The sequence below is a fragment of the Rhinolophus sinicus genome, chromosome 2, assembly GCF_057876585.1.
Source record: "Rhinolophus sinicus isolate RSI-liver-muscle chromosome 2, RSI-T2T, whole genome shotgun sequence".
NCBI classification, from domain to species: domain Eukaryota; kingdom Metazoa; phylum Chordata; class Mammalia; order Chiroptera; family Rhinolophidae; genus Rhinolophus; species Rhinolophus sinicus.
In genome coordinates, this window is record NC_142502.1 from 90,089,587 (window position 1) to 90,161,675 (window position 72,089).

Consider the following 72,089-nt stretch of genomic DNA (forward strand, 5'->3'; position numbering starts at 1 on the left):
AAGGCAAAAAAAATAATCTTCCTTGTAGAGGAAGGCATTAATCAATAAAACAAAGGAGCACACCCATCAGAACTGAGCAAACGTAAAAATGTTAATATATGTATGCTATGGCTTCTTTTCAGACTCATCTATGACAGAATAGTCTTGCCTTTTTCTGTATGTTAATTGCTATACATGCTTTCATATTCTAGAACAAACTGATATTTAAGATAACATTCTATTTCTCCCTGAAAAAAATATACACATATATTTCTATCACTGTTGCTTTTCATATAGATTCCACTAGCAATATGAATTATAAATTTTAATCAAAATAACCTAACCTCTATTGTACAGAAAAAAAAAGAATGTAGATAGATGAGAATTAAGTGTCATACACAAACTTTTGAAGAGATTAACTGAACATATGTAACTGGCAAGACTGAATTATATCAGAGCACTGTGTTCCTGGAAAACAACAACAATCAAGAAATCCCCCACCCTTGTGTGTTCCCACAAAAGGCTAACCACAAAGGACCATCCTGCTCTCACTTATTTGGAGACAAGACACTTCTCCCTCCTTTCTCTTGACCATCATATAGTTGTGTATGACTACTTTGTTTTCCTGCCTCTATAAAACCCCAGACATCTCCTTTTCTTTAAGATGCTCCTCATCTCTCTCTCTCTCCTTATTGCAATAGACTGAATAAAATTATCTCCTTAATTATCCTGTGCATTTGTCTTTCACGTAGCACCATTTTCTACAGCCATGCACATCCTTTTTATGATTTATTAATAATCTCTGGAGGTAGGAAAACATTTCATATTCACACAATGAAGGTCACGGCTTTTCTTAATTATAGACTCACGGACTCAGAGTTTCAATTCTACAACTTCAGTCACAGGTCACAAGTAAACAAACATAAAAACTTGCACATTCCTTCCTAGCAGGTATGTAATTATTAATTTAGTTGAGCTCATAAATAGACAAATAAATAAAAACTACTAACAAACTGCATTCTCCATCATGTTTGACATAGTGGAGAACAGATTGTTATCATTCATCAGCCAACACCACCAAACGGTCAGATGATAAAACCAAATTTTCAATTGTTGCTACCCAACAATGGGGAATAACTTAGTGGTTGTGCATAAACCAAAAACCAAAACAAAACACAAAATCAAAAGAGAGGAGGGAAAAAAGCAAGTCATAAGCATTACAGTTTCATTATTTGGAATTCACTTTGTGAGCCAGTAAAAACCATGTCGGGACTCACGCATCCCATTAGATACCCATCTACGTCAGTGCAGCTTACCTAACTCTGACTGGTGAATCCATGAGTATCTTGGGATGGTCTCTAAAATAAAAGGTACACTGATGTTTGATCACTCTGTTGTCAAGTTTACCATTTCCTAAATCCTGCTGTCATATGCTGAGCTTTCAGTCTGTCTCTGTAGTGCTTAAATGAGTTGATAGTCATAGATCAACAAATACCTTGAGCATAAAAATAAAAGTTACCAAAGCCAACAAACGAAAAAGTAATATACAGTAAAAAGAGCCAATACAGTTTGCTGGTTTTTTAAAAAGAGAAAAATCACTGCATGTTATACAAACATGCTCATTGTATTATCTCATCTACCCATACCAGAAACAGCTGTTAAGTAATTTACTCAACAAACACAAATGCAGAGATTTCTAAGAGAGGGTTAAGAGGTTAAGAAGGCAAGTGAGAGAAAATAGGTAGGCAGGACCATATCCTGAGGAAAGTGATTTGTTAATTAATAATATAAAATATATCATAAAAGCTATGAAGAACCACTGGGAATTCTGTGTAGGAAATGATAGAGTATAAAGGGTTTTCACAAATATTGTCATTATTGAAACATAACACATTATAGATTTTCTTCAGGATTTTCTAATGTTCATCCTGAGAAAAACTGAATGCTTAAAATAAGTCACAATCTGCTTCTAAGTCACTTTTTTGTGAAAGTTGAAGCTCATATTTTCATTTAGATTCTAGATTTTAAGTTCTAGAAGTAGTAATACTAGTGCAATAGAACCCATATAGGACAGTCTCTCCATTTTCCAGGGTTGTTGGAGGCTGATGGAAGAGAGGCATTTGGGGAAGTACAAGGGAGTATGTCTTATGATATCTCCAGTTTAGTGAGTTATCCTCACTTACTATACAACCAGAGGGGAAAATTCACTTTCCTACTGACTTGTAAGAAACTGAGGAGCCTACTTCTTTGTCCAACTGGGTTGTGTACTGATAATGTAAAAACTTCATAAATTATCTATTGGAGACTTAAAGAATTTTGTTTCTTTTTGCATTTTTTAATTGCTTAACATTTCCTAATTTTTCTCTTTCCCCCCTTATTTTCTAAGTGTCTTTCTCCTTTCATCTTAAGTATTTTCTTCACTCCCTATCCATTACACCTTTAAAATGGAGTTGTAGCCTTTGTCTTTCTTGTTTCTTTTTTACACTGCCAATTCAAGCCTACACTAAATGCTGAATGTAATGGATATCTTTCTCTACCCAGACTGCTGCTGAGTCTGAAGTTGGGAGGGATGAAATCTGCTCCCATAGGGAGATGGTGACATTTTAATGTAGCCCAGTGCTGTATATGAAGAAGTGCACTCTTGAGTTCATCTTAAACCATTACTTTGTGTTCTCTTCAAACTGTATACTTCACAACATCTGACATATATATATATATATATATATATATATATATATATATATATATATATATATATACATTATATATAATATAACAGATGAAAAGGAACTGTGAGACAAAGAAACAGTAAGATGTAGTGTAAAAGAAAAATTGCACCTAATATGTGCTAAAAATAGCATAGAAAACTTTATTCAAGACTATTGCAATAAGGGTCAAGCCTATACTGCAAAAGAGAAGAAAGATTAAACTCAAGTCTTGAAAAAAAAGGCATAAGGATTTTTAAATGCTGAAGTGAGTTAATGGAAAAGTACTGGGTGACATAGGGAATGGGTTTGTCAATATGAGTAGGCCATCTGTGTTTACCAATTGTTGCTTACTGAAATTAGGCCCCTACCCTCCTCCTACAGCATCTGGAAGACAGAGACTCTATTTTTCTTGATAGTTATACTACAAACGATGGTTCCAAATTTCTTGAGAAAGATACTTGTGGGTCATAGAAGTTCTACATTTCAAGAGGCAGAGAACGAGTTTACAAATGCAAGTTTTCTAAAGTAAATGCTCTAATAAAAGGGAAGTCAGGGACTTAAATAGTCAAGAAGAAGTCTGTCTAAAGTTTTGTCAAGCTGTTAAGACCATCTGGGTCAGTAGCGTAGAGAGTATTCTAGGAAATATATGTATTTAAATTTAATTTATCAAGAATCTGCAATATGTATGCATACCAAAATCAAATTATGTTAAAATCATGTGACCAGTTGCCAGAGGATGGGGGGAAGGTGGTCAAAGAAGAGAAAGAAGATCAAATATGTGGTGATAGAAAGAGAACTGAGTCTGGATGGTGAACACCCAATGTAATATATAGATGATGTATTATAGAAATGTATACTTGAAACCTATATAATTATACTAACCTATGTCACCCCAATACATTTAATTAAAAAGTCATGTGCCTAGTTGCTATAATAATAAAAGAAGTGATATCCATTTCCTCTCCCTCATTTTTCATTTTCTTTTCTTTAACAAATATTTCCTGAACAATTTTTGTTTGTTAAATGCTTTGTTTGAGAACTACAAAGCACACACACATAAAAGGTATGTAAACTTTCAATAGCACTGGGAATTAAGAACTTGAAATTAAGACTTTTGCTCAAACTTATTAAATGCCAGGAGAAACTTTTACTAAACAATGGTCAGTTGAAAAATTGACACAAAATGGTGGGTCCGTTGGCAGTAATTGGGTAGCAAAGAAACTAGGAATAATTTCTGCTGCAGCATTATTTTCCCTTCACTGAAAATAGTCATAGGGAAGTCAAAGAAGAGAATTAGTGAAATTGAGGGTCCTCATGACTTTGATTAAATTTAATTCTGAATCCTAGCTCTAGAAATTATGTTTCTCTCTATATACCCTTCCTAGACATAGTCTTTCTCCCTGGATAATCAGCAACCCCTTAGGTAGCAGAAGACAATAGCGCAGACCTGACCACCCATTAATACCTCATTTCTTATACTGATTCTAGCAGCTCTACTATTTCATTTTAGCTGGGAGTCCTTACATTATGAGTTTATCACTAGAAAAACAAATGAAATCTCAAGTTCTGGCAGCTACTGGTTTTTTGTTATTTTTTAAATTTATTGTTATTTACAATTAAGTAATTAACTTATTCAATATTCTTAGATATTGATCAGTCAGGAATAGTAGAGTCATTTCTCAGATTATGAATTTTTCATGTAATAAAGAAATATCAAACACACAATTATTAGATGATATCATATTCATCAATCTTTTAGCTTTTTAAAAGAATAATAATGTTTAACTGCAACCATGTAGTGTCCATGTTGAGGGAAAATCTTACCAAATAAATTTTTCTTTAAATGTTAAAACAAAATTTGGACTAGATGGAAGGAAGTCATGAAAGAGCTCTGCTTACACCTCCAGCTCTAGACCTTAGAGGGTTGGAGATGAAAGTGAACAATGAAGTCACTCTTGAGAATGACAGTTGGGTCCTGCTGAAAACCTCTGAGAATGACCTCTTGACAGGTTAAGCAATAGGTACTGTAAAGATTTATCTCTTAATGGTGTCATTTGAGCAGTCATAAAAGATAGATATAACCTCTTCAGAAAAAAGGAGAAACTACTTACTGTAACAGTATAGGCTGAAGCTTCTTCTTTTTTGCCCAAGTAGGCTGTCTGCTGGCGGGTGGCAGTGGTGGAGAATTTAGTATATGTAGAAAAGTAGGCATTAGGGAGTAACTCTGGAAGCTGGAATTAAACTGAAGTTGAACGTAACCCAACAATATGATTTCTATACCCAACAGGAAAGTATGCACATTTATTTTTAAGAAAAAATAAATCCAAGAATTTGTAATGCTATTACCAAAAATTCTAGCGTTATGCACAATTGTCAAAAATTAAAATACTCATCAACAGTTAAATAAATTGTGTATAAAATGGATTACTATTCAAAAATGAAAGTAAGTGACATACAATTATACATAGCAACATACACAACTGTCATCAAAATAATATTGAGCAAAACAAAGCAGGAATAAAAATAAATATTGAGTGACTTGATTTATACAGAATTCAAAAGCATCCACAAATCATCTACGCTTTCAGAGAAATAATTATCTTCAGGGATAGAAGTGTGCTTTAGGAAGAAGGACAAGGGAGACTTTTTACGTGCTGATAATATTTTACTTCTTGACCTAGTTATGAGGCATATTCATTTCTAGGGCTCCCATAACAAATTACCATAAACTGGGTGGCTTACAACAAAGAAAAATTTTCCCTTAAAGTTCTGTGACCAGAGTCCGATATCAAGGTATTATCAGGACCACACAAAACTCTGAAGGCTCTAAGAGAGAATCCTTCCTTTCTTCTTCCACCTGGATCTGTTTTCTTCCTAACTTGTAATTAAGTTAAGGATTCAAGATGTTATCATCCTGAATTACCCAGGTGGGTGTCATTAATGCAATGACAATTCCCTATAAGAGAGAAGAGGTGAGGACACAGACACAGAGAGGGCCATGTAAAGTCAGAGAAAGAGACCAGAGTTAAGCAGCCACATTTACAAAGATCCTTTTCCCAAATAAATTCACAATTACAATTTCCAGGGATTAGGATAAGGACGTATCTTTTAAATGGTGATTTAACCCACTATATGTGGACATGTTAATTAGGTAAATATCTGTTGAAATACATATTTAGGACTTATGTTCTTTTCTTTTTATGCATTTTACATTAAAAAATAACAATGGATTAATATTTCTGCTTTTTATAAGCTTTTCAATTATGCAAACCTAGTCTGATTAGGCATATATTGGGCATTGCAATGGGGAGAGACTACTGGTCTCCTTATGATTTGCAACTTTTTAGTCCCAAATTGTTCTGGAATATCACAAGTAAATATATATACACACTGTGTTTAAAAGAGACATTTTAAATAAAACAGGATCACAAAAATTAGCACTACAGAAATCAACAACAAAAATAAGTAACACGCCAATCATTATAAGATTTATGGACAGAATAATGATAATACTAGATGACATTTCCAAAAATATTTTGCACTCTGACAAGGTTACTTTAATGTACTTAGCTCAGAATGGATGCTTCAGCCACGCCCCCACCCCTCTGCCCACCACCACCACCACCACCACATAATTAAAAATACATGCACTAAAAAGGCTACAGTGACATGTCTTGCTTTGTGTGAGAGCAAATATAAGCACAGTTATAAGGACATAAAGAATGATATCCAACCAAGAATTAGGACACACAAGGAGGCTTCCTGCAGCAGAGAACTTTAATTATTAACCTATCCCAATAGGTGACACCAAGTCTAAATTGCTTATTATGTTTTCTGATCATAAAGGATACCAAACACTTTTTATGGCTTGTTGTACTATAAATTTTATAATGTAGGCACATCTGACACAAAAGCAAGATTGAGTGGTAAAACACCTTATTATCATCCGGTGTTTTACCACAGACTTACTCTTCTGTGCAAAAGGCCATCCTCATCTGCTGAAGTTGTTAGTGAGTCCATTGTATGTTCTTGATGACCAATTTATGAATTAGCTAGAAATATGAACTTCACTAAAAATATGTAAGAGAGAAACAGTATTTTTATTTCTGTTTCAATTTATTTTTCTGTGTTAAAACCATGTAAAGCAATGGAGAGTCATGTTTAAAACCCTAAACTAAAGTAAAAGGTCCTGTATTCCAGTTCTGCCACTAACTAAATCTGAGATTATTTCTCAAAACCACAGCCTATTCATCTATAAAATAGACAAATAACAGCCCCTCCTATCCAGAAATATTGTCCTTTTTTCTAACTGAATTCAGAAAGATTTATAAATGGATTAAGGATGTTCTTTCTCCTCTGATATTAGCAGAGAAAAACTTTCCCTTAGCAGACAAGGGGGTGGGCAAGTAGCAAAATCTAAAACAGGTAAAATTAAACTTTTCATTTTGTGAAATACTGAGAGAGCATCTCCGATTTTCCCCTTAAATATGTTTAGGGATTTTTTGTTTTGTTTTTTGTTTTGTTTTATTTTGTTTTGTTTGTTTATTTTTTCATATTTTGGTATGACATAGCCTACCCTGGCAGATGTAGGCATGATTCTAATTACATGTGTAACCAGGCAGTAGGAATCAGAGGTTTCTACTATTGATTTTGATTATTGAGGTTTCTGTCCAGGTCGTGATAAGGAAATTATTTCAAAGTGATATCATGCAAAAACTGTCTTTCTGCTTGTGGTTTGAATTAAAGATGGCTCCCAAATTTATCCAAGGCCATGACTCTTCATCTGTATTGTCAATAAGTATCCTATTCTGAAGAAAGTAACTCGTGAGATTACTATAAATCCAATACCATATGGTTCACTTTTTGCCCATTTGCCATCTCTACGTCCTACCAGCTTGGAATTTCTGGATCAGGAAGAATCACTGGACACATTGCCTGTGTCAGGTGGGGTGTCATGAGGGGGTCTCTGGTCCTGCTCTCTACACAAGAATGCAGGATATGGTGAGGCCAAAAAGGAACACTAACGGAACCATGGATAGGGGGTTCATACCATTATAATCTTGCTGGTGTCTGGGTTGGAGATACAGGAAGCAGGAGACACACGATCCACAATCTACCATCTGCTTCTCTGCCAACCAACAAACCCCTTGCTAACTGCAATCCACCCTTGCGAGCTCAGCCACAGCAGTTGTATCAGTGGGCAATGTGACTGGTTGGCCATCAGCTGTAACCAGTTAGCACCTTTCCACATGAGGTCAAGAGCCTGGAAACTGCTCTCTGGGACTCTGTCCCCACAGCCTGTTAGAGGGTCCTAAGTCCATAATTTGAGAATAGAAGTATAGTGATTTTGTCTTAAATAAGTCTGTAAAGACCCAAAGACAAGAGGTGTGCTAAGAAAGATCCCAGATTAGCTTAATTTAAGATGCAAAAACAGCTGGAAGTTTTTTCTAACATTTGTATTCAAAATCAAACATCACTATTCTTTGCAGGTTATCATTTATAGTTTGAACTTTTCTGGCAGAACACTTCTTTCAGTAGTTATTGAAAAATGAACACTGCAAATCCAAGTAACGCTAGAACTAAAAAAAAATTATATAATTTCTTAAAGCAAGTACTGAGGCCCAATGCAACAAATCATTTTTTTTAATGAACCCAGTTGATTTCAGATAACTGGAAACACTCAGAAGAATTGCAAAATTTGGGAATTGATTTGAAGCAGAAAATAATTCCCTTTACAACTCAAGGGCAGAAAACATTGTTGGATTTCACAAAGAACTAAAGTGGAGAAATTAAAACACATAAACACACATGTTTGCATAATTGTCTGTATCAATAGGTTCTCTTGACCTTGGCTTTAGATTGAGTTTGGTTAAAGTCAGAGGTATTTATTCTCTCATCTCTCTCTCTGAAGGATTTCCAAGGGCTGGCTGTGTTCCTATACCCAAGCCTACAACTCCCCATAAGACACAACTTCCACACAGTTCTCTCTCGCACTTTCCAGCTTCCAGTAACTTACCTTCTCTTCATCCATTCAGACTTGGTATAAAAGATTTACTTACTATTGCTGGTTTCATCATTGTCTATAGTGGTTTCCTTGCACCTGTTAAACAAAAGCTTTCATGGCTGAAATCTTTTCTGAAGGTATGGTTATATTGAGCCACATGCTAACCAGAATAAAGCCCAGGTCCTTGGGCATATAGTCTGAACCATCAGCAATAAGGCTAGATGGACAAAACAACATGGCCACAGTCTTGATGTTGATGGGCTCTTTCTGTTGTACATTATGTTTTGGGGCAGAAAGGTGTAAGTTGTTTTGAAAATGTTTACACTGCCTATAGATTGGGAGAGCAAGAAAAGGTGAAGCAGGAAAAGTTCTAGGACAGGTGCATAGTCCACGAGAAAGAAATATTTACTACTTTGATTGGTTGTAGGCAACAGTCTGAAAAGGTTATGCAAAGCAGGATGTGGCAGTGTCCGGTGTTCAGTGACTTCTTTTCAGATAGCCACGTGGATGTTAATTCAAAGCTCCAACATACATTCAAGAATGTGAGCAGCCTTTTGTTAGTTGGTCCACACCTATTAACTGAGTAATTATTCTTTTCTCTTTATTTCACCCTCTGGTCTGCTGTAATTTAATTTAGGATGTCTCGGAATGTTTTCTCTTGTCATACCCTTCCTACACCTTTGGGCATTCTCTTTATTAAACTGTCTTTAAATTACTCTACTTGGGAAAGCAATCTGTTTCCTGTTGGTCCCCTGACTGATACAAACTCCAAGTTAACTCTATCTAAATCTCTATGGTACTATTTTAGAACGATCTATATGATCACGGCACTTGACAGTGCTTAGGAACATTTTTGGGAGTCTGGGTACATTTTATTTACCTGTTCTTCCTTTTCCATTTAATTTTTAGGCATGATTTTTGAGCGTTTTTACATCTGAGAAAGAAGGGACAGCCTATTTGTGTACTTCCAGTTTCCTACTGATATCTTCTGAAAGCTGGAGAGAAATTACAAGTCTTTCTTTAAGGTGAATTTAGGAAAAACTAGATAGAGTTAAAAGGGAGATGAGGTTAGAGGTTTATGAGAGTAACCTCCAAGATGGCGCCAATAATCCTTGCCACTTGTTGTTTATCCCCTTGTGTAATCTCCTTAATTGAATCAGGACTAGTATCTGTGGCCAATGAAATAGTATAGTGTGTGACTTCCCAATTTTTGTCATAAAAGGTATTGCAGTTTCTTGTGCCTTTGGATCACTTGCTGGGGGTAAATAACTGCCCTGTTGCAAGAACGTTCATGCATCCCTGTGGAGAGGCCAGTCAGGAGAGCAACAAAAGGGTCCCACCAACAAACAGAACCAGTCAGCAAATCCTAAGTGTGAATCAATTTGGAAGCAGTTAAGTCATCAGAGAGATAAAGGCCTGTAGCCTGCAGGGGACTGTGTCTGACTGCAATCAATGAGACACGCTAGGCCAAAACTACTTAGTTAAGCTGTTCCCACATTCCTGATCCCCAGAAATTGTGAGAGGCCATGTTTATTGTTTTAAGCATGAAGCGTTGGGATATTTTATTATGGAAAATAAAGACTAAAATAAAAGTAAATACAAGAATATGTACTGACTTTCATTTCAGATTATGGAAGTGAAGGGGAACAGAATTCACCACCCCAAAATATGTCACTTTGGCAGGTGGATTGTTTTAAGCAGAAGGTAATTAAGGCCCAGCAGATTCAGGAAAAGCTTTTTACCTCTCCCTTAACTGCCTAAATAAAATTAGAGGGTTTGTACCAGGAGGAGAACTAATACCAGAAATAACTTTTTATATCAGAAAGACTTATCTACCTGGCAAGGCAAACATCTCTTTACCAAATATCTGTCTTCTTATCCTCCTGTGAATTGTCTTCCACCCCTTGGAAACCCCAACCCCTTACCCCATTCTCCTTAGCTCAGGACGATATAAAAGCCTCAATTGCCTGACTGCGTATGAGTCTCATATTTTTATGGGGCTTCCATAAGTTATGAAGTTTGTTTTTCTCCTGTGAATTTGTCTTATATCAACTTAATTATTAAACCAACCAAAGAACCTAGAAGGGGAGAAGGGAAAAGCTTTCTGTCCCTGCAAAAGCTATAAGTTGTAGGACAAGAGGAGAAAAAATATCTAAGTGTCATGATGGTCAGGAATTTTCTTCGAATTTGAAAAATTACTTTGAATTTATTCTGTGTGGGACAGATACTCGAATTTCATAGGGTTTAGACACTTTTCAGGTGGATGGGCCCAAGGTTCCAGGCAAGTCGAGAGTTGCTGAGGCATTGCAACATAGAGGACTTTGCAATATAAGCACCATTTTACCGAGGGGTACAAGAAGCAATCAGCCTCAAGTGGTTGACTTGTCAAGAGTTACTGAAACCCAGGGTCCTTATAAATGTGATTAAATTTAGTGATTAAATATATCCCCTCCCCATGGGAGACCTAGCCTTTCCCTTGGGTAATCAGCAACCCCCAAGGCAACAGAAGACAATAGCAGAGACCTAATGATCACAAGGTCAGGACCTCTGGCAGGTTAAAGACAAGACCTTGACCTAAGACCTTGGTCTAAGTTTTGTTTCAACTTCTGAGCCCTAAGGTGTAATGACGCCCTGGCTACTTTCCCATGAAACCAGAAAGAGGGACAGCAGAACAGACCTCAGAACTGTCCTCAAGGCCTGAAGAAAGGATTCATTACTCTTACTTCACCTCCAAGCAATCAGCTCCCAGTTGCCCTATGTAATCTATAGCCTAGTACTTACCCTCCGGGAGGTTGGGCTTTTGAGCATTAGCTTTCCATTCTCTTGGATGGCACCATTCATAATAAAATAGCCAATCTTTCTCCACTGTCATTCTCAGTGTTTATTGTTTGGCTCTGCTAGTGCCAAGTGGATGAACTCTTTCTGTTTGATAACATTACTAGGTTGAATCTTTCTCTCAGGATGTTACAGCCATAATGTATGCAACTGTTTTTGTACAAGTGTCATTTTCAAATTATGTTTAACACATAGATGCTGGTTTCTTCCTTCACAGTGTTTACATGTTTGTGTTTTCTAAATTTTTTTACAGCCAACCTCTAGATAAATAATTGATTTTTTTAAAGTGTTTATTTTAAATGCATGCATTTGAACAAATATGATAGCTTACAAACACATTAGTCTCCAACTATCTCCTAAGGGTTTGCTGGGATAGTTCCAATCAAAAATATTCTATCATGTGGTTATATCATATGTTAGACCAATGTGTCTTGATTTTTGGTTTTAGAAAAAAAAAAAGCCACCGCAGATCATTTCTTACTATGTTAAGACGCTTAAATATAAAAAGAACAATGTATGAAAATAAGAGAGATGTGAACAGGAGCAGCCAACTGGCATCCATGCTTGGGGCTCGCATGCAAATCAAGTTATCCTTTGCTTTCCAACACTTCCTAATTTTTTAAAAAAACATATTTGAGGCTGGATAGCAACTCTATATGAAGACATCAGTGATATAAATATGGACAGCATTGTGTTGGGTAGAGCAATGCCAGGAATTGACAGGACCAACAGATAAAACTGAAGCAATTAAGTTTCCACAAACACTTGACTTGGTGTTGAATCAACACTCTTCTTGATAAACAGCAGTGTAGCAAGACATAAATGACAAATCTTACATTTCCAATATATAAACCATGCTGGTTTAATGAAGTAACAGAATTCTTTTCCAGCTTTGTTTTTACAATGTGGGAGAAAAAATAAGTTGCTCAGTAATTTGAGAGTTTTACTTCAGAGATCATGTAAAATTCTCTTTCTTCAAAATGTTGAAAGATTTATAGGTGAGCTTTGGCATGCTTCCAGCTTAATACCACTCCCCTCCAACAACAACAAAATTCTTACGGCTAGAGGTGAGCAATTTTTGGATGACATTTAATTCTCTTTTCCCACAGACTGTTTTCCAGGCACTCATTAAGAAATCTTTGGCAAAGCCAGAAAACTCTATCTCAAGAGCCTCCAATCTTTCTGTTATTTTTTTATTCTGTATCCCCCACCTCAACACATAACACAAAATAACTCATGGCTACACATTTTTTATCTTATTTTGTTTTGTTGCCTTGAAGATTTTCAATTGACCTTTCTCAGGAAAGATCTGAGAAATTTTTTTTTATTAAATAATAATGTCTTCTTTCTTCCAAAGAACAAAGGCATGGTCTACAATGGGGGAAAAAAAGAATAAGAAAACGATACTACCAAGCCATGTAGATAGAGACTTCAATATAAATGGCAATTCACTCATATATATAGACATTTCCCAAGTGTTCGGAATAATAAAATAAATAAAAATCATCTCATTATACCTGGTTTCAGAGTGATTTTTCTACACTCATATGTGATTTCTGTCTGTGAGACAATTCCCTTCTTTGCTTTTAAAAGTCCTATTTATTTCTCATCATCTAGCTCAAATGACATCTGGAGTATTTATTATTTTGCTATTTAGTATTTAATATAAAATGATTTTAGTAATTCCAGACTTTTCACTTGCTCCCACATTACTTCTTGACAAATTTCTATCAGAATGCTCTCCCCATATTGCAGGTAGTTTTCCTTTTGAACAAGAAATTCCTTAGGAAAATGGATTCTTTATCTTTTTTTTAACCCAGAATCTCAAAGTGTCTAGTATTTATAGTGCAGTTGCCATAAATGTACTGTATGCAGTATATGCTAGATACTAGATTGCAAACATCATGACATTGTGGTTTATATGCTTGGTTATTCTATGTATTCTCAGTGTACAGAACAGAGCATGGTCCATATTAATATCTCAATGAATATTTATTGAATAAATGCATGTGTGCATGTAATAAAGCTGATAAATTGTTACTATCTTCTGGGCCATGGGGTCACTTTCCCTTGCAGGCTTTTGCTGTCTGATTGTGTCTCCACTGAATCATGCAGCTAATCTTTGCAGTTTGTTCCAAATGTGATCATTTGAGAACGCAGAGGTCCATTGAAGACGTTGCCTAAATTATAAACTAGAAGCGAATCCACAATCATGACTTGGAATCTTCACGAGCTCTAAATTTGTTCTGATTATTATGTTTTCATATCTCTGTCTGCTCTAAATTCCTGGCTATCTTATAAGCACTGACTTCCTCATAGAACAAATCTTCCTCGAGCTGTGCTGTTTAAAGGTAAGAGCACACTATATAGCCTTATAGTGGGTTCTCATCAGGACACTGAATTTTACAGACTGTGCACTTAGGTGAGTTATACAATGTCTTTAAGTGTCAGTTTACTTATTTGAAAAGTGAGATTCATGATAAATGACTATGTAATAGCATCATTATAATGTTAAATAAGAGATTATGTGCCATCTTAACATCACCCCTTATAATCTAAAAGTAAATTTAGCTATTTCTATGCTTTTAATGAAGGGATTAATAAACTTAAACATACTATAAAAATGTAAAGCAATATTACTTATTTAGATCATTCCCATAAACTTCTAGTAGGGCTTAGAAGAAACTATTTTTCACATAGGACTGATTACCATGTAGTTATATAGACCTTAAAGTGCCAAGGTAGGCATATTTTATTTCATGAACTAAGTGATACTTCCAACAAAACAACCAGCCAGCCATATTCAAACAGGCAGTGGCCCTGTCTTTCTTACAGCTGAAGGCAGCCTAGTTTCAAATTTTACCTTTAGGGAGTTGTCAAGCATTTCATGGATTGTCATAAATCAGGTAGCAGTATACAGGAATCTGTTTCTGTATTCCATTATATTTCATTGGTTCACTCTTGTGCCACTAGTACTTTGTCTTGATTACTATAGCATTATTGTAAGTCTTGATTCCTGGCAGTGTAAGTCATCCAGCTTTGTTCATTGTCTATATCTCATCAATGTTGAATCAAGCTTCTAGTAGAAAATAACTTCATTACTAATGACTTTGGGATGACTGGAATTTCTTAAATAGGACGGACACACATGCACACACACACACACACACACATACACAACACAAGCATTAACCATAAAGAAAGCTAAACTGGACATATTTAAATTAAGAACTTTTGTTTAACAAAAGAGACAATTAAGAGAGTTCAAAAAGTAAGCTACAGACTAGGAAGATATTTGCAATATATACATTTGGCAAATACTTCATATCAAGAACATATAGAGAATTCCTATAAACCAATAGGATACAGACAGTCAACCTAATTACAACAGTAGGCAAAAGATTTGACAGCGACTTCACAAAAGATGGTAACAAAGTGGCCGATAAACATATGGAACTGTATTCAATATCATTAGACAAATACAAATTGAAAACTGTGATGATACACTATTTCATAAACATAATGGATAATTTTTTAAAAGACTGAGAATACCATGTATGGGTGAGGATATAAAGCTGGTGAAAATATAAAAGTACTTATTTTTATAACTCCTTTGGAAAAATATTTGACATTACTACTGAAGCAAAGCTTATGTATATAATTGATCCATATATATCCAAAAAGAAAGTGAAAAATAATATGTACAAAAAGACATATGGATACACTGTTCATAGAAGGTTTATTCATAACAGCTCTAAACCGAAAACAAACAAAATGTTCATTAATAATAGAGTAGGTAAGTAAATTATGTTGTCTGCATAGAGTTGAATAGTCATTAACAAAACGAAACTTCCCATGCAACATGGATGAATCTTATAGGCATTATATTAAGTGAAAGAGGTTAGATACCAAAATTTTTTAAAAATTTATTTATATGAAGTTTCCAAATGGATAGAAGTAACCCATAATTGTAGAAATCAGAATGGGAGTTCTGGGAGTTACTGACTGGAAAGAAGAATTAGGGACCTTCCTGGGTGCTGGAACTATTACATATACTACTTTTGGTGGTTGTTACACAGGTGCATACATACTTACAAATTTATCAATAAGTACACCTAACATTTGTGTACCTTACTACTTGTAAGGTATAACTTAGTAATTTGTTTTAAATGACAAATTCACTGAGGCAAAGAAGATAAAGAAGATTAACAATATGTTCCTTGTAGTGTCCTTCCTTCTGAATTGTTTGGTTAAGGCGAGGAAGGGACTGTTCTTTATGTAAGTACTTTCTGAGATGGTCATGGTCTATCAATCTAATGTATGAGAATACATACCCAAGGGCATGCCAGAAGGTAGTACTCAATTCTCCTTGGTCTTTCTTCTTACTAAATATAACTTGCAAATATCCATGTTCTGTTTATATAGTAATAAAAATATAATCTGAAACAGAAACACAAGGAAAAATAAATTTAAATAGTGTATCAAGTTTTTAGTATTATTATCTGAAAATATTTTAAGAGTTTTGGCTTAAAATTTCCTCTTGTGTATAAAATTATGTTAAGTTGGAATTGATGGTAAAGCCAAAGAGGCAATACCTCTGCTGCTTCTGTAATACCTCGGTTCAAAGAGCTGAGTTTACCTGAATGCAAGCAAGTATAATTCCTGGGTTGAAATGACCTTAGTTCCTAAATTTGCAGACCTCCAGACACTGGAGAACCATCTAGACTATTGTGGAGACTTGGCCCTGGCCCAGGCCCTGGGACTAACTAATCCTGTCGCAATTCTCCAGTGAATAAGTTTCAGTCAGGGTCCCCATGGGTCTCTTACCATGGGCCCACTTATTTTTCCTCCCCCACAAGCTCCATTCAACTTTTAAGTTATGCTTTCCTCCAATTCTAATCTCTATGTCTGCACCTTTGTTATTTCTACAGGATTCGCTGTTTGCCAATATCTCTGTCTATTGCCTGATGTTTTCCATCCTTTTAGCCCCACCTTCTAACTCTCTCTCTCTGATGATTATCCCAGAGCCCAAAAACTGTACTTAAATAATAGTTCAGGGTCAACAGCGATACCTTCATAATTACCTGGATTCAATCTTCATTTTAAAATGTTTAACATACTATTGATGATGCCCAAGTATTAACCTGTATCTTCATGTTTTGACCCAGTTGCTCCAGGTGGATATTTGAAACTTAAGTAAACAAAGGTTATCCTTTTATTTTCCTTGTATCCTCTGTTCTCTGATAATTTTTAGGTTGAATGTACATATGCCACCTATGCATGGACCAAAAGCCAAAACTTGGGCTCAAAAATTTGAGGCTCCTGTTTTTTTTTGTTATTATCTTTTTTTTTTATTAGTTTCAGGTGCACAAGACAAAGTAATACTTAGACGTTTATCATTTATATCCCTCACACTGTGTGAACCCCCTCCCCCCATCCAATATCTCTCTGACATTGCACAGAGCCCTTACATTTCCACTGTCTCTCTTCCTAATGTTGTACTCCGCTTCTTGTAAGTATATATAATATATATATATATAAAATTATAGTTGGCATTCCTTATTGTTCATCTTCAGCTTCAAGTGTACAGTGAAGTGATCAGGCATCTACATCACCCCTGAGGTGTTCTCCAAATGGGAAAAGTGTCCATCGGATACCCTACAAAATCTTTACAACATTATTGATTACATTCCCCAAATTAATTTTCAAAACCCCGTGGCCATCTTGTGGTTACTGACTGTTTTCCAATACCCTCACCTTCCCCCTTATCCCCATCTGCCCTCCTATCTAGCAACCCTCAGTTTTTCCTCTATGTCTCCAAAACTGTTTCTGATTGGTTCATTCACTTATTCTTTTCTTTAGATTCCACATGTAAGTGAGATCATATGATATTTGTCTTTCTCTGTCTGACTTATTTCACTTAACATAATGTTCTCTAGGTCCATCCATATTGTTGCAAATGGTGAGATTTCGTTCTTCTTTATGGCTGTGTAATACTCCATTGTATAAATGTACCACAGTTTCTTAATTCAGTCATCTACCGACGGGCATTTTGGTTGTTTCCATGTCTTGGCTATTGTGTATAGTGCTGCAATAAACATAGGAGTGCATAAAGTTCTATGAATTAGAGGCTGGATTTCTCTGGATAGATACCTAGGACTGGAATTGCTGGATCATAAGGTAGTTCCATTTTCAGATTTTTGAGATACCTCTATACTGTTTTCCATAGAGGCTGCACCAGTCTGCAATCCCACCAACAGTACACAAGTGTTCCCTTTTCTCCACATCCACGCCAGGACTTGTTGTTTGTTGATTTATTGATGATAGCCATTTTGACTGGCGTGAGGTGTTATCATATTGTGGTTTTTGTTTGCATTTCTTTGATGGTTAGTGAGGTTGATCATTTTTTCATATGTCTGTTTGCCATCTGTATGTCCTTTTTAGAAAAATGTCTCTTCATGTCCTCTGACCATTTTTTACTTGGGTTGTTTGTGGTTTTTTTTTGGAGTTGAGTTGAGTGAATTTTTTATAAATTTGTGATATTAACCCCTTATCAGATATATCATTGGCAAATATCTTTTCCCATTCAGTAGGATCCCTTTTTGTTTTATTGATGGTTTTCTTTGCTGTGAAGAAACTTTTTAGTTTGATGTAATCCCACATGTTTATTTTTTCTCTTACTTCCCTTGCACGAGGGGATATAGCTTACTCTGGGTAATGTCTGTGAAGTTTCTTCCTATATTTTCTTCTAGAAATTTTATGGTTTCAGATCTTACATTTAAGTCTTTAAGCCATTTTGAATTTATTTTTGTATATGATGTAAGGAAGTGGTCCAGCTTCATTTTTTTGCATGTGTCTGTCCAGGTTTCCCAGCACCATTTATTGAATAGACTGTCTTTACCCCACCGTACATTCTTGCTTCCGTTGTCATAGATTAAATGGCCATACAGGCAATACGGCCATATAGGCAATATGGCCACATAGGCCATATTTCAGGACTCTCTCTTCTGTTCCATTGATCTATGTGTCTGTTTTTATGCCAGTACCATGGTGTTTTGATTACTGTCGCCTTGCAGTATTTTGATGTCAGGTATTGTTATACCTCACAATTTGTTCTTATTTCTCAAAATTGCTGAGGCTATCTGGGCTCTTTTAAGATCCCATATAAATTTTAGGGTTATATGTTCTATTTCTGTGAAAAATGTCGTTAGTAGTTTGATAGGAATTGCGTTGAATATGTATATTGCCTTAGGCAGTATGGACATTTTAACTATATTAATTCTTCCTATCCATGAATATGGTATGTGTTTCCATCTGTTTGTATCTTCTTTCATTTCTTTCTTCAGTGTCTTATAATTTTCTGAGTACAGATCTTTTACTTCTTTGGTTAAATTTATCCCAGGTATTTTATAGTCTTTGAAGCAATTGTAAATGGAATTGTTTTTTTTTAATTTCTCCTTCTGATGTTTTATCATTGGTATATACAAATGCAACTGATTTCTGAATATTAATTTTGTATCCTGCTACTTTACTAAATTCATCTGTCAGCTCTAATAGTTTCTTGGTGGAGTCTTTAGGGTTCCCTGTATATAGTATCATGTCATCTGCATATAATGACAATTTTTCTTCCTCCTTACCAATTTGGATGCATTTTATTTCTTTTTCTTGTCTGATTGTTGTGGCTAGAACTTCCAGCATTATGTTGAATAGAAGTAGAGAAAATGGGCAACCTTGCCTTTTTCCTGATCTTAAGGGGAATGGTTTTAGCTTTTCCCCATTGAGTATGATGTTAGCTGTGGGTTTATCATATATGGCCTTTATTATGTTGAGATATGATCCCTCTATTCCCACTTTCTTAAGGGTTTTTATCATAAATGGTTGCTGGATTTTATCAAATGCTTTTTCTGCATCTATTGATATGATCATGTGATTTTTATTTTTCATTTTGTTAATGTGGTGTATCACATTAATTGATTTGCGGATGTTGAACCACCCTTGCATATCAGGGATGAATCCCACTTGATCATGGTGTATGATCTTTTTAAGGTATTGCTGAATTCTATTCGCTAATATTTCGTTGAGGATTTTTGCATCTATGTTCATTAGAGATATTGGCCTGTAGGTTTCTTTTTTTGTGGTGTCTTTGTCTGATTTTGGGATCAGGGTGATAGTGGCTTCATAAAAAGTGTTTGGGATACTTCCCTCCTTCTGGATTTTTTGGAAGAGCTTGAGGAGAATAGGTGATAATTCTTTTTTGAATATTTTGTAAAATTCACCTGTAAAGCCATCTGGTCCAGGGCTTTTGTTTGTTGGGAGATTGTTGATTACTGATTCAATTTCCCTGGCGGTAATCAGTCTTCAGCTTTTCTGTTTCTTCTTAAGTTAGCCTTGGAAGGTTGTACGCCTCTAGAAAATTCTCCATTTCTTTCAGATTGTCAAATTTGTTGGCATATAGTTGCTCATAGTAATTTCTTAACATTTTTTGTATTTCTGCAGTGTCTGTTGTCACTTCTCCTCTTTCATTTCTTATTTTATTAATTTGGGTCCTCTCTCTCTTTTTTTTTAATGAATCTGGCTAAAGGTTTGTCAATTTTGACTCTCTGACTCTCTGTGTTTGCTTCGATGTATTAGGTAGATCCCCTAGAGTTCTTAGTTCTTGTTGGGTTATCTTATGTAGTCTGTGTCCTTTATATTTGACTTGCACTACTTCGTTCTTCTCCTCTGTATGTGCTCCAAAGGTGACTATTGTATTGTGTATATTGTCCTGTTAAAGAAGATCTTTAATTGCTTTTCACTTGTGAGTAGGTGGGGTTAACTCCTAGGCTGACTAGTTGTGAGACTTGGCTCTGCCCACCGTAGGGTGTTCCGCTGCATGAGGGTTGACCACTTAAATGTGGTTTGGCCTCTATGGGCTCTTGTGCCTGTAGAGAATTCCCTCTGGGTGTGTCACTTGTAGGTCAAACCCGGTAGTACTCTGGTTTGGTCTGGAGTCGGGTGTGTTGAATCCTGTGCCTCTTAAGCTAGGCCCTTGTAGGGCAATTTCCTGTGCCTCTTAAGCTAGGCCCTGGTAGGGCAATTTCAGAACAAATCAAATCACGAAGCACAACAAAAATAACAACAACAAAGAAAAAATCGAATACATTCACATGTAAAAACAACCGACAACCCACACTCAACACAAGCAAAGATACCAAGATATAAAGAAAAAAAAAAAACACAAACAAACAAAAAAAAGCAGCCAGCGCCAGTCTTGGCTTAAGCCCACCAAGTAATCTCCAGATTGTCCTCTGCTGTACCAAAGAGTCATCTGTGTATTGTGCAGGCAGAGCCGGTCACCTGGTGCCCAGAGTGATGTGGGGACTGCAGATTTAGATGTGTGGGGCTGAGGGGTTTGGATGGTAGTTTCTACAAAGTTGGTGCAGTTTCTGCCCTTGCCTGCACATATGCGCACTGAGAGAAGCACCACCAGCCCTGTGTTCAGTTCTCCTGAGTCTTAGGGCACTTCTTCCGGGGGGGGGGGGGGGGGGGGGGGCGGCGGACGGGAGATTTCTGAGTTGCTGAAAGCCCAGAGCTGCATCTGCCTCTTACTGCTGATCCCTGGGAGTATCTCAGCAATTGTAATTAGCCTGCCCTAGATAGGCCAGAAAGGTTGGGGCTGGGGGTGGAGGGGTCTTCTGTCTCCCAGCCCAGCCATGTTACACAATTCCCACAGGCCAGAAAAGGTGATGGCTGGGGTGGAGGAGTCTTCTCTCCTAGCCCAGCAAAAATCACACTCTTCCCAGCCTCTTCCCTGGGTTACAGCCCCATGCTGGTCTTCCCAGAGCCTGAGCACTAAGGCTCCTCTGTAATCTGACACTACTCCTCAGTTCAGGGGCCAGTTTAAGTCTCTGGAAGGTGGGGGGTAGTATTGGGAAAGTGGGGAGGGGGTCCAGGTATGGAGTTTGTGTCTTTTGTCTGACCTAGGGCCCAACTGGAGGTCTCAGCTGAGGTTATTGCCTCAAATGCTGGTTATGCTGCCCCCTCAGTGGGAGAGATCAGCTGTGGGACACAGGGAATGAGCCCACCTCCTGGCTTTTGTGTTCTCTGTTCCGTCCTGGGATCCCCTGCATCTCTGCAGCTGCGGATGCCGGCCGTATTTCCACTGCCTCAGATGTGGGCCGCGTCTCTACTCCGCTCCCTTCCCTCTTCCCCTGCTCACCCAATTTGCCCACCTTCGAGTAATCCTTGCATGAGTCCTTTAGCTGTTCTGCATGATGAGCAGAGTCCTTTGATGGGTTATAGATGTCCCGTTTGTGATAAGATCCAGAGGAGAACTCAAAAAGTGTGCCCTGCTGTCACCACTCCTATGACATCCTCTTCAAAATGTCGCTTTAAGATGTTTTATGTAACTCTCATTGTTACCACAAAACAAAAACCTTTTAAGTGTGTTGTTGGAGAGTGGGTAGGCATTCCAGGATATAGGAACAAAGCCTCATGAACAAAGCCAAGCAGGCCAAGCATTTATTAAAAGAAAATATAGTCCCAAAATGCAGTACATAAGTGCAGAAAGAAAGTGACTGCCGAGGCTCCTGTTTCAGCATTTACTCTTCAGCTTAGCTGCCCTTAACTTTGGCCAATCAAAGTTCTTGGAAGACTCAAAATTCTAAGGAAACTCTAACTCCAGTTTATACTAATTGTCCATAATCACTCTCAAGAGGTCACGATAAATTTTCTTGTGGTTGCTTTCAATTCTTGCACAGGATATAAATTCTGGCATTAAATCATCAATACACGATATTGCATTAAATTCCATATCATAAAACAATGCTTTTTCACCCCTTTATGATCGAAGAAAGATATTATATCTGAATGTAAAATATCCAGGTTATATTTCCAATAACGTGGGTGATACTATATGTTTTCAAAGGCCTCCTTTTTATAAAGGAATTCATTACAATTCATTTATAAAATATAGTATGCTTTCAAATTTGGATTATGAAGCCCATTAAGCAGATTGCAGCATTCTGAAGAGCATAATACATTTAACTCAAAAGAGCTGATTGTATCATGCAGTCCTATGAATTTGAATGACTATGTATCTCCAACCTCTTAGATTTCATTCCAAACAAAAGCAGTTGATTTTTATTTCAAACAAAGAGAACTTGTGAATTTATCAGTATCATAGATAATAGGAGAACCTAAGATAAAACACTAATATTTTAACTCCAGGATCAGTATGACTTTTATTATATCACATTCTATTAAATTAACATATTGTGTATGTATGCATGTGTGAAATAGCTAATTTTTTCAACCGTACACAAATAATTTTTTTATTAAGTATTTTAACCACCTATTATACATCACATACACTTAGAAGTAAAATTAGATATATACCATCTTAAAAGAAAAAGTCCAAAGATTTCAATCGATTTTTAATTCTGGAGCTCATTCATGAAAAAAAAATCCTAAAAATGGCAATTCATGCAAAAAAAATCCTAAAAATGGCTGGCTGTGTACTCATAATGTATTCATAACAATGTTACTTATAGAGAAAAATATTAACAGTGTCAAACAAACTTTAGCAAAAATCTTTACTAGGTAAATTATAAGTTATCACCTTATTATCAAAATAATGCTCATAATTAGTATATAATAACAGTAGAAATTTTTGGGAAAATAGCATACAATATTTTATATAAATTATGTATTTATGTGTAACTCTAAGTACTGAATTTGTACAGAAGGGGAAAAAAATGGACTTAAAAGACAAAATCTAAATTGTCAATGCCAGTTGTTTAATTGGTCTGAAACAGGTAAAATTTTGGTATTTCTTAACCTTTTTAGAAGAGCTTATTTGAGGTACAATTGAGGTACATGTTAGGGTATACCCATGAAAACATCATAACGATTACGGTAATAAATATACACATCACCCCAAAAATTTTTCCCTCAGAAAATGCAGCAACATAAGTTACAGACTGCCTCATAATGTGGACTAACTTAAATAACAACATTTCATTGTACAAGTGTGTATTTGTATATATACATAAATATAACTATAGTTTTATATAAATTATATAAATTACTATATGTATACTATATATAGTGGGAGGCAATAAATACTAATGTGTGTGTATATATCAATCTACTATATTTTAGATGATCTTTTTTATTTTATTATTTCTTCGGTTAACTCGGGAATAATGATCTGCCTTACAAGATTTTTAGAGTATTAAGTAAGGGAATGAGATACCTATTTCATCATCTATTTCACTGCATTAGTGTAAATCTTAAGGTTTGAGAGTATGTAATATATATATATTTTAGATTTTATTGGGGAAGGTTAACAGGACTTTACTGGGGAACAGTGTGTACTTCCAGGACTTTTTGTTCCAAGTCAAGTTGTTGTCCTTTCAGTCTTAGTTGTGGAGGGCGCAGCTCCACAATTCCAGGTCCAGGTCCAGTTGCCATTGCTAGTTGCAGGGGGTGCAGCCCACCATCCCTTGCAAGAGTCGAGGAATCGTACTGGCAACCTTGTGGTTGAGAGCCCAGGCTCCAACCGACTGAACCATCCAGGAGCTCAGTGGCAGCTCAGCTCAAGGTGCTATGCTCAATCTTAGTTGCAGGGGGCACTGCCCACCATCCCTTGCGGGACTGGAGGAGTTGAATAGGTAACCTTGTGGTTGAGAGCCCACTGGCCCATGTGGGAATCGAACCGGCAGCCTTCGGAGTTAGGAGCACGGAGCTCCAACCACCTGAGCCACAGGGCCAGCCCCGTATGTGATATTTTTGAAGGGATAAAGAGAGAAAGGGAAAGAAAGAGATGGGTAAAAAACAGTAAAGGAGAGAATGTTCTCAGGTATATGTTCCCTGAGAAAACTGATTTACAAAACTCCCCTGACACAAAATATATTTGGCAGTGGGCAGGAGAAGCTTGAGAGAAACGCAAAACCACATCGTGTGTATTATGCTGCCCAAATCATTTAATCTGCTCTTTGAAGGTTTTCCTTAAAATGAGAACCAAATAGGTTTTTTTATTAACCATTCAGCCGGATGGGTTCAGAAAGAATCTAGGTAGATTGTGAAAAGAAGGCGCTAACCAAATCTAATAATCTATACTTCTGAATATCCTAGAGTCAGCAACCTCTATCAAATAGAAATAAAGGAGAGGGTGTGTATTAGCTCTGATTTGCTTGACTCCCAATGACAAACTCTTAGCAGAGTGATCAGATATTACAGAGTATCTCTAAATCATGCACAGGAATTACTAGTACCAAGATCATAGCTCTTCTCTACATGCAATAGGGAATTCAAATCTAATCTTGTGTTTTTAGAGTCCTGTTGTTACTATAACAAAATATTATAAACATAGTGTCTTAGACCAATACAAATGTATTATCTTACAGTTCTGGAAGGCAGAGGTCTAAATGGCTCTCACTGGGCTAAAATCAAGATGTAGCAGGGAGACACTAGGGGAGAATCCATGTCCTTACTTTTCCCTCCTTCCAGATGTCACCCTTATTCTTTGGCGTATGGTTGCTTCCTCTATCTTCCAAGTCAATATGGCTGGTCAAGTCTTTCTCCTGATCCATCACTGACATTGCCTCCCTCTTCCACAGTTAAGTACCCTTGTGATTAGGTTGAGGTCACATGGATAACCCGGGATGATGTCCCTATTTTAAACTCAGTTAATTATCGGTTTGAATTCCATCTGCTACCTTAATTCTCTTTTGTCGTATAATGTAACATATTTAACAGTTCCAGGGGATAAGACATTACATCTATTATTCTTCCAATCACAGTTCTGTCTTCTCCTCTTGATCCTGATAACTAACATATTAAACCTTGTTCTAATCCAGCAGGTCTCTTTTTGCAGAAAATGAAAATATATGTAAAAGTGGTTAAAAAAAGACTTATTACAAAACTTTATCCCAGGAGTTGGCAATAATAAAAAATTCTGTTACTTTTCAGGGATGACAATGCACCACTGCTTGTTTTTGGCTGCTGGCTTTCTGCCTGTTTTGATTATAAGAAGCTATGAGGTTGGTATGCTTCATAATTACTTCCTAGAAAATAATAAGTGCTAACCCTATAGTAAAACTCACTTTGTTACAGGCACTGTTGTGAGGACGCTACACCCATTACTCACCTAGTTCTCATTACAGCCCTACTAGGCAAGTACTAGTCTCAATCCTATATTACAGAGAAAAGTTAAATCACATAACTAAGGTCAGATAACTAGGAAGTGGCAGAGCCTGAAAGTAAACCTAAGTAGTTTAGCTCCATGGGTCATGGAGTTTAGCTACCATAACTACATGGGGAAAAAATACTCTTTTGTTTAGTTTACCTGGGAAAGGTAAGTATTTCATCAATACCCAAACTGAGCTACCTGATTTGTGATTAGAACAAGATTTTAACACATCAGAATTGAATACAAAGTGAAAGGTGTTAACAGCAAGGAGAGAAGTGTGAGGAGCTATTAGCAATGAAATAAATATATGAGGCCTGAATCTCATTAATTATTAAAAACAAGAAGTGCAACAGTCAGAAAACAGAAACAAAACACTCAATGGGATAATAATGAATAAGTCCCTAATATTTTATACTCACCCAATATGTACCCCTAACTAACCTCAATGATATATAGAAAATATTATATTTTAATGTACCCAAAATATTTTTATTATGAGCTGAAGTCAATAGCTTTGTTATAGGTAGAAAATGAGTGGTTTTTATATTTTTATGTGCTAGAACAGAGATGTCAAAGTGGAAAACACTTAATATTATGAATGAAAGAAAATCCATGTGCATTAGTCTACTGCAGTGTGGTTTGGATCACATTACTCACACCTCTTCCCCAAAGAGAAACCAGGTAGAGCTCTTGTCAAAAACCCAACAATCCTCCTGTAAGCTGAAAGTAGAGACTTGAAGAAGACTTCTCCTTCCTTCCCTCTGATTCTCTGCCCAGTTTACTCTCCCAATGTGGAGAGGGGATCTTCACACTTCACAGTAAGGAAAAGCTGAGCTGAAGCATAGATAGAGACCATTCCAGAAGAAAAAGAGAAAAAGAAAAAGAGAAAGAAAAAGAAAAAGAAAAAGAAAAAGGCAGACAGTGAAAAAGCTGTATTTGCCTTTAAAGCCTAGTTAATGCTAAGCTGGTCTAGGCCACTTAGCCCAAGTTCTGGGAGACAGCCTGACCCAGGTTGCCATGTGAAAGAAGGAATCAACGTCATAGTTAAAAGCCCAGATGAAAAAGTAGATAGGTAGAACCCCTCCCATTCAAGGGCACAAGAGCGTGATCCAATACTGGCTAAGAATACAAAGGAAAGATACAAAAGGATTGAAGGCATTGATAAAACAACATATATACATTGTATAGCTAGATGATTATTGGAACATTTGTATGCAATTTTATAGACAGTTTGTTCACAAAATGAAGGTTTAAGGATTTTAAATGAAAACAGGAAGATAAGACAAATTAAGCTCCAAATGCAAATTTATCACATAAACTTTAAACATGAATCCCACTTAAACTAAATAAGATGTTCCAATTTGTCCAAAAAAGAATGAATGAATGAATGAATGAATAAATAAATAAACAAACGAACAAACACTGTGAAACATATAGACTGACCATCAGGCATGAATGTTATTTTAAATTTCCCTGCAGTGTTAAGAATTCATGGGGATACCAGGCACCTAACTGAACAGAAATAGTTTTTTACCGAGATATAAAGTTTTCCATCAGAATCTGGAAATTTCCATCAGATGTTATAGAATAAAGTCTTTCAAGGAAAAGTATAGGGAGTTGCAATCAAGTTGTTAAGTTGATTTGATCTCATCTGATGTAATTAATGACTTATCTGGTCATTGGCTTAGGTAGAGCCTCAGATCTGACGGGTAAATTGGCATTGCTTGGTAGAGCAAGCTGAAAGAGCATACCAATTAAGAGACAGGCTAAGGCTAATATTCTGAGGTGGGATGGAAACAGGCACATTGGACTAACTAAAAGAAAATCACTTTCTAATCCCCTCCCCTTCTCCCTCATCCCCAACCTGCTCCCAGCTAGCAACCATAATTATATATATATATATATATATATATATATATATATATATATATATATATATATATAGTCACGGGATATGGAGTTCAGCATAGGGAATAGAGTCAATGTAATTGTAATAGATATGTATGATGTCAGAGGGGCAATAGATTGGGGGAGGGGGTTTATCATTTCGTGAGGGTGAAATGTCTATTACATTGTTTTGTACACCTGAAACTAATACAAAAATAAATTTAAAAAAATAAAATGATTGAAAATGGGGGGAAAAAGGGAAAAAGAAAAAAAGAAAAGAACTGAGACGAAAGCAGAGAATAAACAGTAGGGGAGCATGTCCTGAATAGAGCTTGGGAAGCCAGCAGAGTCGTCATAGCATTTATTAAAGATTTAGTTCTTCTGTCTAAGACCTGGAAACTGTCAAAGACTTTTAACAGAAAGTGACTCTATTGTGTGTATATTTTGAAATGTTTACTCTGGTTGATGACTGGAGAATGAACTGTGAAAGATTGGCGAGTGAGAGGGAGGTGTAGAGGTGATAGGGCATGTGCTAATTCTGGGAGGCCAATTGGAGCCTGTAACCACAGTCAATCCAGGTAAATGAAGTCTGAGAGGTAGGAGGCAAATGAAGAGAATGTGTTGTCCCTCACACTAAGAAAAACACTATTTCTACACTGACAGCTTAGTCAAAGGAGTCCTACTCAGCCAATAGACCAAGTAGGATAAAGATATTAAACAATATATTGATTTTCATATTGGCTTGTCAGTGACTCCAATAGGATTTGTTTCAAAGCAGAATACCTCAACTTCGGCACTAATGACATTTTGTATGGGATCATTCTCTATTGATATGAAGTGCATGTGATATGTCAGAATAAAAGAAGCTGCTCTCTATTGCAATTAATGCAACCTAAATATTAAGGCCATTTATTTTTCTTGTCTGTGAATTATTGGATAAAAAGTAAACAAATCTAAAAAACAGTCACAAATTCTGGATTGTTACTGATTTGAATCTGATTTTATACTTACATATACAAATGCAAATATTAATGTTTTTCCATATGAATAAGACAAAGATGTAAAATATGAGTTAAAGACACCTGAGGTTTTGTACTTAATAATGAATCTCTTAGATTAGGTTCTCCCAGACACATATCTTTAAATAAGAAATCAAGTGTAAATGATTTATGTGGAAAGCAAAGAGCACTTGGAGAGGTATGGTAGGGAATGAGCCAAGGAAGGGAAGTCCGTAAAAAGTATGATATCAAAACATCTTCTACTGCGATTCAGATTGCCCAATAAAAAGTGTTTCAACATGGTCCAAAGTACCGATTATACAGTTAAAAACCCCAGTCACAGAATATCCGGTGCACTATTCTATAGACTTGTATAATGTCAGACTGACATTCAGAAATCCTCAAAACTAACACTGGAGAAATGGAAACTAACATATTGAGACAACGTAAATTTTAAAATGCTGTCGATCATTCTTTATTCAATGTGGACTATAAATGAATATTGTGTATAGGTCTGCAAGTAATGTATATACATGAAAAATTGCACTTAAGAGAAGTAAGACTAATTAATAATATTCTGGTAACAGGCCAAACAAGCGATAGTGACTTATGATGCAGTCCGCACTGACTCACCAACTGTCCAAGGAGAAATTGTTAATCTACATAATACTCTCAGGAGAGAAGTAGTACCACCTGCCAGAAACATGCTGAAAATGGTAAGATTAATTAAACAGCAGCAATAATGATGACAATAGTACATAGTAATGGCATTTACTGAGCTTTATTAAGTCCTATTCACTTGCAATATACTAAAAGTTTGGTCTTCACAAGCAAGCCTATGGCACAGCAGCAGAAGAAACAGAGGCCCAGAGGAAGTAAGTAAGTAAATGTACCCAATCATATAGTTACTAACGACAGAGCAATAATTCCAACTCAGACAGGCTGGCTTCATTCACTGCATCCTAGGACAGTGCTTCTCGAACGTGAATGTGCTTCAGAATCAGCGGAAGAACTGGGTACAGTGCAGGGTCCTGGGCCCCACGCTCTGAGATCCAGATGTGGGAGGTCTGGGGTGGAGACCATGCCAAGTCCCCTGTCAGTATCGTCAGTAGAGCAAACTTCGGTTAACAAGTTATTGAGGCATTTCCTAGCTGTTTTCATTGGGCAGCAGCCCAGAGGCTAAGACACTCATCTGAGAATCCAGATGTTCAGATTCTCAGCGAGATGATGCTGCCAGGTAAACAAATATTGACCAATCTGTTTCCCAGTTCCCTTGCATCCCGTAAAAGGAGACAGAAATTGTCTTTCCACTATAAACCTCGTGTGTGAGCAGACTAGGTGCTGTAAAACAAAAGAAATTTAGGGAGGTCTCAGATGATGAGCCTAACAAATATTACCTCACTTAGGTTATTGGGTAACCTTATCCCGGTTCCTTGAACCCTGGGCTGGCCTGAAGTAGTGAGGGCTAGAAATAGTGCAGGCTCTGGAGAGTGATTCTACAGGATAGCTTCCTCATGTAAATGATGATGGAGAGAAAGCAAGTGAATAGAAAAAAATGATTTCAAAATTTGTCTCTTGGTTACCTTAGAATCCAACACAACAAAAATCAATAGCTATCAGGCATTATTGCATTGTGAGTATTGTATCTGACAGGCACATTGTGTGTACTTATTGACAGTCATTCTTCTATAACCTTCTTAGATTATTATTTAATTCAATAATTTTGTGGTTAAATACTGTTATTCCCATTTTACAGATGATGAATCTGAACCTCAGAGAAACAAAGCATAGGACATGGATAGGAAGGAAATAATAGAATTACAGTAGGGCTGAAGATCCCATCACAACTTCCAGGCAGAGATTTTTCCAAAAAAGAAGATACATTTCTGTACATTGGGTTAGAACCTGATTAAATAAAGCCACTTGTTAAAACCAGAATTCTTAGCTGTGGCACAATAATAATATATACTCACTTGTGATTTTAATCAGGGATGTGTTACAATAAACAGAGGATCTTATCAGAATTAGTCAGAGGTAATGTCCTAGAGAGCTTTCTCAAAGAGGTCTGAACAACAGACTATATGTAATGAATGTCGCAGGTAGTTTATAGGATAAGATAAGCAGACTGAGATGGAGATTAGCATGCAGGATGTTTATTGGAGAAAAATGTCCAGATTTACACCTCCCTATGGAGGTAGAAAGAGAGGCAGCAATGGGCATAGGGAGAAGTTGGGCTATGCTGTAGTTCCAACAGAGGCCTTAGCTAATCCCATGGGAAACTATACAATGAAGACAACACTTCTGAATTTTCCTGAGTTGGAAGGAGGTGGCCTGGCATTCACATCTAGCTGTTGGATAGGTGTTGCCCCAGGGAAGGGATTATGCTCATGGATAGGACAATTTTTTTAGTGAGGAGAGATAGTAGAGCTCTCTGTGGGCAGGACTCCCAGCTTAAAAGGAAGTAAGTGCTTCAGTGCAGAAAGGGCCCTTGGTAGCGTGTCATCACAGCATGCACAACAAGCAATCAGCTGTAAGCTAGCCAGATCAGTTCCTGTCTTAATCAGTTGGTAACCTGGTCATAATAGGCAATATTTTTTTACCAGTGAGGACAGTGATGGCATTCCTACTGCCAGGAGATCTTAGGCCCTAATGGGATGTGTTGTGCCATCTCTATTGCGTCAGTTAGATGTATCCATTACTAACATACAACTTTTCTTCCATGTTTTTACTTTGATCCCAAGCTAATGAGTTACTTAAATTATCTCTCAGTTTACTGAGTTCATCCACCTCAGGTGTATTTCTATGAAACTAACACAGATAACAGCATATACGTATATTAGGTAAACTTTTTTGATGCCAGGAAACATACTAAAAATCTAAGTTAGGGTGCCATCCAAAAATTATTCTAAAGAGTGGATGAATGATTTATGGAAAATTCTACTGCAAAAAACAAACTCCACAACTTTTGCTGGCAATGTGTTGGACACAGATATTGTGACAGTCTTTTAAATGGATGTACACAATATGGAGGAAAGAGTGTTAGGGAGAGTATTTGTCACAGAGTCCCGTAACTAGTGATATAGACTTTCTGCCTTTCATCTGACTTGGAGATATACCAAACAAAATGTTTCAAGTCAGAATAACTGATATACACTGAGAGTTAAGAACACACACTCTGGAGCCAGAATAACCCACATTCCAATTCTGTTTGCCACTTATTTGTTGTGTCATATTGAAAAAGCATGCAACATCTCTGTTCCTCAATTTCCTCATTTGCAAATGAGGGTAATAATAGTATTTCCCTTGTAGAGTTGCTGTGGGTAAAAATGAGAGACTTTACATATAGCATTGGTAATAGGTCCCGGTATGTAGTATTAGCTATAATTTTTTTATCGTTAATAATTTTATATGGAGATATGTGACACTGTACTTGTTTCTAATCACAGCCATCATTTATTTATTGAGCATGTAACATAAGATTTATCACACATAACAATGATATTGCAAGAATTATCATATTATAACTTTTGAACAAATTATTGGGTACGAATTATGGGTTACATTCTATAGATGAAGAAACTGAGAGTCAAAGAAATTAAACAATATGTCAGAGGTAAAACTACTAATAAATCATAGGAAGGATTTTTAACCCTGGTTTGTTTTACTAGAAGCATTTAGTCAGCGACTTTAATACTTCTGAGAGAGAAGCTGCATCTGGACTTTATTACCAAATTTCTATGGTGTAAATTCAAGGGCTAAAACAATCAATTGAAAATTTCGTCTTCCTCTTCCAACCAAAACATTTCAGAGTAGTATTATAATTACAATTATCTGATACAATTGAGGATATTGCTAGCCTTTGATTTTAGAAACAATAAACTAGAATCTTATATTGGAAATGTTAAGACCATATGTTTGTATTTTACTCTTCCACTGCAGAGTTGGAATAAAGAAGCTGCACAAAATGCCAACGTATTGTCAAAGTATTGTAACTTGGCAGTGAGCAACGCTCTTAAGAGACGAATTACAAGTAAGTATATGTCTATATGATCTACCTTTGTGCTCAAAAGTCCTCAGGGATTGTTAATAACTTGGAAAGTGTAAATGAAGTCATCCAGTCTATATTTACATTTGCCCCATAAATGGCAGTGAATTGTGGCCCACTACATTGTTTCATTAATATTAATTTTTTAATCTGGATATTCAAATTTTCAAATTTCAGATTTTTATCATCAGAAGAAAAGAATTAAAACTCTCAGTGTCACAGAATAACTGAGTAATACAATAATGACTGGAGAGACAGCTGGAGAGCTTGACGGTTTCCACACTATGTAGTTATTTCAGCTACCCACAATATCAACATATCTTAAGCTGTAGAGCACTAGTGCAGTTGAGAAGTAAGTTATATTCAACTCTACTGAGCTGCCCAGAGAACAATTTTAGGTGCTCAAAAATGAGTCCAATTTATGGCATTTATATTAGTTAGATCACAGCTAGTTTCCAAGAAAATCAATAGTACGTCCTACACAAGTAGAGATTAATAATATTTATGAGATACTTGTTTATTACAAAACATTTGTAAAATACTAGTGAAGCTTCTATGTTTATAGCTCATTGGGCATCATGGCCCAATATTGTTGAGCAGGGAATTAGCAATGTGAGTCTTCGTCCCTGCTCCAGAGGAAGGCAGATCACTCCAAAATACCGTGTTTGATCAAGAGCCCACATCACAAGTGAATGGCTAAATGAGGAAATGTTTATTTCAAGGTCCTTACATGGTGAATACTACCTTTGCGTGGCTATTTTCAAACCATGGACCCTGTTATATCAGCTTGGAAGTGGCAGAGACTATAATGTTGATTGATCTGATTTCCCAGCTGACATATCATCTCCTACTGTCCACTTCTCACCAGACCAGAAGTTCATTCATCAATGAGAAAGAAGCCTGCCAACAGAGATCCAACTGAGTTGGCCTCCTCTTATAAGACATTGCTTGGATGACCAATGACAGACCCATTTATAAAATAAAAATGAGGGAAGGATCTTTGTAAAATGTTTCCAAGTTTTGAGAGTATGACCCAGCCCTTTTCCCTCTTTTCAGATACTTTTTGTGGAGAAAACAAGCATTTGACAACTTATCTTACGACATGGTCAAATGTAATTGGAATCTGGTACAATGAGTCTAAATATTTCACGCATGGGGAATGGCCATCAGAGGATAACGACATCACAGTTGATCATTACACTCAGGTAACCTGTGTACTGACAAATACACACATTGGTTAAGCGACTATAAGCATGTGCGAAAAACAGGTGACTGAGAACAAAGGAAAATCATCCTCCCACTTTTTGCAACTTACACTCAACCCACTGAGGTCCTCCTGTAAGTTGCAACACAAGGAAATGGGATTCCCTTAATAGACGGCTTAGGGAAAATGTTTCCTTCTTTACACATTTGATTTTCTGGGAAGTAACAAAATCATAAAATATCAATATCATTTATAAATTATATTTGTAAAGAATGACAATAATAGTGCCTTATAACACAGAGAACCCCTTCTTTCTAGTTTATTTTTCTCATGGTAAAATTGTATATAACATATAATAAAAATTGTTATTTTAACCATTTTTAAATTATGTAGCATTAATGTTCAGTGACATTAACTACATTCAAATTGTTATGCAACTATCACCACATCCATCTCCAGAACTTTTCATCTTCCCAAACTAAAACTCTGTACCCATTAAACAATAACTTCCCATTCACCCCTCTCCCTTTCCTCTGGCAACCACCATTCTACTTTCTGTCTCTATGAATTTGACTACTGTAGATACCTCAATAATTGGAATTATAAAATATCGTTTTCTGTCTCCCTTATTTCACTTAGCATAATATCCTCAATTCATGTTTATCAATGTTATAACATGTGTCAGAATTTTATTCCTTTTTAAGGCTGAAAAAACTTCCATTGTATGTATATACCTCCTGTTTATTCATTCATCCATCATTAATTAGGTTGTTTCCACCTTTTGGCTATTAAGAATAATGTTGCTATAAACATTGGTATACAGATGTCTGTCCAGTTATCTGTTCAGTAAATACCATTCCTTCATCTTCCAAATCATTACTCTGCACTATGCTTGTTTTCTGTTGATTAAGTAAAGTTTCTTCTAGGTTTTGATTTTATATTATCACCAAGCAGCCTTTATCATGTTATCTGATTTTCCATATACATTTGATAAGAAGAAGAGAATGATCCACGGTCAATGATAGCCATCAAATATGCATATGTATATGTATTATCTAAACACATGGGAATTTTTCTGTTTCTATGACTTCCTCATAAATATGCTCAAAGTATCCTAAAAGCAAGGGTGTGTATTTTCAATTATAGATAACAGTATTTATATTGTAGTCATTTGGCAAAATATAAAATTAATAATAAAATAATCTCTTTCTATTTTGCAGCTAATTTGGGCTACTTCTTACCTCATTGGCTGTGGAGTGTCATTATGCTGCCGTGCAATATTACCTCAATATCTCTATGTTTGTCACTATTGTCATGAGTAGGTATTGTACAGCTTGGTTTCTCGTAGCTTTTAGAACTAGATCTCCCTCATTTAATCTAGTTTCTCAAACATTATTTAAAAAATCAAATAAATGTTTTATTTCAGTCAAACAGAACTTTAGAGATAAAATGTCATTTACCAATTATCTACAGCATCTCACACACACACACACACACAGACACTTTTCTTTACATCATATTTTTCTAAATAAATCTATATATCATAAACAGAATGTTTTAATTCAGAACTATTATCACTAGTCTTGCTATGTGTTATTGATTCTTCAAGTAATATTAGTTAAGGGAAACAAGTCTGAGCTAGCTTAAGCAAAGAAACAAGGGTATTTACTTCAACAGAGTACTTTTAGAATTCAAGGACAGAAATGCAGAGAAGTATCAAGAATGAACAAAAAAAGCCAGTGTTCTTGCATTTAGCTTTTTAGTGTAATTATTGGTATGTCTTTTCTTTTGAAATTAAATTTACATGTTATCAACAGTGTGACTAACAATTCCTAAAATAAATAATCCTGATTGCTTCAGTGAGGGGCAGGTGTACTCCTTTTTCCCCATGGTATTTAACTGCTGTCTCCCACGTGTGTCACACAATAAATGATGTTCAATATGAACCAATGAAAATGATTTATCTGATACTATACTATCACCTTTACACTTTGAAGTCTCCAATGTCACTATGGATTCAATATATATAATATACTCATTTAATAACTCTAGATGAGTACTTTCTGGTCTTATCACGTCTTGGTTTCAGTAGTTAATATTTGTGGTAATTTTATTATCTATGTAATTAGTGCTGAGGAAAGTAAGATCTGCTGCATCTATAATATGTAAATTGTACTAAATCTTTTAAGGGGCTTGTGGTCTGTGGTGAACTTCTGACAATACAAAAAAAAAAAGTAGAATACATGAAGTTGTGGTAGGAGCATTTTCTTGGCCAAAATTTTGACCAATTATCTGACAAAATGCTTTACTGAAGTAAGTAATAAGTTTCTCTTATAAGGTAAAATTTTAGAATTTAAATATCAAAGAGAAAATATATATAGAATGTTCTCTCAACAAGAACATTTACTTTATTTTTTATTTAAGTGATATTAAGTAAGAATCATCTTTAATCCACATTGTTTTCTTGCATACCTGCTGGTAAACCTGTCTTCTCTGAAATTTCAAATTTCTCAGAACTGGAAATTCTCATCTTCACACTCTTTCCTCCAACTCTTTAGATTTAGCCTTGCTGATGTACTTTTATTTTTTATAGTGTTTCATTTGTTTCTATGAAAGACACTAACATATCGAGTTTCTTATGACGTCATACAAGATGATATAATACAAGATGAAATTAAAACATCTCCACTTACTGAAAATATTTCTTAACATTGTTAAGAACCATGCCCTTTTACATGACTGTTTATCAAGTCTTTATGCATATAAATAATGAAAAGTTTCCTATTGTAAATGGCTCTAAAGCCCTTCTGCTTCTTAGGACTTGACTCTTCACAGGTCCCAGTCTTGTTAGGGCGCGACTGTACAGAGAGGTGCAAAAAAACTGCCTCAAAATATTGTTAGGATACCAGAGTTGTCTGTTATACATTCAAAAATATAAATTATCATCATTGTAAGCCTAGAAATCTTAAACCCATCTTAAAGATTATTATTGTTTTATATATGTGTATATATATATATATATATATATATATATATATATATATATGTATGTATATATATACACATATACATACACATATATATATATATATATATATATATATATGGTTTTCAAAAGTAGTTCTTAAAATTGATTATAAATAGTGAGTAAATTCTATATGCATTTTCAAAACATCAATTTTATTGGACTATTTTTTAACTTATTTTTTTAAGGGGAAATGAACCTGACAAAAAGAATGAACCTTATAAAAGCGGAAATCCATGTGGAGACTGTCCAAATCACTGTGAAGATAAGCTTTGTAGTAAGTTTCATATCTTGGTTTGTTTAATGTTGATTGTTAATCTGGGAGCCACATGCCCTTTAAATCAAACATTTTAAAATGTTGCACTTTCCTATAAATTTCATCTCAATTTCACAGGAAACTTCAACATTACTTGATTTCCCCTCTCCTTCCCCAGAGTGACCATGAAGACCATTGATTACGTATATTGGAATGAAAATTAGAATAACTAGGTCTAAACTAAAATTTCCATCCTAAAACGTAAAGACCCTAATAGAAGCACCCTAGATAAAATGTTGACATAAGTGTAAATTTTTCTCTGTTCTGTAAAAAGTTTCTGGGCTCTCTTATTACAGCACTGAAGTTAGACATTTCACTTTCAGATTACCAGTGTTCTCAGATTGCTTGTTACTCCATAACTCCCCTCCTGCTTGACCTTGTTATAGCTTGTAATTTCTTACTGAGTGATCCTTATTCTTCCATGTTCCCACTGACACATCGGAAGGTATTAGCTGAGGATAACACTGTTCCTTACAATACCTTCTTATATTTCTTAAGTAAATCTTGCCTAAGCTTAACTAAATGAGTTTCAATTACCTGTTTATTCCCTTAGATAGCAAAAGTTTCTTCTTGTGGAGCCTCCTGCAAACATAATTTCTCAATCCCTGAGATTAATGCTAATAAAATAAGTTTAATACGTTTGTGGAGAAATGACATATCCAGGAAAAATATCCTTTACCTTCAGATTTGGAATGCCAGAAGTTTTATTTTTCTTCACCGGACCAGGCATTCTGTTCGCTTTTAAAGCAAGGAAAAAATTCTCTCTCTCTCTCTCTCTCTCTCTCTCTCTCTCTCTCTCTCTCTCTCTCTCTCCCCATGTATGTGTGCGTGTGTGTGTATTTGTGTGTATGTGTGTGTGTGTAATCTTCTCTTTCTCATTCTTCTCTGTTCTTTTTCTCTGTATTTCTCTTTCTTTCACTTTCAAATTTACTTTTTGTACCCCAGTTTTAAAAAGAAATATAGTTGGAGAAAGATAACATATGTACTAATTATCTGTGTTAGGGGATATGGAGTAGATTTTTGTGTCTAAGAGATTAAAATAAATGTCTACAGTAGTAGGAAAGGGTACTAGAAATAAAATAAGAATAGGAAAGAGAGAAGTATTACTCAAGAAGATTTAACCTATGATGTAGAATGTACATATCGTATGCCCTTTACTCATCTATAAATGCATGAAAAGATGAGAGTTAGAGAAGCATACATATCTAAGATTGAGATACACTAGAGTGCAAACAATGTTCAAAATATAAAACCTGGATGTGCAGATACAATTAATTTAGTACAATTCAAAAAACTTTTATGAAAATAAAGTTCCTACTTATAAAATAGGGGAAATTATGTAAATTAATATAATTTATACAATATATATATATAACTATAGAAAAAGCAGTTCTAAGAGGGAATTCGTAACAATAAATACCTGTATTAACAACAAAAAAGAGCTCAAGTAAATAACTTCATTTTATACCTCAAAGAACTACAAAAAGAAGAACAAATTAAGCTCAAATTTAGTAAAAGGAAATAACAAATATTAGAGCACAAATAAATGAAATAGAGACTAAAAAAGACAATAGAAGAAAATCAATAAAACTAATAACTGTTTTTTTAAGACAAACAAAATAGAAAAAAAAATATTAGCTACACTTACCAAGAAAAAAGAGGATTCAAATAAACAAAATTAGAAATAAAAGAGAAGATATTACAACTGTGTTGTACTCCTGAAATTAATATAAAATAAAACTGAATATCAAATGTAATTGAAAAATTAAAAGAGGGGGGAAATTTGAAGGGGCGTAAGAGTTTCAAAGTTCCAGGTACAAAACAAATAAATTTTGGGGATGTGATATACAGCATAGGAAATATAGTCAATAATACTGTGATAGTGTGGTACAGTGTCAGATGGTTGCTGGATTAATCATGGTAATCACTTCTTTAGGTATATAAATGTTGAATAACTATGGTGTACACCTGAAACTAATATAATATTGTGTTAGCTATATTTTAATAAAAGTCTTTTAAAAATAGATAAAAAACTTGAATGTAAAACCTGAAACCATAAAACTCCTAGAAGAAAACATGAGGCAATCTCCTCAATGTCGGTATTGACAATTATTTTTTGGATTTGATACCAAAAGCAAAGATAAAAAAAGCAAAAACAAACAAGTGGAACTACATTAAACTAAAAAGCTTGTGCATAGCAAAGGAAGCCATCAACAAAATGAAAATGCAACCTCCAAAATGGGAAAAAAAATATTTGCAAATCATGTATCTGATAAGGGATTAATATCAAAAGTATATAAAGAACTAATACAACGCAATAGCCAAAAATCCAAATAATCCAATTTAAATATAGGCACAGGAATCAAATAAACATTTATTCCAAAGAAGATACTGGTATGGCCAACAGGCACATGAAAAGGCACTCAACATCTTTAATGATCAGGGAAATGCAAATCCAAACCACAATGAATTATTACCTCCCACCCGGTAGAATGGCTAGTATCAAAAAAGACAAGAGATAACGAGTGTTAGCGAAAATGTAGAGAAAAAAATCCATCACATATCATATTTCTCCAAAATACTACATAGAAGACAGTGGAATAATGATGGATAACTTATTTAAAGAAATACTGATGTACATATGTGCCTGTTCATAGGCTAGAGTCCACTGCATTGTTACTTAAGGTGATCTCTGGGTAAAGAGATTATTTGAGATATTTTGCTATCCTATGTATGGATTTTATATAATTTTTACATTGGCTATTTATTAATTTTATTCATTAAAAAGAATAATTATAGATGACTCACACTTCCTGATTTCAAAACTTACTACAAAGCTACAGTAATCAAAACAGTGTGGTACTGATTTAAAGACAGACTTGTGCCAATGGAATCCAATAAAGAGTCCAGAAATACACCCTGGCATATATAGCTGGATATTAATTTTAATAATCCAAAGCAACACCTTAGCTATTAAAAGATAGAGCATCATCTAGGCAGACTACAATGAACAAAAGTTTTATCACTTTATAGCTTATAATGATTTCAAAATGACATTGTAATTGATAAAGATGATTCATCTCCAATCTGCTTTGATATGTCCTATCAAAAAAAATATTGTGATTAAAGAAACCTGTTAAACATCAGACCAGACTTTCATCTTCTTTCTTTTACTAACTGACCTTATTTAACTTATTACATGTTTTCCGTTCTGATTTGATTCGCTCATAATAATCTAAACTAATTAGCTATTGTTAATAAATCTTATGTTTATGTCTTTAAGGAGATGATCTCTTTCCTCAGGACTGTGATTTTTAGAGACTAATATTGTGTAAACATGCTTTTCCCTTTCAGCTAACCCGTGCATCTACTATGATGAATTCTATGACTGTGAGAGACGAAAGAAGGCACTTGGATGCAAACACCCATCAGTTCAACTGTGCAAAGCTAGTTGTCTCTGTGACACTGAGATAAAATAACGTCTGTCATTTACAGGTATAATGTGCTGCTGGGAAAACATCTGCTGGATTGTATTTTTTACTGTGCTTCAGTAGCTCCTGATTAATTTCGTTTGCTTAATTATATGCGAGATCCTAAATTTCACTAGTCATATATGGGCACCAATGCCACCCACTGATACATCCTGAAGTAACATTGTTTGAAACTTTCTTACTGTTGGAGTGAAAGGTCCTGTGCACCACCTGCCTCATATTTAAATCATGTGATGCATAGTTCTTAGGTTGACATAATTGAGCTGATGGCAGAACTGGGTCCTTGAACAATAACCTGAGCTAGAGAAGGGTTTTTCTGTGTTTAACTCCTTTCCCTGCATTCTCATGTCTCCAATCACCCTGATGTTTGTCTTCTCTGCATAACTTACAGGAATTAATAATTCTTCACTTCTTAACTTTACTTCTATTTTAAATCAATCATTAAAATAATCCACAAAGCAACCAACGAATCCAGTCTCATTAATTGCAAGGTAAGTATAGCTTAATTGCAAGTGGTTTAAATGTCTTATTGTTTCATTGCTGTATCTATACACACTTGTAAAGCAGGAAAAAAAAAAAAAACAAAAAAAAAAAAACAGTGTCCTTAATTTAACAAAATATGTATTCAGTACTGATTACATACAAGGTATAATACATATAGTATAAAGCATATTGTCTGCCTCATTTCAAATGAGGGTATAAATATTAGTGAACCTCAATGTTAAAGAAATTGGTGACGTGTATGGCTACACAGAGAGCCTGGTAGCTGGTATTTTGTTTTCAGTCTCAGGATTATTTTTGGTTTGGGTTTTTTTGTTTTTGTTTTTTGTTTGTTTTTATTTTTTCATAAATGTGCTCTTCCTTTCTAAAAGTTTATATAAAAGAAAATTCCCTAAATTTTTGTCATTTGTCGTATCACGTATAAGAAACTGATAGCAGAAACCAAGTTTTACTTCAAGGATGAGAATTGTTGGAGTGAGCGACCCCAAATAAATATCCTGTGCTAAATATCTTCAAGGAAATGTGAAACAAATTGCAGTGCAACTTTTTGAATGCTTCCCAACATTACCCTCATGACGGGAGCTTATCAGGAAGGTCCCTGATCACAGCAGTACATTTACTCATAGAATAAAATCTCATGCTATGTTCCAGGGTCACTTTCAGGATGAGTTCAAAATTGGACTCTGGAGCCCCAAAACACTGTTCTGTGAGAAACAGGTTTGTGTTTGTGTGTGTGTGTGTGTGTGTACATACACTAATGAAGGTCCAGAAAATCTGTGAAGCAAAGGTAGTAAAGAGCTCCACTGAGGACAATTCTGATTAGGTTGTTGGGTTCTCAGGAGAGAATAAATAGGCACAAAAATGGATCTAGATTACAGGGAAACTTAAAGGAAAGGCAAACTGAATCGCTTGGATTTGATGCCATGGGCAACAATAACACACCTTTCATTCTCAATTATAAGAGCTCTACATTAAAACCCAGGTTCTATACAGATTTATATGGAGGCATGTATAATAGAGTGATTCAAGATGTGCAGACTGACAACTGGCCCACATTAGGGATCATTGTGTATTTTCAAAATGTGTTCAAGGCTTAAGCAGTTGGATGAGCATTGTTATGACTTGTTTTCTCTACCATGGAAGAGCACTACTGTTCCCTCACTGCTGAGGGTACAGAAATTTCAGGACAGTTCTGGGATCATACGCCCTGATCCACTGAATTACAATGGGGATGTGGTGTTTCCTCTACTCAGATCAGCCTGTAATGTTCGAATCTTTTTATGGTGAGAAACCGATAAAGGCGTGCAGAAATTTCACTAGGACGAATCCAATTGCCTCATGTAGAAATGGAATAGAGGATTTATCAAAAAGGTGTAGTCTTTAAATAAAGCCCAATTATCTCTGAGAAGCATGAAAACTATTTCACTTCTGTAAATCTCAACTGCATTTAGATTTCTGGTTTAAGGTTGTGAATTGTAGAATAATTATCTCAACAGATAGGAACTACCTTCAGGTATTTACAATTTTGCAAAATGTATAGCAAACATTAAGTTATTTATATGATATCACTAACTATACAACAGCCTTCTGAGGTGAAATTTGTTGTCACAATTCTACAGATGAGAACTCTGAGGTTCTAAAATTTTTCATGACTTCCTCATGGTCACACAACAAGGAAGACATAGAGATCTTGCATTAAGGCCATTTTCTTCCAAACTTCAGATGGAATAAAACAGTGAACCACCAGATGAGGCAATAACAAGAAGTTAATAGAAAATTTTAAAGATTCTCATGTAGAAAAAAGAGACAAGAAAATTGGATTTTGAAAATTTTTCTTTCTCATTCATTCCGGTCATTTTATAAACAGAATTTTGTACTTTTTAAACAAGACATCATATTGAGCTATTTACTATGAAATTACTGTGAATCTTTATTATTTTCTTCAAAAAAGTGGGTACCCTGCTGTGATATTGTATTTATAATAAGAAATACATATTTGGTCATTGTCCCCTTCCTGGCACAGAGCTCCCAAAACTATTGGAATTTCCTCAGTGCTGAGAGTGATAGAGATATCTCTTGTTATGTTAATGAGACAACTTTTGGACTGAATCTTAGGATGGGGGCTGGTTACCGGGTTAACCCAACCCTGTGACTAGAGGGTTAAAACTTTCAGTCCCACCCCTTGGCCTCTGAGGAGGGAAGAGGGCTGGAATTCATCAATCTTGACTATGAAATGAGGCCTCCATAAAAGCCCAAAAGAACTGGATTTGAAAAACTTCCAGCTTGATGAGTAAATGGAGATTTAGGGAGAGTGGTGCCTTCAAAAAGGGCATGAAAGCTCTGCGTGCATCCTTTCCCCATCCCTTTTCCTATGCATCTCTTCTATCTGTCTGTTCTTGAGTTGTATTCTTTTATAATAAACTGGTAATCTAGTAAATAGAATGTTTCTCTGAGTAAAACGTTCTGTGAAACGCTCTCACAAATTAATCGAACCCAAGGAGGGGGTCACTGGAACCTCTGATCTAGTGTGTTGGTTAGAAGCCCAGCTGTTAGCTCAGGTGTTAACCCGAGCTGCTGACTGCTGCTGTAGTGGGGGTGGGGACAGTCTTGTGGGACTGAACCCTTAACCTGTGGAATCTGAAGTGATTTCCTGGTAGATAGTGTCAGATTGAGTTGAATTGTAAGACACTGAGCTGGAGTCAGAGAATTACTTGGTGGTGGGGAGGAACCCCCCGCCCCACATCCACCATGCTGGAAGCAGGTGCAGAACCTGCCAATTGTATTTGTAGACTACTCATATGGAATTTTCAGTTCCTATACTCTGTGAAGACTGCAGATGTACTATGAGAAAGCTCCCACCGTGTGAGATCATTTGCAAATCAAGCTCTTCCTTTACAGAAATTTGTAAAACACTGAAGCTAAATACCAACTTTATTGATGATACCATTAGTATAAACATGGACACAGTCTGTTGGTGACGATAATCCCCAAAGTGACAGGATATCACTGAAAAACAACAAAGGACTTCTTCCTTGCAGTCAAAGCCAAGACAATACTTTCAGCAAACAATATAGAATAATATCTGTTTTATATGCAAACCGTATTGTTGTGACATATACAGATACTTTTGATATTTTCAAAACATGGACATAGGTATCAACTCACTATTATTGATTGTATAATAATATTCACCTTTCAGGTTTTCTCCTCCATTAATTGTTCTCATCCATTTCTGAGAAGTGACTTAACCTTTCTTACTAGAACCTTCTCTCTACAATATGGGCTGATAAAAATTCCTGTATCCCAGGCCTCATTTGGCTTGAATTTTTCCCTACAAAAATTTATTGTACTAAAAATTTTTTTGTACTAAAAACTTTGGAAAAATAATTTGGGTGACGTAAAAATCTATTATTATTCACTTACATAAGCCAATTTATCCAGTATAATCTACCATATAAACTCTTCTCTTTTCCCATTTATTTTTGCTGTCAAATCTATCATAAACCAAGTGTCTGCATACACTGAGTTTGCTTCTGGATTTTCTCTTCTACCCTATTGGTCTATTTAAATCACACTGTACCTTATTTTCAATGATTTCAATATAAAGGGTTAATATTTGTTGAAATCTGATGATAGATTGAGTGGCTCTTCTTTTATATTCTTTTAAAAATATTTCTCAAATTATTATTTTTCATTAAAAATGATAGTCCATTTCTTAAATTCATTTCTCCACTGAGAGAGAGAGAGAGAGAGAGAGAGAGAGACAGAGACAGAGAGACAGAGAGACAGAGAGAGAGACAGAGAGAGAGAGAGAGAGAGAGAGAGAGAGAGAGAGAGAGAGAGAGAGGAAACTTTACTGGATTATGATTGCTATTACATTGAATTTACAGATTGCTTGAGGAGAATTTGCTTCTTTCGTTGTCAAGCCATACCACCCATGAACATAGCATATTGAATCATTTTTTACAGATTTCTATTTAAAGCTATTAAATAGAGTTTTAAGTGTTCTTCAAAATGACCAGGAATTTCACTTTCACTAATTTCTCATTTTTTTCCAATATGTTAAGAATTATATGGAAATATTCGACCTAAATGAGAGCTCTGACATACTGATAGAGAATATCAAAAACTTGTAACAAATAGTACATATAAAGAAATCAAAATATGTTTGCCATTACTGCAAGTGTTCCAAATGTGGCTGGAAGTACTCAAGAAAATAGTTTAATAAGAATTAAAAGAAAGGTAAAAGCTGTGATACTTATCTTTTTACGTTCAAATAAAAACTCTAATTATCTATGCTATTTGTATGTTTTTCTATTGAAATTTACATTTGAATTCATTAGATATTTCAGTAAGAAAGCCAGATAAAAAATCAGGCAATCAAAAAAGATGGCGATTCAATACATAAATAACATCTGCTAAGAAATATTATAATTATAAAAAATAATAATAAAACTCTAAGAACTGTGATTTTTGCTTACTTAAGCAACAGTTTTCCTAAGATTTTTTTTTCTTTTACTTCCCATTCATTACTCACTGATTTATTCAGAAAACATAATTTTTCCTGGTAGAAAAAATCTACCTGAATTTTTTTTTCAAAGATGGCCTATGTTAAGATTAATGTTTTGACTTTAATACTAAAATATATTTATTTCACTATCTCACTTAAATTCCATGTGCAAGATAAAAAGTTTTCATTAGAATAATTTTCCTTAAATATTTTAATTATATTTTCCTCTATATCCCATGTTTATTTAGAAAAGTTAGATCTCAGTTTCTATTTTATCCTTGCATGAGATTTGCTTTTTGTTTCTGGAAACTAAACATTTCTCCTGCTTGTGATTCTGTCTAAATTCACTATGCCATTTCTAGGTGGGGTGTGTGTGTGTGTGTGTGTGTGTGTGTGTGTGTGTGTATTAAACATGGCTATTTCGCATGGTATATCATACACTCTTCATCTGAAATCTTGTATTTTTCTTTTATTACATGATTATCATTCCCGCTAATATTTTATCACATTTATTTATGCTTTTTCTCCTGTGACATCTCTCTAATGAATCTTGACAATTCTCTTAGTTCCTGTATATCTTCACTTTGTTCTCATTCTGTCTAACTCTTGGTCCCTTTCTAATGCATTCTCTATCAATGTTTCTTCTTACTAATTTATTTTTTACCTATTTTTGTATCTCATTTACTATACAGTCCTCACTTTTGTGTTTTTCATTTAACTTTTTTTTCCTTTCTAGTATCTCCAAGTAGTTTTGATTTGTAATTAGTTAATAATCATTTAAATTTCATTATGTTTCGTTCCCTAAGGACATTAGGTATGTACTTAATTTTCAAATAGTCCTGCATATTTTGTTCCATTGTTGCCTTTCTCTAATAATCCTGGAGATACTCAGATATATTATTTCCTACACACATGCCTGTTAGTTTGGTTAGTTAAGTTTGCAAAGATCAGACAAGGCTTTGTCCTCACTTTATTTTTGGTGGAGTTGGAAAAAGACATCAGTTTTGAGGGGCTTTACATTGCATTCGATTGTCTGCTCCCTCTCTCTGTCCAAACAAGTGGCCAAGTCTTGTCCTCAACATCTCTGCTGCTCTAGCTCATAATTTCTCTTCTTCTTAGCTGCTGTGTCCCTTTTAATTAATGGCCAAGGGCAAATGGCTGCCAGCACTAAGTATATTTGTTGTCGTAGGTTCTTGTCTCCCCACTCTAACCTGCCTCCAGCATTTCCCCAACATTATAATTGGCATAGAAAGGGCAACAGTATTTAGAATCTATCTCCAGGACACATTTCCATGATTATGGTACAAATTTCTTTTCTTCGTATTATTTTTTTTCTTCATATTATTTTTAACAGTCTCTTTTGTTTGATGCCTCACTTTGCTGAGTTCTGAGACCAAAGTTCCAAGCCTAGTCAGCAATCATTTCATCAATGTTCACACTTCTTCCAACTGCTACCGCAATTAAACCCATCTTTTCTCAGTCTCTGGCTTGACCTCAATAGGACACAAGGGAGGGAGAAAAAAAAGAAAGAAAAATCTTATAGATGAGCCCATTTCCTTTCCTTGGACTTTGAACACCTTCTACTGAAACTATGTCTTTCTGCCCACCAAAAAAACAAAACAAAAGGATTCAACTATCTTAGGATCTATCGACATTACATTGATTTTATAATTACAAAAAGGTGCTCTCTTAAAATTCCTGCCTCGTTTCTGTCATCTCTAGAGCTCAATGATAGAGAGCAAACATTTATTGTTTAGGCCGCTATTCTATTATAAGAAATTTTGTGCTGTCTCACCATTTTTGGAGTGTATATATTCTTAAGGGATATCTATATTAAGGTTCTCAGAATCAATTATCTTTGTCCCCTTAGTGGTTTATCTAATAACTCTTCTCAGCTCCTCTACTTATTACTGAAGACAGAAAGACACACATTCACTTTCTTTGTTGTTCCTTTACCTTAACCTTATACAGATGACAACTCTCTCCTCTCCCACTTTGGCCACCTCTATGGCAGTATTATATTCAACATATTATAATGGATGAATTCACATTGCACATCACAATGGAAATTTTTTGAAGACATGAAAAATTAGTCAATTGGGCATAGTTTTTTTTATGATGAAACATGTTTTACATTTTGCAGATTCCTAGAAGATGCAGAATAATTGTAATAAAAGATGGATAGGTTTTCTTTTATAAAAACTTAGTGGTTAGTAGGCCTAGTCACATTATTTTGTTTCTTGTGGAAGTTGTGAACTCTGCAATAATAAAATTTCATATTAAAAAAACGAGACTGCTAGGTGTGTATACTAGAAGACAATTACGCCGGCATGTAGAACTCACTTTCAAGTTTTGATTAATAAATGCATTACTTCATATTACAATAAAAACAATCTTAAAGCTACATTTAAAAAAATCTTAGTAACTGAAATATCATTAGAAAAATAACTGTTACTGTGAATTTGAACTCTTTAGCTCCTAGTCACAGGTTTAATAAAATTGTGGTTAAAGGGATAACTTTTGAAACACTTCATTAAAAGAAACATTTTAGAACACAATTTCATTGCTATTTCTGGAGACTGCAGCTATAATTTAACTCTTAATGAAACTATACTCACTTCAATAAATGACACTGGGAAAATCAGCTATTCACATGTAAAAGAATGAAACTAGACCCCTACCTTCTACCACTTACAAAAATGAACTCAACGTGGATTAAACACTTAAATGTAGTACCTGAAAGTATAAAACACCTAGAAGAATACATAGGGGAAAAGCTTCTTGACACAGGTCTTGGCAGTGATTATTTTGGACATGACACCTTTTTATTCACAAGCAACAAAATAAAAAAAAAACAAGTAGCACTACATCAAGCTAAAAAGATTCTGTACAACAAAATAAATGATCAACAAAATGAAAGGCAACATACGGAATGGGGAAAAACATGTGCAAATTATATATTTAATGAGGGATTAATATCCAAAATATATAAAGAACTATACAATCCAATAGCAAAAACAAATCTAATTAAAAAATGGGCAGAGGATCTGAACAGGCATTTTTCAAAAGAGGACATACAGATGGGCAACAGGTACATGAAAAGATGCTCAACATCACTAATCATCAAGGAAATGCAAGTCACAAACAAAATGAGATACCATCTCACACCTGTTAGGATGGCTATCATCAAATGAGATAAGAAGTGTTGGTGAGAATGTAGAGAAAAGGGAACCCTCTAGCACTGTGGATGGGAATGTAAATTGGTACAGCCACTATGGAAAACAGTATGGAGGTTTACGAAAAATTACAGATACAAAAAATTACATACAAAAAATTAAAGATAGAACTATCATATGATCCAACAACTCCACTTCTAGGTATTTATCCATAGAAAACAAACACTCACTCGAAAAGATATATGTACCCTGTATTCATTGCAGCATTATTTGCAATAGCCAAGACATAGAAATAACCTATGTCCATTCACAGATGATTGGATCAAGAAAATGTGATATATTTGTACAGTAGAATACTATTAGCCATAAAAAAAATAAAGATATCCTGCTGTTTTTGACAACATGGAGGGATCTGGAGGCATCATGCTAAGGAAATAAGGCAGAAAGAGAAAGAAAATACGTACTGTATGATCACACTTGTATGTGGAATCTAAACAAACAAACAAACAAAAATGAAACTTATGGAAAAAGAGATCAATGCCTACCAGAGGTGTGGAATGGGGTGTGAGGGGGTTAGATGAAGGTGGTCAAAAGATGCAAACTTCAAATTATAAGATAACTACGTCCTGGGGGTATAATATACAATATGATGACTATAGTTAACCCTGCTCTTTGGTGTATTTGAGGGTTGCTGGGAACATGGCTCCTAAAAGTTTCCGTCATAAGGAAAAAAAGAATTTGTAACTATATGAGGAGATTGAGATAAACTACTCTTATTGTGGTGATCATTCTGCAAAATATGTATGTCAAGTCATTATGCGGTACACCTTAAACTTATGCAGAATTATACGTAAATTGTGTCCCAATAAAGCTGAAAAAAAAAATCTATCATTTACAATCCCCACATCTACCAGTACTGGGATGTGGGGTGGCCTAGAGAAGAGTTTATGGCCATGAAGAGGGCAATTTTTAGAGGGAACTGGAGTCAGGAGGCATCTGTTTAGAGGCATCTGTAGTCAGGATTTCCAGCTACAGGGGAAATAAATCTTTCAGTGCTGAAAGGGATGAGGAAAGGCATCACAGCATGCATGGATGCAATCATCTTTGAGATAGCCAGATAAATTCCAGTTCTAAACGTGTTGTAACCTGGTTGTAACAGGCAAGATTTTTTTACGAGTGAGTGCAATAGTATTCCCTTTGCCAGGACATCTATGCCCTGATTGGGTGTGTTCTGTCAATTCTATTCCCGCAGTTACTTGTTGCTTTGATAGAAATATGTCTTTTTGGTATAAAGTAATTAAAATCTCAAAACCATCTTTTTTTACCCTCTGTTCCAAGCTAAGTTACCTAATTTATCTCAAGGTTTCAAAAATTCGTTCACATGAAAGGGTAATTCTAGAAAATGACCACAAGATGGCAGCATATACATACGTATAGAATAGTTCAACATTAGAAGCCGAGGAAAATAAAAAACTGATATTCTAAAATTATTATAAAGGGTAGCTAAATGATTTACATAAAAGCTTATAGTGAAAAACAAAGCAAATCAAAATAACAACCACCACACTTTGCTGGCAATATGTTGCAGTCCTTTAAGTGATACATGCAATGAGAAGATGAGAGGTTCTGACTTTCATATTATTTGTAGGACTGCTGTTGCTGACATTTACCTGATAACATATCTGTACCTCAATTTCCTCATTTGCAAATGGAGATAATAATAATACTCCCTTGTAGAGTTGCTGCCAAGATAAAATAAGGAAAAATAAATACAGAATTAGTAACATCCTGGCGCGTTTTTTCCTATTAATTTTTATTATTCACAATTTTTAATTGAGATGTCTGATACTATACTTGCTTCTAATCAAAGCTGTTATTTATTAATTGTGCATACAGTACAAGATTTATCATTTCACAACTGTGTTGCATGGGGTATCATTTAAACTTCGGAACAAACTTTGGGTGTGAATCATCGGTAATATTTATAAATGCAGAAATTGAGAGATTAAATAGGGAGATTAAAAAACACGTCCCAGGTTAAACTGCTAATAAATGGCTAGGATGGATTTCCAACCTTGGTTTTGTTTACTGGAAGTATTTCCTTCAACTCTTTACCACATCTGAAAGAGCAGCTACATCTGAACGTTATTACCAAATTTTGATTTTGTGAATTCAGAGGCTGATATGTTATATTGAAATGTTTTTCTTCCTCTTCCAACCAGAACATTTAAGAATAATCTGATTATTTAATTATTTTTATCTTACACAACTGAGGATATTACTTGCCTTGGAGTTTGAGAAAAAATAAACTAGAATTTCACTGTGGACATTTTAATAAAACCATGTGTTGGGTTCTTACTATTCCACTGTAGAATTGGGGTGAAGATGCTGCACAAAATGCCAGTATGTTCTCAAAGCAATGTGAACTCATGGAGGACAGCACAGAGGAACGGCAAATTACAAATAGGTGTATGTCTGTATGATCCAGTTTTGTGCTCAAAACAACCAAAGTGTCCTTTGATAGATGATTGGATAAAGAAGATGTGGTATATATACACAGTGGAATACTATTCTGCCATAAGAATAGATGAAATAGTGCCATTTGCGACAACATGGATGGATCTTGAGATTATTATGCTAAGTAAAATAAGTTAGACAGAAAAAGTGGAGAACCATATGATTTCACCGATATGTGGTATATAAAACTGAAAACAATGAAAGAACAGGACAAACAAATTAAGAAACAAAAACTCATAGACACAGGCAATAGTTTATGGTTACCAGAGAGTAAGGGGAAAAAGGGGTGGGAGATGAGGGTAAAGGGGATCAAATATATGGTGATGGAAGGAGAACTGACTCTGGGTGGTGAACACACAATGTGATATATAGATGATGTAATACAGAATTGTACACTTGAAGCCTATGTAACTTTACTAACAATTGTCACCCCAATAAACTTTAATTAAAAAAAAATCACCAGGAATTACTAAATATCCTGGCAATGATGAATTAAGTCATTGTGGGGACAGAGCCCCAGAAAGCAGTTTCCAGGCTCTCGGCCTCACATAGACAGGTGTTGGCTCAGGTAGTAAATGGCCATCAATGTGATTGGATGGCCATCAGCTGTGGCTGGTTGGCCGTCAGCTGTTACCAGTGAGCCATTGGTCACTAATATAACTGCTGTGGCTACGCTAGCAGAGAGAGAAGGAAAAGAGAGAAAGAATGGGGGCTAGCAAGAAGATGGTGGCTGGGCTGGCAAGCGTGGATGGCGGTTTGCGGACAGTGTGGATCCAGCCTCCAGTGAGAGTATAGTGCCGCCAGAGAGAATATAGCGGTATGACTCCCCTACCTATGGCTCCATGGGTGTTCCTTTTTGGCCTCACCATATCCTGCGTTCTTGTATGGGGAGCGGGAGCAGAGACCCTGCAGGCCGCCCTGCACGACAGTCATCTAGTCTGCACAAAATATATTTCCATTTACTTATGTTTTCATCAGATCCTTTCATTAATGTTTTAGTTTTCAGTGTACAGATTTTTCACCTCCTTGGTTAAATTTATAACTGGATATTTTATTCTTTTAGATGCAATTATAAATTTTGTTCTTAAATTTTTTCTGGCAGTTTATTGTTAGTGCATAAAAACATAACCGATGTGTATGTATTGATTTTGTAGTCTGTGACTTTATTGAATTCATTTATAAGTTCTAACAGGCTTTTAAAAATATTTTTTTGGTAGAGGCATTAGGGTTTTCTACATACAGAGAAAATTGTACTTATTTCTTTACAATTTGAATGTCTTTTTTTTTTTTTTTCTTGCCTAATTTCTCTGGTTAGGACTTCCAGTATTATGTTTAATAAAAATGTCGAGAATGGGCATCCTTGATTTTTCCTGATCTTAGAGAAAAAGTATTCAGCTGTTCACTGCTGAGTATGGTGTTAGTTGTGGGATTATAATATACAGCCTTTCTTATAGAGAGGTACGTTCCTTCTAGTGTTGAATACCGATTTGTTTAGAATTTTATTGTGAAAGAATGTTGCATTTTGTCAAATACTTTTTCTGCATCTATTGAGATGATCATGTGATTTTTATCCTTCAGGTTAATATTGTGTATCATATGTATTAATTTTCAGATGTTGAACCATGCTTACATCCCTGAATGAATAAACCTTGACCATAGTGTATGAGCCTTTTAATGTACTGTTGAACATGTTTTGCTAATAATTTAAGGTTGAGGATTTTTGCATCTATATTCATCAGGGATAATGGACTATATTTTCTTTTTGTGTGTGTCCTTTTCTTGAGTATCATGGTGATGCTGGTCTCCCACTGGTCTCCCAGTGTTCCCTCTTTTTTCATTTCTGAAAGAGTCTAGAAAGATTCATATTAATTCCGCTTTAAATGTTTTGGTAGAAATTGCAAGTGAAGCCATCTAGACTTGGAGTTTTCATTGTTGGGAGGTATTTGATCACTACTTCAGTCGCCTTACTCATAATTGGTCTGTTAAGATTTTCTGTTTCTTTACAATTCAGTCTAGGTTGGTTGTATATTTCTAGGATCTTTTTCTATATCTTTTAGGCTGCCTAATTTGGTGGGTTTTAATTGATCCTTTGTATTTGTGTGATATTGGTTGTAATGCCCCCTTTTCCATTTAAAAAATATTTATTTGAGTCTTCCTTTATTGCCTTTGTAAATCTAGCTACAGGTTTTTCCACTTTACCGTTTCAAAATACCACCTGTTAGTTTCATTGATCTTTTGGTTGTTGTGTAGTCTCTATTTTACTAATTTCTATGCTGGTACTTTTTATTTCTTTCCTTCTGCTAATTTTGGACTCTTTATTGGTGAATTTAAAACATAAGAGCAGTAATTAAAGTGTGAGAAGGGAAAAGCAAGCAGTCAGTTGAAAAGTCAGTTATCTAAGTCAAGCAGAGTTTTCTAAAAAAGGAAACATGTGGGAGGGGTGGCTTGACTCTTTAGCCAGCTAGCAATGTGTGTATTCCAGACAAATGCCTTTGAAGTGGATGTCTCAGCAATCAAGAGCTTAAATACAGGCACTTACATTATACATTATAATCCAAATTTATACATTATAATCAAAAAAGCTAATTGTCAGGTGTTCACACTACAGTTACAAATCAAACGTTAATATTTGAAAAAAATATTTTAAAAATACTAAGTATACAATCAGTGGCATTAAGTACATTTACATTTTGGGGCAATTATCACCACCGTAAATCTCCAGATGTATTTTCATCTTTCAAATATGAAACTCTGTATCTATTAAACAATAACTGCATAATTGGTCTTCTTCCCAATCCCTGGTGACCACCATTGTACTTTGTCTCTGTGTATTTGGTGACTCTAGAGACTTCAAATAAGTAAAATTATACAATATACATACAATATATATATAGTATATATTGTATATATATTATATATAGTATATATTGTAAAATATATATATATATATATTTTGTAACTGATTAATTTCACTTAGCAAAATAGCTTCAAGATTCACCCATGTTGTAGCACGTGTCAGAATTTCCTTCCTTTTTAAGACTGAATAATATTTCATTGTATATAATATTACATTTCTGCATCCATTCATCTGTCAATGGGCACTTGGTTTGCTTGCACCTTTTGGTTTGTGCATAATGCTGCTAATGAACATGACTTATAAAAATGTCTCTTTGAGCCCCTGTTTTAATTCTTTTTTGGTATATACCCCAAAGTGGAACTGCTGGACCATAAGGTAATTCTATTTTGTATTTTTGAGGAACTGCCATACTGTTATTTTCACAGGATGCACCATTTTACATTTCCTTTAACAGTGCACAAAGGATTCAATTTATCCACATCTACAAAGGGTGCCAAAAAAATGTATACACATTTTAAGAAAGGAAAAAAAAAACTGTATTAAAATGGTAATAGTCAATATATGCCGATAACAAAAGATTAATGCAAGTCATGTTTGACTTCTGCAATTACAAGAGGTGCTCAAAGTGGTTACCATCAGCATAATTTTAATACATTTTTTTCCTTTCTTAAAATGTGTATACATATTTTTGGATCTATATATGTATATATAAATATATATTATATTTATATAATATATATATATTATTATATATATTTATAATATATATATTATTATATATATTTATAATATATATATATATATATTATAAAATATATATATATATAGGGTGTAATATATACACCCTAACTATTGTTTCCTTGTCACTATAGTAATTGGAAAATCTTTTCTCCCATTTCATGTTTTTTTTAAATCAATTGTGTGTTTTGATACACAAAAGTTTTTAGTTTTGATGTAGTCCAGTTTATCTACTTTTTTTATTGTATTGCCTGTGCTTTTGGTTTCATAGCCAAGAACTAATTGCCAAATCCAATGTGACAAAACCATTCCCCTATGCTTTCTTTTAATTATATGTATGCTATGTACTGAGTTCCACCAGGCCTATTATGGAAAATGTGCATTTGTTAGAAAGAACGAGGGGAGAAACCTGCCCCATACAATATCTGTAGACCTATGTAGAGCAGTAGTTTCGATGAAGGCTTACATTTGTTATCAGCAAAACATTAAAAGCCCTCTGATGTTAAGAGAGATTGGCAACAAAGATAGCCTTTCTCTGTGAGGAACAGTCAAGACATATTATCAAAAGGAGTCACAACAAACTACTCTGAAAAAAAAAAACACAGGAAACACAGAAAAAGAAACCTGGACAGACTTTCTTACACTAGTTATGTAAGAGAAAACCTATCAAGGTTTATGTAAGGGCCAGAGAAGATGGAACAATTACATATATTGAAAACATTCCCTTTTCCAACCTCTTACATATTTCATTATTTAATTCAGACTAAACATCTATGACATAGAGGACAGTACTATTGTATCATATTTACAGATGAGAAAATGAAATTTCAAGACATAAAGCAAACTGATAAGTAAAACCTTACCAACAAATGAGATTTGAACTTGAGTCAATTTGCCTCAAAAGACAATTCAGTACTCTGTACAATGTCTGCTTCTCTGACCTGTAAAAAAACTTGCATCCGTGCTTTGGAAGACATTATCTAAGCAATGTCTTCCAATAAACTGGAACAAGAGCTCTTGATTCTTTCCCCTTAACATCTGTGCACATCTCACTGTCTCGTAAAGCTGGGATCTTCCCACTTTACAATAAAAAATGATGAGATGTCTCTAGATGGAGGTGAGGGTAAGGCAAATTTGTTATAGTATTGGCAAAAGGAACTTTCTAAGTGGCAGAACATAGTTAGTGAAAAAAGAACAAGCAAAAGAAAGCTGTAAAATAGAGAGAATTCAGAGTGAGCTAGAAGGCTAGGTTATGTTGAACAACAGTCAAAGAGTGTGACTGGCAACCTGGACAAACAGAGAGAGAGCTCTTAGTCAAACAAGACAATATTTGACCTGGTGATTTAGAGGTATGGAATTTGGGGGTAATCATAATATTCGGGGTGATACCATGAGAGTGGGAGAGGGGAGGGTTAGAAGAGAAGGTTTGAAACAAGAGTTCAAGTGTATCATGCAGGGTGTCATGCGGGGTATCAGCTCTCGCTTCCCACAGGATATGGTGAGGCCAAAAAGGAACACCCACGGAGCCACACATAGGGGAGTCATACCACCATATTCTCACTGGCGGCATCCGTCTCTCTGCAACCCACAATCCACAATCTGCCCTTGCTAGCCCCCATTTTCTGCTAGCGTAGCCACGGCAATTATATTAGTGGCCAATGGCTCACTGGTTACAGCTGACGGCCAACTAGCCACAGCTGATGGCCATCCAATCACAGTTGATGTCCGTTTACCACCTGAGTGAGCACCTTTCCACGTGAGGGCAAGAGCCTGGACACTGCACTCCTGGCTCTGTCCCCACAAAAGGCCTGAGATATCAGAAGGTTAAAGTCATTCAAGTGGATGTTTAAAGTCCTGCAAGTTGACTACAGAAATCGGGATAGACAGGTTAAATTTGTTTCAGGAGACCCAATTTTTGTGAAAGAGAAGAACTGACGTGAAAGTCATTATAGGAGAGTAAATGTTGGGTTGATTGGTGAGAGAGCTAAATATCATGAGTTTCACTGGGGCAGGATTTTTCAGAGGAACAAGGAGAGTACAATCTAGAAACAGTAAGTGGGATGCTTGTGGGTCCCCAACCTCTTATCAAGTCTAGACCACAACTACCTGAAGTATAACAGGAAAACAGTAGCACATGAGTGTGCTTTTGAAGAAATGATGTCCACAGGGGGCAGTCGTAGAAGGAGCTTCTGGATACCATATGTAGGCCTTCTTCCCATGCTCTGAAACTGCTTATGACGCTCATATATAAAATAATGACAATAACTACTTCTACACTTGAGCAAGTATGATGATGGATCTTAGCCATTTAGAAACTACTGAAAATCCTGTGGTAGTTGGGGAAGAAATAGATACCACTAAAAATTATAACACACACACACACACACACACACACACACACACAGCTCCTTATAACAACTACAGCTATTGTAAAATATTTAGGTATTTATGTTTTTTCTTAGTAAGTGGCCCGATGAAAGGTAAACAAATTAAAAGAACAGAACAGATTCTAGATTGTAGTCTGAGTTTGAATTCTCTTTATGTTACAATCTCTTAAGATCTGTATGCAAACATTGGTATTTGTTTCTTATAAATAAAACCCAAGATACAGACTCTGAATTAAAGACATTTGAGACTTTGTACTCATAACAAATCTCTTGCAATAGATTTTGGCACACATAAACCTCTGGCAAGGGCTGAGTACAAGTTTATTATTTGCAAAATGAAGGGAACACTTGTAGGGGACAGGAAATGAGCCAAAGAAGGGCAGTCAATTAATAAAGGGTAGAATATTAAGCCATCTCCCATTAGAGCTCATATTGCCCAATAAAAATTCTTCAAGATGGTCCAATGTACAAAGTATAAATTTGAAAAACCTTAATCCCAGAATATCCATTGTACCACTCTGTGAAGTTCCATAATGTCAGAATGACATGCAGAAATCCTCAAAACTAGATAATATACTGAAATATACTAGATAATATACGGAAACTAATATACTGAAAAAATCATACATTCAAAAATGTAGTATATTACTCTTTGTTCACTGTAAACTAAATTAATATTACCTATAGATCTACAAATATTATATTTAATGTGATACATTCTGTCTAAAGATAGTAAGAGTAATTAACAATTTTTTGGTAATAGGAAAATCAGCAGAGCCTCATGTAATACACTTTTCATTGAATCACCAACTGTCCAAATAGAAATTGCTACTTTACATAACATTGTCAAGAAATAAATAATTCCATCAGCCAGCAACATGCTGAAGATGATAGAATTAATTAAACAACCGCAATAATGATGACAATAGTACATAGTAATGGCATTTACTGAGCTTTATTAAGAACTATTCACTTTCAATATACTAAAAGTTTGGTCTTCACAAGCAAGCCTATGGCACAGCAGCAGAAGAAACAGAGGCCCAGAGGAAGTAAGTAAGTAAATGTACCCAATCATACAGTTAGTAAACGACAGAGCAATAATTCCAACTCAGACAGCCTGGCTTCATTCACTGCATCCTAGTAAAACATACCAGTAAAAGCGTACCAGTAAAACAAAAGGAATTTCAAAGGGAATATGGGAGTCGAGCAGTTCCAGAAAAGTGAATAGGACATGAGGTAGAAAGAATGGATGGAATTAGCAGCAACACATTTAAGAGATAAGAATAGGACTGAAGAGACAAATACAACTTCCAGGCAGAGAATCTCCCCGCCCCCCACTACCCACAAAAAGTCAGTCAATGTATAGGGTTGGGACCTGATTAAATAGCATCACTTTTTCAAGCCAGAATTTGTAGCTTTGGTGCAAAAACCATGAGTACTCACTTGGTATTTTTATCAGGGATATACCTCAAAAACAGGAGTTATATCATCCACATTACCAAAGGTAATGTCCTAGAGAGCTTCCTTTAAGGCAGGGGTGTCTAAACTTTTTTCAACGTTTTTTACCAAGGGCCATATGTGGTAAAATACACAAACAGCCGGGCCACTCACTCGAGGTGAAGTACGTATTGCCTCACCTGGTTTATTTAAGTAAACTAAATATATTTTTGGAATTTGCTGCGGGCCAATAAAAAATGGATTGTGGGCTGCAGTTGGCCCATGGGCCGCAGGTTGGACACCCCTGATCTAAGGGGTCTGAACTGCAAACTGTATATAATGAGTATTACAGGTAGATTAGCAGAGAAGGAGACAAGATTCCCACATAGGATGACTATTGGTGGGTGTCACCTACCTGGGGAGCTAGGGAGAGAACAGAAGTTGGGTTGTAATGTAGGCACAGCAGAGACCTCAGCTCATCCCATGGAAGCTGTACAATTGAAATGGTTCTTCTAAGTTGTCCCAAGGTGGAGAGAGGTGGCCTGGCATTTCCATTTCCTACATCTACCACTTCTTGTATGTGGGCTGCCCCAGAGAAGGGAGTATGTTCATGGATAAGGAGATTTGGGGAGAGGGCTGACAGTAGAGCTGCCCGTGGGGAGGAGTCCCCGCTGCTGGGGGAATAAGGGTCTCAGTGCAGAAAGGGACCTGGGTATTGCATCAGATCATTCACCACAAGCAATTGTCTGTGAGTTAGGCAATTAAGTTCCAGTCCTAATGACTTGGTAACCTGGTCACAATGGGCAAGAATTATTTTCTAATGAGCACAACGATATTCCCACAGCTGGGAGATCTTATACCTTGATGTATCGTGACAAAATCATGTCTTTTCTCGAATGAATAAACTAAAACCTGCAAACCATGTTCATACTATATGCCAGGCTAATGAGTTAATTAATCTCATGGTTTAGTTAATTTATTAGCATGAAGAGTAATTCTAGGAAACAACCGAAAGATGGCAGCATATACATATGATGTCAAATTTCTTTTGCTGTCAGGGAAAAATACTGAAAATCTAAGGTAGTTTATATTGGGAGTACCAAAAACAAGTATACACATGACTTGTATTCATCTTTTGTTAAAGGTCTATATTGAGTATTACAATTTTAATACAGTGTTTTCCTTTCTTATAATGTGTATACATTTTTTTGGCACCCTCTGTATTCCAAAAATGATTCGAAAGAGCAGCTAAATGATTCTACGTAAAACCCTATCAAAAAAAAATTTCACTTTTTGTTGGGAACGTGTTGCACACAGGTGTGGTGGCAGTTCTTCAAGTGGACGTACACAATGAGAGGATGAAAGAGTGCTTGGGAGATGATTTGTCACACACCTGCTTGATAAAGAGGTTCTGCTTTTCACCTTCCTTGTGGAACAGCTGTTGCTGACATCTACCCGATGACATATCTGTGCCTCAGTTTCCTCATGTGAAAATGGGGATAATAATAGCACCTCCCTTGCAGAGTTGCTGTGAGGATCAAGTAAATGAAACATACAGAATTTGTAACAGATCCTGGCATATGTTGTGTTAGATATTAATTTTAATTATTCGCAATTTTCAATTGAGATACCTGACACTGTACTTGCTTGTAATGAGAGCGGTCATTTGTTCATTGTGCACATAACACAAGATAGAGCATTTCCCAATTGTACTGCATGGGATATATCATCAAATCTTTGGAACAAACTTTGGATATGAGTAATGGGTCACATTTATAAAGGCAGAAACTGAGATACAAGATTAAATAACATGTCCCAGGGAAAACTGCTAATAAATGACTAGAATGTATTATTAATCCTGTTCTTAAATTTAACTGGAAGCATTTCCTTCAGCTCTTTACTACATCTGAAAGAGAAGCTGCATCTTAACATTATTACCAAATTTTGAGATTGTGAAAGGTTTTTCTTCCTCTTCTAAACCAGAAATATTTAAGAATAATCTCGTATTTTAATATTCAGCTTTCACAATTGAGGATATTGCTAGTGTTGGAGTTTTAGCGAAATAAACTAGAATTTCATCATGGGACTATGAAAACCGTGTGCTTGGTTCTCACTCTTTCACTGTAGAATTGAAGATGCTGCACAAAATGCCAGAATGTTGTTAAAATAATATGAGCTCACAGAGGGCTGTGCAGAGGAGTGGCAAATTACAATCCAGCTTTGTGCTCAGAGATCCTCAGGAACTGTTAAGGGACCAGGCAAAGGTAAGTTAAGTCATCCAGTCTGTATTTGCACTGTAATCATACTAACAATGAATGCGATTTAACACGGGTTTATGTCCTTTTTCCTTTTTTTTTTTTTTTTTCAGTTTAGATATTCCAAATTTCAGGTTCCAGATTCTGATCATTAGGTAAAAAGAATCAAAGTTCCCAAAATTACAGATTTCAGGAATGATTTAAGGACGACCAGATGGGCAGCTAGATAGCTCTAAGGTTTCCACTCTCTGTAGTGATTTCGACTTATTGCAATATCATCACGAGGATTTCTTTAGCATTGGAACACTAATACAGTTGAGAAATGAATGCAGCTTTGTCTTTTGCCCATAACAGAAATATTAAGTGCTCAAAAATGAGCCCATATCACGGCAATATGTTGACCATATAAATGAGGTGTTTACTGCTAGTTTCCTGAAAAGTCATTGGTACTTCCTACACAAGTAAACATTTGAAAACGCTTATAAAACTAACTTTATTATATCATAATAAAAAAAATATTAATGTAATTTTCATATCTACAGATTTTGGGGCATCTTAGCTCAGTGTTATTGAAGATTACTTTTCAGCATCCAAACTGAATACTATTAAGGTGTTTTAGGTATTTTCCAAAACTTTTTCCACAAAACAACTCCCCCATGTTGTATGTTTCAGCATATGTCATGTGTGTGTCAAGTACGTTTTTAATTTCCCAAATTTACTAGTTACATATAAGCACATACATGACACACACACCCCCATTTTCCTCCCCCATTTTCCTGCCTTAAAAATACATAGCAGGAGGGCTGGCCAGGTGGCTCAAACGGTAGGAGCTCCATGCTCCTAACTCTGAGGGCTGCTGGTTCGGTTCCCACATGGGCCGGTGGGCTCTCAACCACAAGGTTGCCGGTTCAACTCCTCAAGTCCCGCAAGGGATGGTGGGCTCCGCCCCCTGAAACTAAGATTGAACATGGCACCTTGAGCTGAGCTGCCTCCCAGATGGCTCAGTTGGTTGGAACATGGGCTCTCAACCACAAGGTTGCCAGTTCAATTCCTCGAGTCCCACAAGGGATGGTGGGCAGCGCCCCCTGCAACTAGCAAGGGCAACTGGACCTGGAGCTGAGCTGCGCCCTCCATAACTAAGACTAAAAAAAAGGACAACAACTTGAAGCTGAACGGCACCCTCCACAACTAAGATTGAAAGGACAACAACTTGACTTGGAAAAAAGACCTGGAAGTACACACTGTTCCCCAATAAAAGTCCTGTCCCTGTTCACCAATAAAAATCTAAAAACAAAAAACAAAAAACAAACCTACCCTTTAAAAAAAAATACATAGCAGGAAAAAGTGGCTATTAAAGTACTTTAGAAAACATCTTTGGATGCTGAAGTCAAGAAGATTGGGTGGTGTTTTTATAAGCATCAAGTGATGCAGCTTTGCCTTCCAGGCAATGGCAAGACATAGCATCAGCAACATAATAAACCTTTTTAGATCAGAAAACTGCGAAAAGTACACTGAAAAGTGTAGGGAAAACACTGACTCATTTATTTTATATGAATTGATCTGAACTTCCTCACTACTATTATTGATAAATAGTGGGACAAGTGCAATTTTGAAAACTAGAAACACAAAAATAAATTTGAGTCCAATCCAGTAAATGTGGTCTCATAAAATATAGTATATAGTATTTTCGAAAGATCCTTTTTGCAAATACACTCTAGATAAAATGCTGTTCTCTTGGATTTCTCCTCCCTCTTGGTCATCCTGGAGCACTCTTGGCAGCTTTGTGAGCCATTCCTGGGGCACGTGGAAACTGCAGGGACCCCACCAACATACCCATAGGACATCAGAGAACACGGATTCCAACAGTTTGCTCTATTTCTTTTGAAGGTCACATTGCAAGACGGCTAATCAGAGGTATCCCTCAAATTTTGGTATCTTTCAAGTATTCTCCCAGGGAAGCATACCAGTAGTTTAAATTTTCTAGTCACCACCACTCTTTCCTGATATTTCTAAAGCCCACCACCTCATTGAGGATGAGCATTTCCAGGGAGGGGATGAACAATTAGGGCAGAAAATAATACCTCTGACTTTTAACTTCCTTGCTCTTCCTTGTCTTCTTTCCACAAGCCCTTGTGGCAGAATGTAATCATCTCAGGCTTTTGAAATGTGTTAGTTCATGTCCCCTGATGTGAGGCAGAAATCTGCGTGACTTAGATTACTAAAGACATTACCTGCCAAGAGAACAATTTATACCTTCTCATGTAGCCATTCACTCGTGGTGTGGGTTCCTGATCGAGCGTGGTATTCTGGAGGGATCTGCCTGTCTCTGGGACAAGGGAGACTCACTGCTAATTCATGGGCCCCAGTCGTCACACTGTGTCCCAGGCTGCAATTGTGTAGCCCCACACCCATCCATCCCTTAACTCCAACCCTCTCCTGCATCTCAGGTTCTTACAATAGAGTGGCCAGAATTTCCAGTTCAGAATGGACCAAAATATGTGAAAATCAAATCTGGGAGTCCACCCAACAGTTGTGCCTGCCTTTCTCTGCACAGTACTTTTGTGTCTCTCCTCTCAAAAGTACTTCAGCTCTTCTGTGAACTCTCCACACCAAGGAAATTGATGCAGCTTAGGAAAACACAGAAAGCTCATTCATCTCTTGCCCCTAATACATTAAACAGCATTAGTGACCAATTCAGGTCACAGAGTGCCAGAAGAGCATAAAATTGCTCATTTGGAGAGATGGGGAAAGTATAATGAATAGAATTCAGGGTACAAGGAATGTAATTGGTTCAGAGAGGCAAGGATAATTCTGTTTCTAAGAGAGGAATTCAAATAAGAAAGTAATGAAGAAATAACTTTGTCTACAGTCTCCAATTTTAAGCTTGGTGATGGCTTACACTGCGTTAATTACAAATACATTGTATTTATATAATATATTATAAATATTTAAATATATTTAAAAACACATAAATATATTTAAAAGTATATTAAAATATTTTGTAAAATATTATAGAAAGTATAGTTGCCAAAAAAAGTCTGGGTAAATTGGAAATGAAACGACAAGTACCCTTGGCATGACAAGTACCCTTAAAATAAGGAAGGAGGGGGCCTCTCTTGTGTGTAAGCACCCCATCCTATTAGTATTATCTCAACTGCATTCGGATCACAAATACTTTGTGGGAAATCATAAAAATGGCAATTTTAATTTTTAGATGAGGGTGAAAACGACTTTCAATTTTATTTACCATGTCCTTCACATTGGAAACAGGTACTTAAAAAATGACCAATACATATTAGCTGGTATTATTAATTAGTATTTATAACCACTCTCTTTATACCTCCCTGAGTTCTGTGCCTCAGTCACAGGTGAGACATGTTCCCTCCAGGAACTGCTCACTGATCATATCATTACAGCGATAAACAATCTCTTCCATATACCAAAATTTTTTTTTAAATATAATTAAGGGAATCTCACAGAAATCTGTTGTGTCAAATTAAGTTTGATTAAATAAAAGGCCCATCTTTGCAAAATGTCTGACAAGGAAAACACTCAAATATACCTGATATTAATGTAAGTGTTCAAAAATATTGCTGAAAGTACTTATCAAAACAGTTTAATAAAGAAATGAGAAAGTATAAAGATTGAAGAGAAAATGAGACTGTAATGATTATTTGCAGGTAAATGATCAGCTAAGGTATTTGTATGTTTCTTCTATTGAATTTTCTATTTAAACTCATTAGACAGTTCATTCAACAAGAAAGATGGATTAAAAAATCAGCCTAACAAAATAAACAGTGTTCCAATATATAGGCAATAGCTCCTATAAAAATATTATAAAAATAAGCTGCTATTCACAACTACAATAAAAAAAAATCTAAACATAGTAATCGATACTTATTTATACATTGAATTTTCCTAAAATTTTAGTTCTTAGTTTCCATAATTTGATATGTTCCTAAATTACAGTTACTCCTGGTAGAATAAATCCAGAATTTGTTATTAAAAGAGATAAGCATTCAGATACAAATTCTGACATTTTTTGTGATTACAAGTATCTTTTTTCATTTTCTCACTTAAATTAAAGGTTAGTAAGATTTTTTAAAAATTTGTTTTTAAAAAAATATGCTTTCCCTTTATCACTTTGAAAATATGTACCCACTTTCTTTAACTCCCCATGTTTATTTTGAAAAGTTAGACTCATTTCTTAATCTTTTCCCTTCTAGGGGATCTGGTTTCCTTTCATAGAAAATTAAAAAATTGTTTCTTGCTTTCAATGTTTAAATTCACTGTACTGTTTCTATGTGTGTGTGTGTGTGTGTGTGTGTGTGTGTGTGTGTATACTTTAAACCTTGGCAATTCTACATGATGTATCATTGACTATTTTAGAAATCTTTAGTGTCTCAGATATTTCATCCCATTTATTTGTACTTTTCTCCTTCTCTGACCTCTAACAATAGTGGCACTTTCTTTTTAGTATTCATACATCTTAACTTTGTCTCATTCTCTCTGACTCAGTCATTAATGTGTTCTGAAAGTTTCTCCACCAACATCGCTGCTCAGTAATTCATTCTTTACCACTTTTATATGTTGTCTTATGCAACTCATTCCTTTTAGTTATTCATTTCACCATTTTTCTCAAATGGTTATACTTCATTAACGCTTAATGATCATTCAGATTTCTATAATGTTTATTTCTCTAAGACTTCAGTTAGACTTATTCGAAATTTGCACTTATTTTCAAATAATTCTGCTTCCTTTAGTATATGTTGTTCCAGTTGTTAATTTTCTCTCATAATGCTGGAGCTCCTCAGACATATTGATTTTTTTTTCTTCCTGTCAATATATTTGTGGCCTTGGTTACTTATGTCTGCAGAATCAGACAAGGCTAAGTCCTAACTTTATTTGGTTCTTGGTGCATTGGATAGAAATGGAGGAAATGAGAAACGGAAAACTCAGTCTTACTTTGCAGTCGGAATTTCTTACGGTCTTTATCCTAGTCCAACAGATAGACATTTTTGTGTCCAAGAAAACCTCAGCCACTCTATCTCAGTAACTTCTCTCCTTGATGATGGCCTACACTATTTTTAATGACAAGGACTGGAAGCTACTACACAAAGTGTATTTGTTGTCCCTGGTAGTTGGTTCCCCACTCCAGTCTGCCTGCAGCATTGTCCCAACATTACCCTACAGTTGGCAAAGTAAGAGGAATAGATATTTGGAACCTATTTCTAGTAAAGTCTTTTCATGGTTCTGGTACAAATTTCTCTTTCCTTCTTTTATTTATTTTTTCTTGTCTCCTTTTTCTGATGCCATTTTTGCTGAGTTCTGAGACCAAAATTTCAAGCTTGATAAGCAATCAACGCATCAAAGTTCACAAGCTACTGTGAACTGCTTCCAACTGCTACCCTATTAATCCAACCTGATCATATTCACTGGCCTGTTCTCAGCAAGACACAAGGGAGAGAGAAAAAGATCAACTCAAATCCTGTATAGCAATCCAACCTCTCTCCCTGGACTTTGGAATTCCACTAAAGGCCACTTTCTTCTGCTGCCAGAAAATGCAAGAATGAAGCCATGTTAGGGTCCTGTCGACATTCTACAGGGTTTTGTAGTTACTACAAGGAACTCTAAGTCCCCGTCTCACTGTTGGCATTCCCAAGGATAGATGAGAGGGACAGAGAATTAGTATCTATTGCTTAGACAAAATTAGGGATGTCTTGCCAGATATTTTGGAATGTATATACCCTTAAAGGATATTTCTATTAAGCTAGCTTATCAGAATTAAATATCCTTGTCCTCTGTAATGAATTTATGTAATAACTCTCCTCAGTTCCCCTAGTTAATGCTGGAAGCACAAAGGCATACACTCTCACTCTTTCTTTCTCTAGACCTAAAGTAGACTACAATTCTCTCCTCCCCTACCTATAATATCCTTTCTCTATGGGAGTGTTTTCTTCAACGTGTTGTAATAGATGAAAACACGTGGTATATTACAGTGCTAAAATGTGAAGACATTGAAAATGTGTTAATTGAATATAATTGTTTAATTATAAAACATTATAAAAATGTTCATATATATAAACATTATAAAAATTATATAGCATGGTTTTCATTATGGAGACGATTATTGGCTATATCGTAACTGTGATTAAATGACTCGTTTTAATGGAATGATTAAATATTTCGTTTTATGAACACAGTGATTGGTTGCCCTAGTGGATATTCTTTTAATTCCTAGTGTAAGTTGTGAGCTCTGCAAAAATAACATGTCTAACAGGAAAAGGAGGTTCTTGTGTATTGTAAGGCAATTATGCAGGCTAGTAGGAGTTGTTTCCCACTTTTGAGTAACCAATTCCTTATTTTATCTTACAATAAAAATACTCTTACAAAATTTTTAAAACTTGTAAATGTATCTTTAGAAAAATAAATCTGTTACATAAGTTTCAACCCTCTAGCTTCTACACAGTCATTGGTTAAAATTTCAATTGTAAGGATCACTTTAGAGACATCATTTTGAAGCAAATGTTTTTTTATACTACAATCATCTTGTTATATAAGGTGACTGTCTACAGTTTGCTCCCTTTGGGGAAAATGAAACACAACCTAACCTAAGCAAGATGATGATGTTTTATCTTGCTTTTTTTATAATGATTCTTATTTGACTCGTTTCAATAAAATTAAAGTTCCCATCTATGTCTTTATAGCATAAGTTTGTTCTATTCTGTCATCACATCAAACAATAACTGATAAGAGAGCCTGCTAGTTTGTATGCAAAAGTTCTACAAGAGTGTATTTTTGTGACGCGGACAATTTAGCCAGGAAAGTTTGGCTATATATTTATCTGCTGTCCTTTGTGTTTACTAACAGAACAACAGTCCATATTTTAAAAACAAAAATTCAACAATACCAAATTGTACTTAGTATTTATAAAACAGGAGTAAATCATAGGAAAGGGTAGAGAAATTAACAGAATAATAAACACACGCAGTAGATACTTTAAAATGTATACATTGCTCATATAACTGCAATGTATTGCATGTTTTGTTAACTTTTAAAAACTAGTTCTGCACTGAATAATATGTTACAAGCGTATAACTTCTCCTTCTTTATCTTTATCAATTCTAAGTGCTCATTGTAAATTTAGAATGCAATTTTTTTTAGAACTTTGTAGTTTTCTAATAATTTTGACAGAGATGAATTGTTTCATAAAAAGAAAAGATTATATTAACTCAGAGAGTAATCTATTTTAGTGATAAAACCGTGATTAAATTTGCTTGTATTAATATAGATCATCTGTCATCTCAGCACCCAGAACTGTGTGTATTTTATCACAAAATGTATAGTTCACATATTTTGTCAACAGAAAAGTGAAATGAAACTAAACTGAACCAAATATTGTAATTTCTTAATAAAATAAATAATAGATTATATCTATACCTTGTGACTTCAAAGGCTTTTCTTTAAAATCTCCAAAATTTAATAACCTATATTGAAGATCCCCCCCACACACACACACACACACCATACAGTTATCACTACTGTAGGGAAAAAAAACAACTCAGTTCAGCAATCATAGAACACTTGCTGGTTTTATGAATAGATTGTGGTTGCCCAGGGGCTGGTGAAAAGGGTAACAAGAAGGTACTAATCAAAGGGTACCAAGTTTTAATTATAGAAAATGAATAAGTTCTAAAGACTTACTTGCACACCACAGCATCTATAGTTAACAATACTGTGTTGTATACTTACAAGTTTCCTAAGAGTGTAGATCTTGTGTTTAGTGTTCTTATCACACACGCATAAAACAATAATTAAAGAAGGTGGTAGGAAACTTTGGAGATGATGGATATGCTCATAGAATAGATTGTGGTGATGGTTACATGGGTGGATATTGATCTCCAAGCTCATCAAGTTGTATACATCAAATACATAGAGCTATTTGTACGTCAATCATACCTCAACAAAATGTTCTAGAAAAAAAAGAGAAGAAACTATTAAAAATAAAAAAGACTTTCTGGTGAAGCAGTTAGGGGACATCTGCACAAACAAAATCTGAAAAACCTTCTCGGCAAGAGCAGCAGCAGGATACAGAATTGTCTACACATATGCAAACATAGGTGAAAATTTATTACAATAAAATGCACATTTCAGGTTGACCTAGCTGTGGGGTGATACAGGTAAAAGTTGTGAAAATGGCAGGGAGACCCCCCCCCCAATATACGTCTCCTTCACATGCTAGTTAGACTTTTCTCCAAAGCACCAACTATTAAATATGATACCCCTAAAAAATGTACACTTCCTGCTATACACTGTCAAACTCTTCTGCTAATGTTATAATGAAAAATCAAGTTTTTCAATATATTGCCTGATAAAGCCTGGAAATTCAGGAATGAATATTAATGTTTTAGTATATTTCATCTAACAGAAGATGTCATCAATTATTATATAAGCCACTAAAAGGGGGAAAATTACTATGGAATGTTTTCATTGCTGGGAGCACCCTGATTTCAGAGAAATTAAATTGTGGGGGAGAGAAACAAAGAGTACCTGAAATATGCCTGATATTTCCCTGAGTGTTCAAAATATTACGGGAAGTCCTTGTCAAAACAATTTAATTAAGATGTGTGATAAGTAAGAGGATAAGGGGGAAGGAGAAACTGATTTAATTATTTGGAGATTAAATGATCACTTAAGTCATTGTATGTTGCTTCTTTTGAGTTTCCTATTTAAATTAAGAAAGTTAGGCAAGGAAACCTGATATTACCTCAGCCTAGCAACATAAATAATGTTTTTCTATATTGGCAACAACCACAAAACAATATTATAAAAACCAAGTTACCATTTACAACAACAATAAAAACTCTGAACATTACTTATTTAGACAATGAGTTTTACTAAGATTTTTAAGTCATACTTAATTCCCCAAACTCGTTGCTTTGTTCTAGACTTAAATTTCTCCGATAGAATAAACCTACCCACAGTTGTTTTTCATTTTTAAAAACGACAACCTCTGACTTTTGTTTTTATTATTTAACATACCTTTATTTAACTCCCCTGTTTAAATTATATGTTAGTTATAATAGATACAAAGATTTTGGTAAAAAATTTGGTTTTTGCTTATTTTTGCTTATTTTAATGAGGATCTCAGTCTGAATCTTTTCCCTTGCAAGAGATCTGCTAGAAACATAAATATTTTCATGGTGTTAATGTTCCTAAAATTCACTATATTGTTTCTAGATGGTGTGTTTGTTTCAAATCTTGGTTATTCTGCATATCTTGTTATGAGCTCTTTTAACCTGAGTCATTATGTCTATGTTTTTCCAGGATATTATTTTTTTCAAATATGTTACCACCTTCACATCTTTTTGCTCTCCCTGTATGGCTTCTTGTGATGGATATTGACACCATTGTTAGTTTCCACACACTTCGGTTTTGTCCTCACTCTCTTCCTCTTGGCCCTTTTCAAATGCATTCTGTTAGTGTTCCTCTACGAATTATATGATTACTAATTCATTCTTTAGTTACTTTTATATCTATTTTACTATTTAACCTATCCCTTTGAGTCGTATATAATATTATAACATTTTTTCCTATTCAGTGTTTCCAGTGGTTATGTTTCCTAACCGTTTCGTCATCCTTCAGATTTTCATTACCTTTATTTCTTTAAGGTCAGCTTTCCATTTATTTTAATTTTGTGTTGAATTCCCATTAATTTAGCCCCATTAATTTGGGTATATTGTGCTATTTGTCTTTCTCTTACAATGTGGAAGCTACTCAGATATATTGATTGTTTTCCTTATAAATCCTTTTATTTGTTTGTCTTTGTTTCTTTTCTTGCCCTGTTTACTAATGTCTACATGGTAACCCAAACCTCAGGCACTAACTTCATTTGTGTGTGTGTGTGTGTGTGTGTGTGTGTGTGTGTGGTGTGGTGTGTGTTGAAACTGGAAAAGAATATCAATTAAGAAAGCCTCCCAGCATTATTAATCCCGGGAGGATTAATAACTATTAATAATTAATTGATAATAATAAATTTTATTAATTATGGAAAAACTTATCGTTTAATAACACTTGCTCTCTATACTGCAACTTTTTCATCCCAATGATTTTTCAGAGGATTAATGACAGTGTTCTTTAAGAACAAATTGTGAAGCTCAGTAGCTTGCTTTAATTTGCTGCAGGAATGATTCTCATTTAGTTAAAATTAACAATTTAAACGGATGCTCTAGGAGCCGAGGTAGCTTAAGAACAAATTGGGTTCTCTTTACAGCTGAATTATTCTCTACAAGCTTCCATCAAAGGAACCACCTGTGACTGAAATGCTGTAGAGATGGCTTCTTTTATCCACTTATTAATACTTCTTTTGCCTACCAATAAAAACCTGGCATTACGTGGCCTATATTTTCAGGGGACAATGTCCTCTTGTTTAGGGATTCCAGCAAGATGCTTTTTATTCATCTGTGAATAAACTACTTTTTTCTCTCAAAGAAAAAGAAAAAGAAAGAAAGAAAGAAAAGAAAAGAAAGCCTCCTATGCTGCAGTTGATAATTCCCTTCGCCTTATTTCTATTTCCACCTCGGGTGTCATCTGTCCTCTAGGAAATATTACAATTCACCTATTTTAACAACTTCTCCTTTCCCAGATATCAGTTGAGAGCCAGAGCATGCCAAATGTAAGCATAATTGTTCTTGGCTCCCCATTTAGCCTAGCCCCAGCATTGCCCTTGTATTACCACAGGCACAACAAAAGAGGTATTTAGAACAAATCCATAAGGCACTGGTTTCATGCTTCTTTTGCAGGGATTTTTTTTCCTTCTTCTTTTTTTTGTTGTTTATGTTTTTTGTTTTGTTTTTTACTTTCTCTTTCTCTTTTACTTTACACTTCATTTTGCTGAGTTATGAGAACACGATTTCAAGACTGGCCAGCACTTAGTCCTATTAAAGTTTGCAAGATGTACCCCTTCCAACTGTTACTCCAATTAAGTCCATCCTGATCACACTCATTGGCTTGATCTCAAGCAGACACAAGGGACGGAAACAGTGC

General features: G+C 35.3%; 1 protein-coding gene across 1 annotated transcript; it reads left to right on the forward strand.

The window, feature by feature from the left end:
* The first annotated feature begins 26,266 nt into the window (after window positions 1-26,266).
* Window positions 26,267-40,997, forward strand: CRISP1 (cysteine rich secretory protein 1). Its single transcript, XM_088796329.1, has 7 exons — window positions 26,267-26,380; window positions 29,172-29,300; window positions 32,524-32,614; window positions 33,686-33,834; window positions 35,054-35,151; window positions 37,047-37,135; window positions 40,529-40,997. Exons 1-7 carry the CDS (start codon window positions 26,267-26,269, stop codon window positions 40,651-40,653), a joined length of 795 nt encoding a protein of 264 aa, XP_088652455.1. The 3' UTR covers window positions 40,654-40,997.
* Window positions 40,998-72,089: the final 31,092 nt, after the last annotated feature.

What these genes read in the sequence shown, in the direction of transcription:
- CRISP1 (XM_088796329.1), top strand. Translation starts at nt 26,267, where the DNA reads ATGTCAAAGTGGAAAACACTTAATATTATGAATGAAAGAAAATCCATG. An exon ending in CTTCCCCAAAGAGAAACCAG is followed by an intron (nt 26,381 to 29,171) that starts GTAGAGCTCTTG and finishes TTCTGGTAACAG; the next exon opens with GCCAAACAAGCGATAGTGAC. An exon ending in CAGTTGATCATTACACTCAG is followed by an intron (nt 33,835 to 35,053) that starts GTAACCTGTGTA and finishes TCTATTTTGCAG; the next exon opens with CTAATTTGGGCTACTTCTTA.